This window comes from Tachypleus tridentatus, chromosome 2 (assembly GCF_004210375.1).
Source record: "Tachypleus tridentatus isolate NWPU-2018 chromosome 2, ASM421037v1, whole genome shotgun sequence".
In the NCBI taxonomy this organism is placed as follows: domain Eukaryota; kingdom Metazoa; phylum Arthropoda; class Merostomata; order Xiphosura; family Limulidae; genus Tachypleus; species Tachypleus tridentatus.
In genome coordinates, this window is record NC_134826.1 from 112,163,821 (window position 1) to 112,235,909 (window position 72,089).

The 72,089-nt window shown below is 34.5% G+C and overlaps 1 protein-coding gene across 1 annotated transcript; it reads left to right on the forward strand.

The window, feature by feature from the left end:
- The first annotated feature begins 20,377 nt into the window (after positions 1 to 20,377).
- Positions 20,378 to 52,292, forward strand: LOC143244856 (centromere protein C-like). Its single transcript, XM_076490275.1, has 10 exons — positions 20,378 to 20,394; positions 20,479 to 20,561; positions 20,917 to 21,158; positions 37,898 to 38,047; positions 45,333 to 45,398; positions 45,673 to 45,747; positions 46,412 to 46,441; positions 47,269 to 47,444; positions 49,308 to 49,398; positions 51,517 to 52,292. The coding sequence occupies exons 3-10, from the start codon at positions 21,071 to 21,073 to the stop codon at positions 51,612 to 51,614; spliced, it is 774 nt and encodes a 257-aa protein (XP_076346390.1). The 5' UTR covers positions 20,378 to 20,394; positions 20,479 to 20,561; positions 20,917 to 21,070; the 3' UTR covers positions 51,615 to 52,292.
- Positions 52,293 to 72,089: the final 19,797 nt, after the last annotated feature.

The window sequence follows — 72,089 nt, forward strand, 5'->3', positions numbered from 1 at the left end:
GCCAACAAGATTGATACAACAGTTTTCTTTCTTAATACCAATATATTTTAATATGCAAACAAAAATACAATTTATAATAACGGCTGTTATATATAGTTAATAAATAAAGATTTACATATAAAGTGTTTAAAACTTACAACTAATATTAACTCTTCTTTCCGTCTGGAACTTCCTTGATATCTTATCGAGGGTTCACAAGGAGAAAATCAATTTTTAGCTGATGTATATACATTTTATTTAACGTGGTTAACTTCATTTAACTGGTTTAATGCTGTTTAAAAGCTGATTTTCCACCGCTGGAGTTACTTAATGTTTTCGTGAAAATGTTGGTGTCCTATGTTAATTCACTGAAGTTTAATATTTTGTAACATTGAAATATGTGTACATTCCTGGTTAAATATATATAATTTCCCGATAAATAAGCTTTAATCACAACTATAGCTTCCAAGGTTTACAGCATACCAATTGTAGTAAACTAACAATATATATTGTCTCTTGGCGTGTTGCATGTCCACCCTTTGTAATAGTTAAGACGAGATTCTCTCAACTTCACTTAACAACAATACTGGTATTGCATGCATATATACATTGTTAATTCTACGTTGAGAATTCTCCACAAATTCAGGGAATAGACGGGAACCATTCAATACTAATTAAACAGTATAGGACACACGCACTTCCAAATATATATCTAACTACATCAAACATCGATACTGAAATAAATATATTATAGTAAATCCATCATTGTACACATATAATAGAGATGCTATTCTGTTATTACATCCAATTTTACATATTAAAATTAATATAACCTTGTACTATACATACATATATGTAAATATGTATATACATATACATCATCTTTAGTACACATACTTATTGAAAAGGGTGTTGAGAATCTTATGCTAAATTATTTGAGTATCAACAAGTCACGTAATAATCACGTTAGTTTTTACGTTTGCCGCTAGGAAAAGTACTGTGACTAACTAGTTGCCAAACAAACGGCCAACGCCAGCGCGTTAAGTTTAATAAACATGGCCAGTGCATACGGAGAAACAGAGGCGGAGTCTGTTTTAACTTTGTGTTCTGAACAGTGTCGAGTAGTGCCATATCAATTCGAACCTACTCTGAACGAACCTGCAACAGTTAATTTTAACACAGATCTGACAAGTTCTAGTGATGAGGACAGTTCCACGAGTGAGAGTAGCGGAATTGTGAGTGATACTGATAACGCCCAGGCCAGTTGCGAGTCGCTCATACCTCCAGTGGAAGAATGGTTTGTTTGTTTCTTGAATTTCGCACAAAGCTACTCGAGGGCTATCTCTGCTAGCCTACCGTAATTTAGCAGTGTAAGACTAGAGGGAAGGCAGCTAGTCATCACCACCCACCGCCAACTCTTGGGCTACTCTTTACCAACGAATAGTGGGATTGACCGTCCAATTATAACGCCCCAGCGGCTGAAAGGGCGAGCATGTGTAGCGCGACGGGGATGCGAATTTTGTTACATGATAACTCAGATATCAAAATAGTGGAGTCACTATATTTATTTCTATTTGTGGTTTTATATCTCAATTTGTCTACATAAGCCTTTAATCTGTGTGTATTTGGCTCTTGGAAACGTTTGTAAAAAATGTGTTAAGTTTTTCGTTTCTCCATAGATGACAGGGTGTGTGGATTTCTCAAAGCATAATAGTTTTTTTGACGGGTTTTTTTCGAAAGTTTCTGGTCAATACAACAGTGGCTTCCATTAAAAGCTTTATAATACAAGTTATCATAAAGTTGTCTTCATTAGATTAGTTTTAATGTGAAATCTCATAAATTCAACGTGGTCTTATTTTACAGGAAGAACTGAGTGGCACAATGTTGATACATAAAGAAATAATTTTTTTCTTTCTGTGTTCGAACTAATTTTCACTTGCTTTAATATACAGTTTCTTAAAGTACTGATAGTTTTAAAGCTTAAAGAACAATAACTAGCCTTAATACAACAAAACGATAGTGTAATTAATTTAAAATAGCAGGATTGAAAATGGAATCCAGTCATTCCGAAACAAAGTTTCCAAATAAAGCAAATACTAAATTTCTTGTTATGAGTTTTGGGAAGAAAGATAGAAGTTTCAATTCTTAAAATACAAACTAAAACTGTTGCATATTATAATATTTCTTTCTTAAAGACATCCATAGAGGTTCTTGAATTAAGAGGACGATCTAAATATAAAAATATTTGAAGTTTAGTCTTGACATTTAATCATGAAGTAGCGATATATTATCTTTAAAGTTTAACATTTGGTAATTTCATTACAAAAGTAATGTCAGGTATCTAAACAAATCTTTTATGAACATATTTTCTAATAAAATAATTATAATATAGTAACAACATACGTATGGAGAACGGCTTTCCTATTTCTAATATTTCACTAACACAAGATTTATTTTGTCATCTCTTTCAAGTATTGTTTGACTTACATAAATTTAAAATGCGAAAAAAAAGATTCTCAAAGCCACACTCCCACTTGGCCAACTGTATGATCCTGCAAATTATTAATTGTTGTGGTAAAAGCAATGAGTTTTATTATGAAACAAACTTTGAAGGCCCGGCATGGCCAAGCGTGTTAAGGCGTGCGACTCGTAATCTGAGGGTCGCGGGTTCGCATCCCCGTCGCGCCAAACATGCTCGCCCTTTCAGTTGTGGAGGCGTTATAATGTGACAGTCAATCCTACTATTCGTTGGTAAAAGAGTAGCCCAAGAGTTGGCGGTGGGTGGTAATGACTAGCTGCTTTCTCTATAACTTTCACTGGTAAATTAGGGATGGCTAGAGAATAGCCCATATTATCTTTGTACGAAGTTCACAACAAATTAATCCAAAAGATAAGAAAAAAATTCATTTTGCCTCCACATGTGTTTTTCAAAAATGAATCATTTGTGAACACCGCTCTAGTGGTGGATAAATAAAAGTAATTGCTATCCATCACTGTTACTACGCAATACAACAGCACAGGTTCTGTCTTGATCATATGTGAAAGTTGTCCTAGGATTAAAAATGCACTCCAGGCTGAGTTGCGAAGTATTTGTTTCTGTTATACAATTATGGCGTTTTTGTAGAAATTAACTGGACAGAAAATTGTACCATTCATAATCGTCTTTTTTATCATCGTCACTGCATGTGCTATTTCTAATCTCAAACCAATAGCTTTTATCGCTTACTTTTCACTCTTTTTCTTCTTTCAGTAATTTCATTTTTATCGCCACGGTACTGAAAAATAAGAGTGAGTTTGTTGAGGGTTGCGGGTTCGAATCCCCATCACACCAAACATGCTCTCTCTTTCAGCCGTGGGTGCATTACAATGTGACGGTCAATCTCACTATTCGTTGCTAAAAGAGTAGTCCAAGAATTAGCAGTGGGTGGTGATGACTAGCTGCCTTCCCTCTTGTCATACACTACTAAGTCAGGAAAGGATAACGCAGATAGCCCTCGAGTAGCTTTTCGCGAAATTCAGACCAAAGCAGTATGAATCATTTAATAGAGAATCATTCATGCTATGTCGATCAATAAAGGAAGGTCTTATATTTTACTCTTTGAATACTTGAGTTCCAAGTTGTAATATTTGTGGCACAAGTTTCTGCACTTTTATGAAAGAGCATGTTTCATAATCCATTATTCATTAGGCTGATGTATTATATCTCCAAACTCATTCATACCTGCACTCATTCTGTAACAGAAGACACGACATAGCGGCTGAGAGTAAAATACAGCGCTCAGTAAATGGTTACATTATCACAAGCCATAGTCTTCACAATGAATAGTTGATTTTTAGCACTTTAACACTAATTTACTACAAGTGACATATCTCATTTGATTGCAATTATTTAAGTATATATCCATAAAGTAAAACTATTTATAGCTTACAACTTTATCTGGATATGAAAATTTACGTAATTTGTAATTTCATAACATGTTATATTTTTCTGAAGTCAACATCGGGTGAACATATTAGATTAAATGTAAACATTATTTTCATCACTTGATCTCCTTGATCTGAACGTGTCCTCTACTACAGCGGTAATATATGACTTTCATGTAAAGTAAAATACGTTCCATAATTAAGTAGCCTAACTTTGTTACGTCGACATTCAAACTATCAAAAGTGAAAGCTTCTGTGGGGATTGATATTTGGTATTAACTGCAAGGCGATTTTGAAAGCCATTATTTTAATGAGAAAGAGAATGTTAGTATTTCTTCCATAATATTTTGTTCTGATAACAAAATAATGCCCCCGAGTGGCTCAGCGGTATGGCTGTGGAATTTCAAGGCTAAAAACCAGGTTTCGAAACGAAACCCGTGGTGGCAGAGCACAGATAGTCCAGTGTGTAGCTTTGTGCGTAATTCAAAACAACAACTACAAAATAATAATATTAGCAAAATATCTTAAACTGGGTTTCACCAACATGACAAAATTACAATATCATGAAAACTTATTTTTTTCTTTACATTAATAGACTGGTTACGTAAATGAGTTAAGCTACAATAAACATTGAAGAGTTGTACCACGTGACTTCTATTCAAGTGTTATTTGTATCTATATTTATATTTATAATTTTTAAGATAAAAACTCTTTTGGGATATTGTTAAAATAATTTTTGACGACATGCGAATGAGTAATTAAATGTTAAAATAAAAGTCAACACTTATAATTGTTCCTCAAAAATATATTATTATGAATCTTTACGAAGTTTGAAAATTATGATTTCATTCTTTATAAAGGTCTTCTGCAGTTTCACATTTCATCTTGTAGTTTCGTTTTGTAAGGTGATAAAACAAACCAAATAAATTGTGTTCAGTATATTTCATAGAGTTAATATTTTTTGAACATTGTTCTTCCTCTATTAGTTAAAATAAAACTATATGGGAAAATAATTCAAAACCCATATCACGTAAATTATAATAAATTAAATTATTTTTTCATTGAACACTGTGGTAACATGGAGACCACCTTTAGAAATGACAATAACCCATTTAACAGTTTAAATATAATCGTACTTGTTCAAAGTGGGTCAATATCCGTGATAACTCAAACAGATCCAAATATTTCACTAAATAAAAAAAAACCAACTCACTGATTTGTTTTCAAAACCACCAATTAGAAACAACTTTATCTTCCTCTTCACTGTGTTTTTAAACTGTTCCTGTTGATGCTCCGCTGAACTGCGTATTTATTATATACTCTCGAAATTACTATAACGCTGACGTTAAATCTTTAGAACTCTCCAGGTTTATCTAATTAAACTTAACGCTTAATGGCTCACAACAATGTTATTAGGCATGAAAAATATTAAATATATACATATATATGCATACACTGAACAAATAAACAAATGAAAATTGGCAACATATACAAAGAAAACATATACAACACACCTAGCGAAGGTTGATATATGGTCTATCGAAGGTAACCCATAATTTTGGAAGCCTCACGTTTGGAAAACAGAAAACAACAACATAAAAGTAGACATGGGTACTCAAGCACACAATATCCTCCATCTGTGGCCACAGAGAAAGTGGGATTTCTATGTGCATGCCTTAACAGGGTGTGACCATTTATAAATGCACTTGCAAGCATAAAAGCTGTATGGGATAAAAGGAAAACATTTGAAGACATTATATTAGGTTTTGCCACTTTGAGGAATGTCTGTAGATACGAGATCATAAAGTAAATAATCATTTTACTAGAAATTTTTAATACTTATTTATGACAGAGGAACCATATTTACGAGTGAAATTGATGCTCGCTAAAAACTCTTTACATACGAAGACTGGTCAGTTTATGCAACTCCGCCAACATTACTCTTAACACTAATAGAACTGTACATCTGGCTAGACACTTTTTGGGATAGACATTGAAGCCTTGCCCAGGTGAATGGAGATGGATGAGAAAACACATACAGAATTGACAGTCTTTTTAAATTACTTCCACAAATATCCGAATCTTCCTTCGAGTTTCAAACATGTGTATACAAAGCAGACGAGTCGTGTAGGAAACATTGCGAATGTGTGAGATAAGGAGTGTTTTGTGTACAACACTGTATAAATGTTAAGGAAAATGTGAACGTGAACTACTGATGGAAAAGTTAAACAGAGAATTCTAGAAATGCGTTTCAAATACTGTACATATAAACAAACTTTGTTCCTGAATAAGAGATACTGTATATCAATCAGTCACAATCACAGTCAAGTACATGAATTTTATTGAAACATAAAGAGTAGAAAAACTACAAGATGTAATTAAAACAGGGTTACATGCACGATTTTAAGATCTTTAAAGACGAGTCAATGTGACATGAAGATACAATATAGAATTTTTACTTACACTCTGTACAATCAAGGAGTACTAATTATACATAAAAACGATAGTGATTGCTAATTATAGATAATAATTGCCATTTTCCAGATCTGAGTCAACCAACTTGGAAATATTGACAGTTTAAGAAAGATAATAAAATATGTCCATATGAGATTTTAATTAGTAGTTCATTGTCAGTTTTAACAAAAAAAAACTGTGGTTATTATCAAATTTACAAATGAAACCTCGTTAAAAGCCTGAATCTCGAGAAGGCATGGTGATTATCTCAAAATGGTGACAATTTTATTGAATATTTTCATTTGAGTCAATATTTAATATTGATTAGCAAATGAAAGTCTATACATTTGCAAACTTTGGTCATTTTAGCATAAAATGCGCAATTTGTTACTATATTATTGGGCTAATACGAAATTTTATAATGTAGATACACTTGCCGATTTAACAAAATCTTCAATGTCAACAAAATGAACAAACAGTTTAAGAACAATTGGAATATGTATTACAATAAAAATTAAAATGGAAAACCAAATTTTAAAATAATGACAACAATTTCATTCAGTTCATTATTATGCAAATAACAGAAATAATAATCTAATATGTAATCTGATATGCAACTGATTGGATCCTGCCGCGACCCACAAAACATTTGCGGTAGTTTTCAAGCTCATCCCTTAAATATTACTTTTTATAAATTCTTCACGTTCTAAATGTAATACATTTAAGCTACACCGTCTTCTACTCATATTGTGTTTTAAAACAATAAATCCTGGTCCCTTTCAAAAACAAACATAGACAAATAGACTTAACTTCACTCGATAAAACTAAACGCAAAATAAACAATAAAGATGACTGTATTTATAATAGTGAATAGAAAAATAGGAAGGTTCGGTGTATGACACGATTTCATGAATTAAAACAAAGAAACTCACAAAAGCAAATAATAAAACTTGGAGCAAAGAAAGAAAGTAGCTTAAAGGTTTTTATATCTGTTTATTAAACGAACAGAAGTTAACTTATTGTAAAGTACAGTAACTGTAAAATTGTAACGAAGGCAAACTTAGCTGAATATTCAAAAAGTTTGAATGCGTGTTCACAAAATGTTAAGAATGTGGTTTGAACGAACTGTGCATGCGTATTCCAGACCTCAGGAAGTTGAGAAAGCCCACAGACATTATAAGAGAAACGTTCTTTTTTTTTTTTTTTGGAATATTGCATGCGGATTAAGTTTTGTTTCTGTGAAATCTTTTACAAATAAAAAAACTAAAGTTGAAATCGAATCCAATCGAAGTCATTCCTCACATGATGACAACGATATTGTTCATCATACTCGTCACATAAAAACGTGTGATTAAACAAAAGACAAGTCAGCTGATTCTGAATGGAAAATCCAATATGTAATTCGAACTCTTCGGACAAAGACCTTTCTGATGATATGAGCTTTGTAGTGTGTGATAGAGAAATAGGCAAAAAATGTTTCGGACAAGTAAACGCATTTGTGTTATTTAAATAAATAAATATATATATATACTCATACAGTGGCCTATACGATGTTTTATCATTTTCTATTTAAAATACATCATATTATGAAAACTGCGCTTAACTGCTTGTGAACTATGGATTTCAAAAAAGACTTCAAGATGTTCCATTAATAAACATGTTGGAAATTTCGTCAGCAGAAGGTAGAACCGCTTATGTACCAAAGGTGTAGTTATTCATACAGCTGGACAAGAAAAACTGTTTTCTTTAACACAAACAGGCGGCAGACACTTGTCCATCCTAACCGAGACTGAATCAAAGGTTTAGAACAGCAAATTGATGTTATCAAAGACTTCGCACATCCATCCTATATGTCACGTGCCTAATGAGATTAATTCTGCTCACTTCAGGGAACAAAACACAGGACTATGTGGACTGTGATATAACAGGGATAAACATAAAAGGATGTACCAATTATATCTGGTCTGGAACTGAATCATTTATTAACGTTCAGGAGAGTAAATTAATTCTTTGTTGATACACCTGTACATTTCTTTTGACGGCTGGCTAAGCTTGAAACACCCATAAATTTTCAACTTTTGACAACATCTAATCTCCTTCTAGAAATAATGATGTCCGAAGTAATTCACTGAAGTTTAACATTTTGTAATGTTCGAAATCTGTAAACGTTATCGGTGAAATTCTCTAGTTTTCCGAATAATGGGTGTGAATTGCAATTATAGCTTCCGAGGCCTATATCACACTGAATGTAGCTGACCAATAATACTAATCTTCTGCTGTCTTTCGGCTAACTGCTCATATATGAATCACACGAGTTTCTCGTAGTTTCAGCAATATTCGAAAAGAAACAAGCGTTTTCATGAAATACATTTTGTTGATTCTTACTCTCAAGAAGCTTCTACAAATTTAGAGAACAAGAGTGACTTGCGCAATACACGGCAAACGATATACGTCGCATGCAAAAAAAAAAAAGAGAAGCCCATACTGAAACAAGCGTATGTATTAAAATAAATATATGGCAGTAAATCTGTTACGGTCAATAAATAACAAGTAGAACGTATTACAAATTTGGAATTAGTACATGTTTGGGACAGCAGTCGGTGATCTATAATAATGCTGATAGCACTCGGAAGAAACATCTGACTTATTATGCCATTTCCTTAATCATTCAAAACATAAAGTACATGTAATGAAGATATATCTTGACGATGAAAAGGATTATGTGATACTCACAACCACAACTTGGCCTGTACAAAGCCTAGTATAAACACTCTTGAGTCAGTATGTGTTTATTTCAAAACGGAGAAGATTAAACGATAAACAAACAATCTGACTAAATTGTGGGAAATAATACAGAGCATTCGAAATAACATTCTACAATCATACATTAAGAAACTGTATTGTTTGTTTGTTTTTTAATTTCGCTCAAACCAACAAGGGCAAATTGCACAAGCCGTTCCTAATTTAGAAAGCATTTATTTGCATTCCCAATGTAATTTAGTGGAATGGAGTGTAGCAGCACATATCTAGGGTGGAAGAGGGGACAACACTTTCCAAACCTCTGAATAAGAGTTGTTATTAACAGTATGCAAACATTATACCCCTTTCTCTTCTTCACTTTTTGTGCCAGAGCAAACGAATGACAGGTGAGAACCATTACAACTATAAGAGTCCATTTGATACTCATGGGCGTTGTGGCTGTTGCAACCACAATTAACACATATTTAGGAACCACGATAAGATGTATTAAAGTGTTCAAAACTCTAACATTGGAAAACATCTCAGATTGTTAAGAATGGTAGTGCCACACCATATAGTCAACATAACCTACATTGCTGGAGCTAGGTGGACATGATAAAGTAAATGTCAAATCAATAATTTAGGTAAACTGTATGTTTTAATCTTGATGAGTAGAGACACATCGAACTGATGAAACACTGTGGCTGGAAACCCGACGAGAATCTCTAACTAGGTGGTGTGAAATAAATCTTTATTAACAATTACTGCATAGGAAGAATTAAAAGTAGCATGCTTCATTAGGTATGTTCTTGGTGGTCTACGATTTCAGTAGTAGAGCTTTATGTTGTGTTATAGTTATTTTGCACATAAAATATATAATTTACTCCATTTATGTGTATCCCCACAGGAGGCTATTTAGCAATCTATATAGCTCACTTATTAAAATAGTTCGAACTTTAAATAATATCAATTTGGTGTAGTATAGGACGTTGTTTTGTAATGTATGTCATGTATCTTGTAAAGAAAAATTCCAGGTAGTGTTATAAGCAAGTTATTACCCACAAAAAACATTTTTTTTACTTTATAATGTTATATGTTTCCTCTGTAGGAGACTATTATGCAAGGTAACTTCAACATCCTAAAACCCAGAAATTTAAATAATATCAATTTGATATAGTATAGGATGTCGTTGTGTAATATATGCTATTATTTCATAAGGAAAATCTTAAGTAGTCTTACGGACAAGTTATCTTGCACACAAAACATGTCTTTCACTCTATAATATATCTGTTGGTTTCCCCAGTGAGAAACTTTGCTGTAAGACAGCCTCGAATGCATAAAAGAAGTGGTTTTTTATGTGCACAAAATATGTATATTTTACATTATAACGTAGCTATTGGTTTTCTGGTTAGAGTATATTTTGCAACCTATATAGCTCAGCTTTCAATAAAGCCAGTCTTAGAAAACGAAATGGTAAAGTTTAGAAGGTCGTTTTGGATTACACTGAATATATCATCTTGTAAAGAAGTCTTAGTAAATATGAAGTAAAGATTATAATATGATGACAATCAGCGTTTGTAAAAATATATTACTTTAATTCTTCATGACATTTTCCTTAAGTAGAATTATATTTGTTATGCAGTAGAAAGTTACTGAATGGGTTTCAACCAGTGCACTGTATTTCATTACATATGTTCTATTTCTTTGTAGTCGAAGTTCCAGCTTTTAGTACATGCCATTATGACTGTCATAGTAATAGATCATGGAAGAATAATGCTCTTTAACATTGCCCTAATTAAAATTTATGAGGTGTAATGTTTATCACTTCACCCTTACTTACAGCAACTAGATTCACAATACTCTTTGTTACTGCTTTAGTCGCAAATTCTTTTCTCAGCCTTTCACCTGTCCATGTTACCAAGAACGTTTGTATGACTGATATTACGAATGCATATCAATCTTAAAGGATATTTAAAAAAAATCAATTTTCATTATATTATATCCATTAAATAGTGTTCACATTTATACGTATGTCAATGAAAAAATAGAAAATTAAATGAGTGTGTGTGTTTTCTTTATAGCAAAGCCACATTGGGCTATCTGCTAAGTCCACCGTAGGAAATCGAACCCCTGATTTTAGCGTTGTAAATCCATAGACGTACCACTGTACTAACAGGGCCAAAATTACTCAAATCCATATATATATAGTCATGTGTAAACGTTAGGACACCCTATGAAAGCCCATGTATTTTTGTAACATTTTTGGATATATAGATATTTAATCTCAATTTTAACAATACTCAGAGATTATAGGAATATAACTAAACAATTAAAACTGAAGAAAAGACTTTTCAAGACCTGTAAAAGTAAATCTACAAAAATGCATAATCTAACTGAAGATAAAGTTAGGACACCCCCACATTTATTCCCACTTAAAATGGTTCAACTCACACACAGGAGTATCATCCCAGGTTCACATGATTATAAGGTTGTTACTCAGCATTTTGAATGAGGCTTGCCTTATTTAAACATCAGACATTTAGTTTGGTGTGCTCCTGACTGTAGTAGTGAGAGTGAGCACTATGATGAAGGCAAAAGAGCTGTTTGAGGCCTTCAGAAAGAAAATTGTAGCAGCTTATGAGTCTGGTAAGGGATTTAAAAAGATCCCAAAACATTTTAAAATCAGCCATTCCACTGTCCAGAAAATAGTCAAGAAGTAGAGGGCTTTCAAAACAACTGCCAACATGCCCAGGTCTGGTCGTCCAAGCAAATTCACCCCGACAGCAGACCGCAAGATGCTAAAAGAGGTCTCCAAACACCCTAACATGTCATCACAAGACCTACAGCAGGCATTGGCTGCTGTTGATGGGAAAGTGCATGCCTCTACAATCAGAAAGAGACTGCACAAGTTTAACTTGTATGGGAGGTGTGTAAGGAGGAAACCTTTGCTTTCGAAGAAAAATATCAAGGCCAGACTGAAGTTTGCCAGAGAGAATGTAGACAAAGACCAGGACTTCTTGAATAATGTTTTTTGGACAGGTGAGTCAAAAATTGAATTATTTGGACACCAGAACAGAGGACATGTTTGGCGTAAACCAAATACAGCATTCCAGAAAAAAAACCTCATACCAACTGTGAAGCATGGAGATGGAAATGTCATGGTCTGGGGCTGCTTTGCTGCATTAGGACCTGGACAGCTCACAATCATAGAACCCACCATGAATTTTATTGTTTATCGGATGGTGCTTGAGGATCATGTGAGACCAACTGTACGAAAATTCAAGCTGAAGCGGACCTGGACCCTGCAACACGACAATGATCCAAAGCATACCAGTAAATCCACCAAGGTCTGGCTAAAAACTAAGAAATGGAGAGTCCTAGATTGGCCCAGTCAAAACCCAGGTCTGTGTGGTGACTTGAAAGGGGATATACATGCAAGAAACCCCTCAAACATCGCAGCTGAAAGAATTCTGCATTGAGGAGTGGGGCAAACTTTCTTCAGACCGATGTCAGAGCCTGGTAGATGGCTACAAAAAGCGCCTCATTGCAGTTATTTCAGCCAAAGGGGGTTACACTAGCTATAAGGAAATAGGGTGTCCTAACTTTTCCTCAGTTAGAATATGCATTTTGTAGAATTACATTTACATAAGATCATGAAAAGTCGTTCCTTCTGTTTTAATTGTTTAGTTATATTCCTATAACTTCTTTTTATTGTTGAAATTGAGATTAAATATCTATTCATCCAAAAATGTTACAAAAATACACAGGCTTTCATAGGGAGTCCTAACTTTTTCACATGACTGGATATTGCAATGCACGACGCACCCTCTTCTTATACTGTATATTAGAAACGGTCATGTGCTTTCTTAAACTAAGATTGTGAGAAGTTGACGTTGCAAAATAACCACAAAGTAGTATAGATAGTAGTTATATCATAATTTATGTTTTCAATGAGTTTCCTGATTTCTTTAGCTGAAGAATAGTGGCTCATAGAATAGATTTAAAATGTTTTTAAAGTACAAGCTTTTCGTTCATGACATCTCTTGACAAATTTGAGATCTACTTACAGCCACAACTGTTCAGGATTTCTTTTTGTTTATTGATCAAAATTATTAAACGTTGGATTGCAAACAAATTTTCCGTTTAAGATGTATTTTGTTTTTATGGGTTTTTGTGTTTGTTTGTTTTTCTCATTTAAGGAAAATCAAGCTAAAGGCAATACTTAGATTCATAATACAGAGAGCAGATTCTACAATAACAAGTATAATAAAATATAATCTCCTCTACTCTGCTTGACGTTGAACGGTGATATGGTTAGAATATGCCAAAACCTTTATTTTGCGAGGAATAATCCAATCTTTTGGTGGAAAAGAGTCCCAAAAGTTAGCTAGATATTTTCCTCTTGTCTACCACTTCTAAATGAGGGACAGTTATTGCGCATAACTTCAATAGCCTCATGTAAAATTAAAAATATGTATATAATAATCCCATCATAATTTGAAAGAACTTGTTTTGACCATGATCCCTCGAAAACGGCAAGCTATAGGATTGAATGGTGCTAGTATTAAAAGAAAACCAGATGTTATATTATACTGAGAATAACAAAAGTACTTATTAGGGTAAATGAACGGGTGTTAGACAGAGTGAAATGGAAAATTTTAGAGAAATTGCAATGTTGAAAATGGTTTTGAAAAAATGGTGCTTCATCAAAGCATCACATTTTGCGCCTAGTTCATGTGTTGTTTCCGATTTATATGGAAACCTAATTTTACAATATTTATTGATGCAAAATTAGAACTATTCATCAATTAACTTCATAAAACTTGTTACAACATTTCTTAGGACGATAAATATTAATTTCATCAACTTAGAGGATCTTTCCTTATTACCCCCGGTAACTCAGTAGTAAGTCTGGAAGATTTCCACACTAAAACTAGCGTTTGATACCCATGGTGGCAGAGCACAGACAGTCCATTATTTAGCTTTGAGCTTGACAAAAAACAAATCAAGCCCTTCTTCTCATCTGGCATACACTATTTCAATTTAAACAGTTATGAAATATACGCCTGCCAATATTATTAAATTGAAATTAGCATCCATTTTTATTCAGAGAAGTACACAAAATACCAATAAAACGTAATTCAAGATGTTCACCTTGTGATATGTAGTATTGTCTGTAGTAGTGTTTTATACTCTATGCATTAATATATTGTCTTTGACGCCAATAGATAAGTCAGCATAATACAATTAAAAGTCAGCAAACACAATCAACAATTTATTATCAATTAAGTTAAATATTATTGCTGATGAGCTAAAATTGTATTTCTAAAAGGATTTACAGTCATGGAACTTCTGGTGACAGTTTAACAAAATAATGACGTTCATGGCGTCCTAGCAGCACGATCCTAACGGCAGGTCCTCTGATGGCAACTTTTGAAACTATGATGTCTTTATTTCGATATCACCCCTATTTGCCCGCTGTAGCGGCGTCATTTGGTAACGAAAATGCAAAGGCAAATAATGGTGTATCATAGAACTGATTGACAGAGAGGGTCTTCGATATTGGACTACAAAATATAATAATTGTGCATGAGAGTTGTCTAGAAGAAGTCCTCCCACAACTTAGAATCCGAGAAGAGGAGCTGATACCATCTAGTGTATCCTGATCATTTGATATACTTCTTCCTTGAGGGAGAGTCTCAAATTGTTTGAATCTAGAATCTTGGAAAGAGGGTCATCAGATTGGCATTTGTTGAGTATGAGACAAGTTGAAGCACTTTAATCTGGATTCCCAGGTCCATGCTAGCCAGAGTTATCTAACCACAGCTTTGGTTGGAGCTACATAGAATCAGTGTGAGACTAGTGTTACTATTAGTGAATGCTTTCTGCCAACCTGAGGTATCTAACCAGCAGGTGAGACAGTAGGTGTTGAATGATGAAGTAAACTGTCACAGAACAGAACTGAGCCTCCTGAACCAGAAGATAGACTTCAGAAGTAAACATGATGCAGAGAGGAGATTTGGGACAAGCAATAATAACTGAAAAAAACTTAAAGCACTTCATTGCTCTGTAACCACGAATTAAATGCCTACTGCTTGCTGGAATGTAGGGGCCTTTGAGAATTTTTATTACATGATAAGACAATAGCTTGGAAAAAGTGAATGAGAATATCTTTCTACGATCACAGTGCCATGTCAGCAAGATACAGAAGGCTATTCGACTGACATTCACAAGCACAATAAAGGAAGACTGTATCCTAAAGTGTTTCAAGAAGGTAACTACCTGGAATGGCTAAGCTCTGAAATAAGTAAATCAGTGCTTGGTTGTAAGTATAGATGATCCAATCAGAGATTCTACTGAGTATTTAAATGAGCAGCTCTGGTACTGTAAGATAGTCATTATTGAGTTGCACCAAATGTGTGGCTCATTAGAAAAAAATAAAGCAACATATTGGGCCAAATTTAAGAATACAACAAGAGTACCACAGATATCTCGACTGTATATGTTGATTATCTTTGTCAATTGCATTGTAAAGTTTATTTTTACGTGGATACTATTTTTGCTTTCTACGACTGCCTAGGACGATTACCATCTGTTTCAGTATAAAAAATTTTACACTTCACAGTCTCTTGTTTAGTCGTCCACCGATATTGTATTGTTTAGTAAATTTTAGCAGATTAGCAAAAGAAACAAAAAGTGGCATTCGAATTATAATCACAGAGAAACACGTAACTGTGATATAATACACTTCACAAGTTCAGTTTCTGTAGCTTCACAGTTTCATAATTTACACCTTTTACAGTTTTCCATATAAAGATTTTAACTGACCCCATGTATTACTGTGATACTTCTCACTAAAAAGCTCTTTAGTCAATTCAGTATTATTTAACACCACTAACTACAAATTAGAAAAGGTTTTTCTTGAAGTTTTCCATAGCGATTGCAAATTATTTCTGACCCATAGCTTTCTACCATTCTAGTTGTCTTTCTCTCAAATAAGAAGCTGTGATTTCCATCCATCCATCTTCAGGTACTTGATACGTATAAAATGTTGTTTTTTTCGAATTTTTAAACATTCCAATAGATTAAAATCTGACTTACCACTGAACTCCTTAAAGGGCAGGAGTGGTGTGTTAAGTTCACTGACGTAAACTGATGAATTTTCCACAGGGGTAATGTAGAAGTTTGAGATCAAGAGGAAAAATACTTGCTTTCTCCTACGAATAGGTCAGTCAGCATGCATGCTAGAATTTATTTCCATGTGTTCTTTCAATATCATCATAGAATGCTTCAAACTTGCCACATCACCTTCGTTAGAACCCATAGTAACAGTTATTATCTGTGATAAGTTTACTTAAATGAAACTAAATTATTGCTAAATTAATTACACCTAACGGAATTCAGAAAACAATTCACTTAAAAGTTAAAATTCAAATACCTTATATGAAAGGGTGCCAATATTATGTTTTGAAACACAACAGTCGCTACAGCCATGTTTTAAACACAATTGAATTGAATTTACGTTGATAATCATAGAAATCTTAAATAAAACTTTCGGAGAGGTGAATACAAAGTTTATAAGTTATCAAAACACAGGACCTGATATTAACGTTGAGGAATAATACTACATGTACGTCAGGGTTAATAATTATTTCAATGAGTGAAAGAATCAGGAAAACAGAATCAGACGAAAAAAGCCGAATTATAAAATAATTGTTTGTTTATAGTTAAAAACAAAGCCACATAATGAATTAACTGTGCTCTACTCCCAAGGGTATCGAAACCTGGTTCTAGCGTTGTAAGTCTGCAGATATACCAGTATGCCAAAAATCACTGAAACATTGAGTAGTAATCAATGACGATGTTTTCTTGTACTATATCTCGTGATCTAACTCGTTGATGTTCATTGCATGGTTTTATTCAGACGTTAGACCATGCGACTACATCTCGTGGCCATAAATTTACATATCTTTTGTTACATTTAAAATATCTGTACATCGCTGATGGGGAAACTAGTGCCATTCGCATAATACACACACATTCACTCAGAATCAACGTGGATTAGCCATTTAATGTAGTTCCAAATTCATAATTAAACTAAATCATAGAGGAATAATAAATGAACAAAACCATGAAAACTAAAAGAATAAAAAAGAATTCATTACCTTGCAACTTCAGTCATTTTACTATTAAGTTCAGTTCCAGATATTAACCGGCCGTTTGAACATCACATGGTTGATAAACCTATGAGTAAATGTACAATGGAAGGCCTATCGTCTGAATTATTACAATCTTTCTGCTATCACACCGATTATGTATTGCACCTGCTACATTTCAATGAGTAATAGAATGTGTTTTCCATGGAACACACAAAGCCACAATTGGATTTCAATTGCAGATTTTAGCTGGTAAACTCAAAAACATCACATGATTGAGAAACCAATAAAGAAAAGTATCATAGGAGACTTACCAGGTCGTTCCACGCTACGGATTTACACCACTAAAATCAGGGGTTCCATTCTTCTCGGCGGGCTCAGCAGATAGTCCGATGTGGCTTTGTTATAAGAAAACACACACACACTTATCAGGTTTAGTTCAAATTAACTTCCAGAGTGAAAGTGTAGAATATTAAACAGTAAGCTATTCATCTTGTTTCTCAGCTATGAAAATACTCAGTAACCTTCTCGCTGAGAACTACAACAGGTAGAAAGTATTGTTAGTTGCCCATCTTAGATGTTTGGAGCGACACACATCAGATACGTGCATCTAGAACAAAATTTTTTAAAAGGATACAGAGGAAAGAAAAAATATATTAGCCAAACATTTGGAAGATTTAGAAAGGCTTGCTTACCTTTTTACTTGGGTGCTTTACAAGAAATGACGAATTATATAGCAGATGATAAATTTATAGATGCTGTAATAGATGAGGAAGGAAGAATTGTTTGAAGTAAAGAGTATAGTTGCGTCACACTTTAATGTTTTTTTGTTTGTTTTGAATTAAGCACAAAGCTACAGAGCGAGCTATCTGTGATCTACCCACCACGAGTATCGAAACCCAATTTCTAGTGGTGTAGGTCTGTAGATATACTACTGTGCTACTTCTGGAATATGCTTGCAGACTTAGAATGGTAAAATCGCACTTTTTATTGGATTACGATTACGAAATAATTTATAATCTCGCAGGTGAAAGAACTAATTATTCTACACTTTCAAAACTAGTATATAAATTATTCTTATTCAAGTATATTCACAAAACAAAATTTCAAAATTTCCATGCATGTGTTCTACACGATGTTTAGGTACTTCCTGGTAAATACCTTGAACGAAGGGTTTAAGCTTGCTCCAATTACCTTTCTTATATAAAGGTTACATGTCACAAATCTTGTGACGTGACAAGCTATATGATTAAGGCACTCGACTTGAAATCTTCGGGACCTTGGTTTCAATCTCGTCACTGATCATGCTCGCCCATTCAGCCGTAAAGGCATTTTAATATGACGGTCAATCCCATTATTCGTTGGTGAAAGAGTAGCCCAAGAGTTGGTAGTGGGCAGTGATTACTAATTGACTTCCCTCTAGTCTTACATTGTTAAATTAGGGACGGTCAGCGCAGATAACCCTCGATTACCTCTGTGCGAAATAAAAAAAAACAAAACACAAAACTGTCATTACAAACTTAAGAAAGGGTGGCATAGTTAGTCTTTCAGTAGCTTTTTGCGAAATTTAACAAGTAAACAGTTGAACAGTTTTGGAAGTTTGAATTTTGATTCTTATGTTTCTTTCTTTTTTGTGTACGGACGTGTTCGAATTCTTTTCTCAACCCAGCAGCTAGTCATAATTAGTTTGGAAAATCTTGAAATTGGCGAGTAAACAGAAATTAATAGACATTATTGTATTAATAAAGATGTTTATGTAAACATTACATATGGGCTTTTTTTGCCTCGGCTAGGTGGTTAGGGCGCTCGACTCAAAATCTGAGATCGTGAGTTTGAATCCCTATCACACCAAACGTGCTCACCCTTTCAAACGTGACGGCGTTATATTGTTACTGTCAATCCCACTATTGAGCAGTCCAAGAGTTGTCGGTGAGTGGTGATGACTAGCCGCCTTTTTGTCTAATATTTACACTTCTAAATAAAGGACGGCTAGCACAGATAGCCCTCGAGTAGCTTTGTGTGAATTTCAAAAACAAACAAACAAACAAGCTTTGCACGAAATAAAAAAACAACAAAAAACTTTCCTTGTCAGTCTGGTTCGTTATCATTCTAAAAAATAGAAATAACATGTCATGTAATGGTTGTTTTTTACATTTAAACAAATAATTACTCACATTACTAAGTGAGTAATAATGGAAATTGAATCTTTGAATTTTATCGCAACCTCTTTAAGTTAATGCTTTTTGTACACAGCAGTATCAAAACTAAATCTACAAAATGGACTATGTGTGCTGTACCCATCACGAATAGGTAAACCCAGTTTTTATTATTATATGTCTTCAGACTTGTTGCTGAGCTTGTGAGTAGGCCCGGCATGGCCATGTGGCGTGCGACTCGTAATCTGAGGGTCGCGGGTTCGCATCCCCGTCACACCAAACATGCTCGACTTTCAATCGTGAGGGTGTTATATGATGTACGGTCCATCTCACTGTTCGTTGGTAAAAGAGTAACCCAAGAGTTGGCGGTGGGTGGTGATGACTAGTTGCCTTCGCTATAGTTTTACACTGCTAAATTAGGGACGGCTAGCGCAGATAGCTCTCGAGTAGCTTTGCGCGAAATTCAAAATCAAAACAAACAAACAAGCTTGTGAGTATGGAAGACAAAAAAACATTTAATATAATGGTCTGATATGCAGTGCTGTTATCTGTCATCAAACAACATAAGCTTTGATAATGCTAAGTATAGCCATAGTGGTGTTTGTTTGTTCCTTTTAGTATAAATTAGCAAAATGTGCTTTCTGTACTAATTTATATTCAACAGGTATAACAACTAATAATTATGCCTTAGGCGATGTCCCAACGTGAGACAACGATTAATTTATTCTTTTAACAAATTTTACCAAACGTTAGTAGTGGAAGTGTATAGATATGTTTCACTTTTTTTTCAAGTATATCTTAACCTTTACATTCAATACAAAGAAATAATAAAATGTAAAAGCTTTCTTTTCAATTAGAATTAAACATAAATCTTAATTTTTGTTTTTATTAGTATGTCAGTTACGCAAAGTAAAGCGAGGGCAATATGAGCATTTTGGCGCCTTATGAAATTCATGGAGTAGTTTAGAATTTTAGTGGTGAATCAAGTAAGTAGTTAGTGACAAAAATAAACAATAAAAATTAGTATAATTCATAAATATAAGAGTACTAAACTTGGGGTATTTTCTCAGTGGCCTCCCGATTCATATTGTCTGCTGTTAAAGAAGAAAGTACCATTGGACGTTGAAAATAGATTGTTGAAAAGCAGAAATGTGTATGTTATTTGTAAAGGTTCAGTAAAGCTGAATTAGTTTAACTTCTTTTTTTTTTTTCTCAGGATGATAGAAGTAAAGTGAGAGCACAAAAGATAATTTCAAAATTGAGGGCAAAGACGTGGTATCGTATAGAAAAAAATAACTGCAGAAAAAAGGCAACGTTACATGGGTTCTTATTTGTACAGAAGCTAGGTAAAATAAGAAGGCAAACAGAAAAGATCAAGTCAATCTTTGGTAAATAGTCAGAAACTAAATGATCAATTTTAAAGATAAATTAGTGTTATCCCATTTAAACTTGAAAATTCACAAAAAAAAATGCATATCTTTCAGAAAGTAAAATAATCAATTTCATAGTACTGAAAAACAGAAGCTGAGGGCAGAAGCAATTCCAACCTTCCTACAGATCCAAAGGAAAGAGTTTACATTTGATTCCAGATCAGAAGTTCTGAAGGAACCATATCATTCTTCAAACTTGTATGCTGTTGATCTATATGGTAATGTTTATAAAATGAGGAGTGTAGAGGAAAAGAAATTGAAGAAGAAGAAAAAACAGTTTAAGCAGATGAAATTGGCCAATAATGAAGTAAAACATAAGGGTAAGCAGTGTTTACTTGCACCAAGTAAAACATAAGGGTAAATTGAGTTACTTACATTTTTTCATTGTGAGTGGTGCATTTATATTCACTTTTTGAAGGTGTTACTCATAGTAGAGTAGTAACAGTAATATTTTTTTTATGGATTAATAAAAAATAGGATATCACAATTGTTGCACATTCCATCCGAATACGTTTTGAGCTTCTTTGTGAAAGTGATAAGACACATAAAAACATTACTTTTTTCCTTTGAAAAATTATTATGAATTAAAATATACAAGTCCATTAGCTGATTTTGAAAAATATGTAAAGTAGACTTAATGATACTCATAAAGCCTAGGAAAAACTGATACTATGTATAAATGTCTAATCATAAAGTTTTTTAAAATTCATATTCCAACTGACCATTATAAAAACTACCTTAAATTATTTATTTTTTTTAAATAATTGTACCAATTTTTCTTCCATATTTTGAAAGGTGAAAGTGATAAAAAAATATGTCTGATTTGTCAGATGCTATGGTGTATGATTGCTCTCAGCCAATTATATCTGAGCTTCTGTTCCAGTAATGTCAAACATTACATCATCAAATGCAACATCAACTGGATATTTAAGGAACTAGATTTTAATATATACTTATTCTTGTGAGGTGTACCCTTAAACACAATTTCATTTATCTTGCAAAGATGGTTATATCCATTCTTAATTTGGGTATCCAAAACTGTGCTTTCGAAACATGAGAACTTGACCAAGAGGCATAAGCAAGCATGTTGTAAAATGGTTGACATCTGAGCAGCTGTACTGACAAGCTTTACATTGAAGCAACAAAGACAAGAATCTATTACATCTATTCAGTGTGTACTGAACAGTTGATTCAAGCACGGCTGAGTCTGCCATTACAGTCTCCAAATGTGTGAAAATGAAATCTGTGATACATTACCTTATCATGGCAGGTCAAAATTGACTTAGCTGCCAGATCCATTTTTAGATAGTACTTGTGAACACATCAAGAAGTACCAGGCTGTAAAGACAGAAGAGACAACCAATCAGGACAGGCCCTCACTGCACTAATCCAAACTTACTAAAATCAAAAGCAAACAAATGATGCTCAACAACGAAAAAATTCTATAACAGTTGGACAGAAGTAGAATATGCCTAAAATATATTAAGAGGTGTCATCAACTTTAAGACATCAGCCAGACAATCATAACCCTTCACCTGATGATACTGCCCAAAGTAATCTGTATGCAGCACAAAATGCTATCACTTCAGTCCAGTGCATAAAATGTGATAAAATGGGAAACTATTTTTGTTTCTTCATGTTTGTTTATTAAATAAAGTTTTAACTGTTCAGTTACATTTCAAAAATGACTGTGTCATCAAACACGTTATTAATTTTGTCCAATTTGTACTGTGTTTCATATGTTCAAAAAATGTTCCATATAATGAAAGTATGTGTAACTTTTTTGGTCAATAGTAACCACATATTATAATGTCAGGAAAGTGTCAAAAGGTGCTCTGTATGTGATATCATGTCTGTGATCTATATTAACTGAGAGATACAGCCAAACACACTGAGCTTGGCCTTGCCGAGATAGATCTAGCCGGAGTTATAGTTGATTCCAAATGCACAATCTACTTCTCTGTTAGTGTTTTGAAGACACCATATATCTAAATAATACTTTTTCTGATAGTGTTTAGTATCTAGTACAATCTGATATATTACCATTGCATTTATGTAATAAAATATGCATCTGTATTGAAAAAAATACTCTGCCTTGCTACTATACCTTTTGACGATTTAAAATATATGCAAATAAAAAAATCCCTACCTATGTACCATATATTTTCTCAGCATGTAAGAGGAAACAGAACATTATTTTTGTAGGCCTAAGTAAAGAAAAGAAATGTAACAGTAGATTATTAACTTGTAAAGCGTAAATATTTTCAAATCATCATTGTTTATTCAAAAGTTTGAAAGGTATGACTAACTGTTTTATTTAGTAATATTATGTATAGAGGTTCCAACATGGACAACTTGCTACTGTAACTGTACTTAGAATAATATAATTATATTCATAAACAACCAATTATAAACAATACACAGGAAACACATACTACAAAAACAGTTTTCTCACATTAGTATCTCAAACTAATGACAATATAGAAACACCATAAAAAAAGTTGCATCTGTTGGAAAAAAAGAGCTTATGGTCTTTGTTAAACATTTTTATTTTTGTGATTATTGTTAAAATAAAGCAGGTATGAACATGACTTTACAGATTGAGAATATAAAAGTCATTAAAATTGAAAGAAGCTTTTATGTCACATTTAAAATTGTTCAGATGTTTTAATTGTTAACCCAGTTAACAATTTCTTATTAATGCAGTTATTACAAACTGAGCATTCTAATTTACTACATATTTTAATAAAATAATGTAATCAGCAGTTTCGTATAAATTTTTTAAAAAATTGTAGTAACTCTTCACTTACAAGTTTCTGAAGAGTCATTTTGAGAAATGTGAATGGTAGTGTGATTGGTTCCAAAGAATTTAGTGTAGAATATCCTGCTTGTAAATTAAGATTTAGTATCAACATATTTCATGCCTGTTCTCCCATCATTTGAAAAGTGAATATCAAGCTTCCTACAGCTTTTGAACAGGGTGACACACCAATGCTTATACAGACACTATTGTTCACAATATATATAAAATGTGTGTGCATGTGAGAGTGCTTGTGTTTTTGTTAACAAAATATTGATAAAAACAAGAAGTTTTGAAGCTTGAATTCAAAATCTTTGTTTAAAATTTTTAGTCTGCATGAATACATAAAAAAATTTACATGTCTGTTACAAATTTATTTCAAGTTGGCTAATTTCTGAGACAATAACTCATGTTTTAGTGTGGAAATACTATTTTCTTTGTACGTCTGTTTATGGCATTTGCATGTCCATATACTTGAGTTAACTCCCATCTTAATTCACATATTTAATGTGAAATGCTCTGGCATATGATAATCACATCATCAGCAGTAGCACTGCACCAATAGAAGGGCAACTAAACCTCCATGTACTGTGCAACTCTCCCTATGCACTTGTAATAACTTCATGCTTTTTCATGGCACTGTAATGAATAGACATGTGTTCAATTTTACATAATGTTTTAGGACAACATGAAATATATTGGTCCATTTTAGCTGTTCCATTCTCCAACTTAAAAAAACATAAAACCAGTCCTTATGTAAAATTTGTGTATCTGTCAAGTTTTTCTTAAACTCTAAATTTACTGCCTCTACAACTTCTGAAGGCAACCTGTTCCAAAGACAAATCACCTTTCTAGAAAAACAAAACTTGTTTCACCTGTAAATAACTCCCACTGTGCCAAAATTAATGGATCTGCAATTACTGTGACAATTTTTATCACCTCTCTTGAAAAGAGGAGTTACATCAGGTGACTTTCAATCCTTTGGTACCTGCCCACTGTTCAAAACCCTTGGGAAAATATTATCTGGCCAAGGAGTCTTATTGCTTTTTTAAACTTCCTAGTTTTTCTCAATCAGGTCAAAATTAATGCAGTTATTTTTGTTTGGTCTTGTTTTCATTTATCAGTTGTTTAATAAGTGGAATACTGCTTTCATTTTCATTAGTAAAAACCAAAGAAAAACCCAGATTTAATAACCCAGTTATCTCACAATCATCAGATATTAGCTTTCATTTTTAAGGACCCGACCACCTATTCTAAAATTTTGTTCACCCTTAATGTACCCGAAGAAATCCTGACAGTTAATTTACATTTTTAGTCAACCTCTTGTCATATATCCTTTTTTATGATCTAATACACTATTTCACCAATTTTGTAAAAATTATACAAGTCTCCAGTCAAAGCAGTCAATTTAAATTTCTTAAATGTGTTATCCTTTTTTAATTTTATTTCATAAATGCTTAATGAGCAAATCTGGGTTTTTACTTGCAGCTACCATTTTTATTTAAGGAATATATTTATACTGAATATTTAAAAAATATTTCACATTTGATCAGTTTCTCCAAATAACTCAGCTGCCCAATTCACAACAGATAATTCTTGTCATACCCCTTCAAAATTTTTTTTTTTAATTTTTACTAAAATATCATTATTCCTTATTTTCATATGCAGCAAAATATTAAACCTAATAAAGCAGTGATCACTTGCACCCATATGTTCTCCAGTTTTAAATTCTCTTCTTCAATTCAGTCATTTTTGTATTTGAAATTAATAATAAATCTAAAATAGGATTGTTTCTTGTAGGTAACTTCACTAATTGGTGAAGAAAACCATCCTGAACTGTTTCCAAAAACCTTTTTCCATCATGGTTTGACTTAGGCATTTCCCAATTTATGTGCGTGAAATTAAAATCACTCATAAATGACCTCGTTAACAACTGAAATCTTAATTTTATCATATAGTTTCTCACTAATTTCATCAACATCATATGATAGTGTAAAACAAATTTCCATTAAAACCTTTTTCTTTTATATCCACTCATAGAAATCCAAATGGATTCAATCTCATTGCAGTTATCTTTAATATCCTCAACTTCAACAGGATTTAACTCACATTTTACTTATAAAGCCGCTCCTCTTTTCCTTTTTAATACTCTATTCCTATTAAACAGCCTGCAACCCTGTTTCAAAGAAATTTCTGTAATCAAAATCATCAATGTTTAACCATGTTTAAGTTATTCGCATTATATCAAAACCCTCCATTCCTAGTAACTGTTATATCTACATCTGTACTACTTTTCTATTCTAAACATTTTTTCTGCCTCTTGTTCTTTTTGGATTTAGGTGCTCCTGACCTTCACCACTTTTTAGTCCTAGATTACAACTTCCCTTAGAGCTAAGTTAATTAATAGTCTTAGCAAATGAGCCAATCCCTACCATATTTAAATATATACTATTAATTTTCAAAACATTTCCTTTCTTCCACTAAACTTATTCCACAAGGACAGTCAGTCTATGTGCTCAACGATATGTACTAATTTAAGCCTAGCATTTAGCCCTATAACTTATAACTACATCCCCACAGTTAATTCTAGTTATTATCCCTGACAAAATTAAGATACACAATTTGTATTTAAATGCCTTTATCATTCCTTTGTTTTTAGTAATTAGCTTTTCTGACCTACTCTACCCTACAGGAACAACAAAATATGTATCTCTACTTGCCCCTCCCCCCAATATTATATCTCCTGCTCCATCAGTTATCTTCTCCACCTGTGCCACTGAGTAGCATAGTCTGATTCTTTTCTCCATATTTACTCCACAGACTATTCTATTAACATACCTTGTGAAAGTAATCATCCTTCTGTGACTTTTTTGTTTTCCTTTTCTTCAGTACCTCATCCGCAAAAGCCAAGGGCTGAAATTTATTGCTGAACAGAATAGTCTCATTATAACTAAATTTACTACTTTTTACTCTTTCTAACTTCCTGAAAGTAATTTTCAGTAAATATATCCCTTGCAGATAAAAACTTAAAATCCTCCTGAAATTCTGCTGCCATTTTACACAGTCCATATCTTTTTTATCTATTGCTCCAACTTTGATGGCCAAGCATATTAAGGTGTGCGACTCGTAATCTGAGGGTCGCGGGTTCGAATCCTCGTCACGTCAAACATGCTCGCCCTATTAGTAGTGAGGACTTTATAATGTGACAGTCAATCCCACTATTTGTTGGTAAAAGAGTAGCCCAAGAGTTGGCAGTGGGTGGTGATGACTAGCTGCCCTCCCTCTAGTCTTACACTGCTAAATTAGGGACGGCTAGCACAGATGGCCTTCGAGTAGCTTTGTGCGAAATTAAAAAAAAAAAAAAAAAATCTTCTTTGATGATGATTGCCTCTAACATCTTCTTCATTACTAGCTTCTTTAGAAATAAATGCCAGTCTTGAGTTCTTAAATAAAACCCATTCATTACACCTAACAAACTGTGAATGCTTAATTCCTACACCAGTCTTAACCATTGTATTTACACTTAATAGTCTGAAAATAAATAATTAATGGCAAATACCAGTAGCAAATTTGATGACATTTGAATTTATTATGGAAACCTTTGTTTTCATTTTCTTTAAGCTTTGTTTCAAAAGCATTAATTTTTTTTCATAAATTCATAGATGATAACTCATACTTAGCCCTGTGTTAACAAATATGTTATACATACAGGTATTCTTTCTATAAAGCTTTTGGAGGCTTATTAACTGTTAAAGGATGTTGTAGCCTTTGTCCAATGCAAAGTGGATCACGAATTGCTTAATGTGCATATTGTTTATGTTCCATCAGCTGATGTTTTCTACTATGCTAAAAATGGCCTTTTGGACTATCTTGTTAACCTGATTTATTTAGAGTAGTACTTTACCATTCAAGGAATGACCCTAACCTTTTAATTTCATTCTAGATCTTATTTTTAGTTGTTTTTCTTTTTTTTTCTCTTGCATGTGCCATTTAATGTTTGTTCTTTTGCATTATGATCACAATTATTTTGGCTTTCCTTCTCTGCTGTTATTAAGTTTTATGGTGTTCCTTCTAACATATTTTATCTCTTACTCAAATGCTGTATCTCCTTTGCACTTGTGGTTTTTTCCCTCTGACTTGTAGACATTTGTCCTTTTCTTTCCAGATTCCATACTTTAAGCATATATTTAGCCTGTGTAAAGATTAGGCCCCATGCTTCCTCTCTGGTTTCCAATTTTCTCATCTTTATTGTTTTCTTAACATTTCTGTATTCCTTTTTTGTCTCTTTAGCTTTTGTCTGAAGCACTTTATTGTGCTTCAAAGAAGTTTTCTGTTGAAATTTTACACTTCTCTTTGCTAGCTTTACCTGTTCAACTTGTTATGCTCTGTCCCTCCTTACTTTGCTCCCTTGTTGTTGGTACTCTTTGTGTTGAATTCTATTCCTTTTGTTTAATACTTAACTCCTTCTTGTGTACATGGTTTTGTTATGTTCTCTTTCATCACCCAGACATCTTTGGTGGTGTTCTTTTCTCAATGAAGACCAGGACTGAAAACATGATCCATTCCAACAATTTCATGGTCATTTCTCACATCATTCATCAGTTTTTTAACTCATCTTTTATCTGGGACTGATGCACCAGTGTGTTGTACGTATGACACTCAGGTCACAATAAGCTACATTTTACTGTCTTACTGCTGTTACGACTCTCAGCGACAGCACCATTTTAGACATGTTTTGTCCCAAGGTTTACCCATAGCATTGGACAGTGTCATCGGTGATGGTGACACTGTACACCTTACAAATGTTTTTGATTTTTTAAAGGCCATTAACCTTTTTAACACTATTTACGTTTTTAATTCATAAATTAGACCTTTTTTATGATTCATTTTTGAAGTACAACGAGTTTTATATGAAATTAGAAAATGGCTGTAACATCAAATAACTCGAAACCAGGACTGGACAGGCCAATTTCAGGTGACTAGCACTGATATTTGAACTTACCTGTTAGTCATCCTGGTGAGTTATAATAATTAATATTATACTACAGAGAGTCTTTTACAACTTCTATTACTTTGTTTTCTAAAAATGGCCGTAACGTCACATAACTTGAAACCAGGACTGGAAAGGCCAACTTCAGGTGACTAATGCTGATGTTTTTACTTACCTGTTAGTCATCCTGGCAAGTTGTGACCATTCAACGTATGCTAGAGGATGTTCTTTAAAACTAGTATTACTGTGATTTCTCTCTTACTGCTGTACACTAGATTTAAAAATTGGATTTCATGCTGTTTAAGTTTTAATTCAGAAATTCAACTTTGTTTTGTTTTACCTCAATTTCTTTTCATATATTTTAATAATTTTACTATAATTTTAACTTTGTACCAGATGTTTTGTGCAGATAGCTGATGCTTTGCACCATAAAATGCCAAACCTTCCAACATCATTCATCAAAGGGGTACCCATTCCAAGACCCTTTACTTTTGAACATTGTATATACTGCTCTGGGCCCATTCACATCAATTTGATCTTGTTATTTTTCATGCTTCATAAGCTGCAAGCTATGAACCTGGTGGTAAACTGCTTCTCTTGGTTTGACCACATTCTACTAAACGAGTGGTTTTTTATAATCACAGGCCTTCTGTTACATTTACTCTCGTTTGGGAATGCCTCTTGCAGACACATTTTCCACTTCTTTCCATTCTTTTTGGGTTTTCTGTTTCTTGTCTTTTAGCTCTGGCTGTCAATGCTCTCAGTTAGGTCTGGTTTCACCTTTTTCTACATTTCTTTCCTTGATTTTGCTTTTTCCCCTGATTCCTCGTTTTAATACATGACACTCCTTCTAAGTTCCAATGGTAAGACTTCTTTCACCAGGATTTATTTGGTATCATCTACTTTACTTTGTGTCCAGTCCCCCTACCTTTGGCTTCAGCCTCACATGCCCCTTTATTATTTCTCATCTTCATGTGTGAGATTTGTCTGGTCTGTTGCCCATCAATTTATATTCTTTAATCATCTAGAATTCTTATTGTCTCAGTCCTGTTGTCCTTCCACTATGCCTGGCTATCTTTCTTGTTGTGGAATCTTTTGTTAGTCTGCTCTTCCTTTCTTCCTGATTCTCATACTGTGAGCCTTTTTTCTGCCTTTTTTTACTTGAATGTGTGACCATATTTTGTGTGTTTCTACCATTGCTTGTTTGTTCATTACATTTTGCCTCTCCCAGTATCACAAGATTTTTTCTTATCCTGTTTTTTCTACATTCTGTACATTCATTAGTTCTACACTGACCTCCTGCCTAACAGGGACTTTAATGTAGGTTTGCAAACTCTCATATATATATCCTGATCAAGCCTCTGGTTTCTTGCACATTGTACCACTTCTCTTAAGTTTCCTTCTTCTTTCCTGAGATTGCTGTCATTTTAATTTCTAAACTATTGATGCTTTTTGCACCCTCTTTCAATCCACTTGTATGTTTCTCTACATGGACTGGTCTATCATATCAAAGACTTATTGTGATCAGAAAAGTAATCATACTTTTTGTCTTATCTCCCTTCCTTTCATAGCTTACCTGTATTATCATCCAGACCTGGATTGGCTCCTACATTCCGTTTGGGCTTTTTGGTGCTTATTACCACAGACTCCTTTACCTCAAGGTCCCTGTTTCTTTCTGCCCTGTTATCCCTCTTCTTCCTTGGACTTTTTTCTTTCTGCCACTACTGAGTGGATTCATCAATTCCTCCACCAGGTATATTCTTTTCTGAATGTGTATGTTTCCAGGATTGTTCCCCTTGGTGTGGATTCCTGTTCATGGTGAGGGGACCTCCCAGGGAAGGTTCTGTTTTTCAGTTTACCCCCTCTGGGATCTAAACATCCACTCACGTGTTTGCCATGTGTGGCGACCCGTGAAGGGGAGGAGAGGATCCTGGTGGTTGAGGGGTCCAATCCCAACACACCACTTTGGCCTTGAATTTCTGTAGACGGGCGGCCTTTGGGTGGCTTCCCTTGGGTCAGTCGGCTGGTCCACTTTGGCTAGAGTCAACCAAGTACCAGTGTTGGAAGTTCTCAACGGGTGTTGTGGACATTGTGTCTGATGCTAGTGTTTGGGTATAATGCTTACGAAACCCTGGTGTTGCTGCAATGTCCTTGCATGACATTGAAGTGCATCCCCTCGTAGGGCTCCATGGTGGGTGGGGTCAGTGGGTACTGAAATGTTCCTTTTTTCCTATGGATCCTCCAACAAAAAATTTAAATAAAATAGTGAAAAACAGTCAATTGGTAAATGACCACGTCTTGAAGACTGAGCAGCAATCTTCAACATCTATAACATCTGTACCCCATTTTCTTACATTACATTCTCTTTCAGAAAAACCTTTAGGGCAAATGTTCCCCTTTTTTATTTAGAAGGGACTAGAGGGACTTGCTGGCTCTCCAAAGTCAGTAAAGAAGCTTCAATCTGGAGACATATTGGTTGAAACATCCACATCCCAACACAGTGAACTCCTCTTGAATTCAAAGGTAATTAGGGATGTACCTATTGAGGTTACCCCTCATGCTACTTTGAATTCATTATTGTTAAGAGGGACTTGAAGAACATCCCCGAGTCAGAGATTCTCACTGGTCTCTCCACTCAAAGAGTTTCTGCAGTGAGGCGCATCTCCACTCGCAAAAATGAAATTACACTGCCGACAAATATCCTTGTTTTGACATTTACATTACCACGTGCACCTGCCACCATCAAGGCAGGTTATCTAATTTGCAGGGTACGCCTGTACATTCCAAACCCTCTTCGATGTTTCCAATGTCAGAGGTTTGGCCACTCAAAGACGTCCTGTCGTGGTTCCCTGACATGTGCTCGTTGTGGTGGCAAGGACCACGATGCCTATGAGTGTCACACAGACCCACATTGTGTCAACTGCAATGGTTTCCACCCTTCCTACTTTCATCTTGCCCAAAATGGTTGGAGGAAAAAGAGGTGCAGCATTTGAAAATGACTCATAACATTAGTTATCCTGAGGCTTGGAAATTGCTGTCCTCCACTCCATCTCTGACATATGCTGCTGCACTTCGTTCCACAACTACAGTAGAAGTGCAGACAGATCTCTCTGTACCTCCAAGAGAATTGTTTTCAAAACAAATGAAAAACCTTTTGACCTCCATGGTTAAAAAGGTTGATGAATCGACTTCTACACCCATCTCTGTTCCTCCCATACAGTCCAACAGATTTCTAGATCCACATCCTTCAGTTTCACATACAGGCATTTCTTCTGATACATCCTTTTCTCCAACCCCACGATGCAAAACAATCATTCATTCGCGTCCTCAGTCACTGGAATCCCCTTCCAACAACAAAGACCTGCCCAATCAATCCAGGGCAGGATCCATGTAGGTCAATAGACCTCCTCCGAAAAAAGACAGTAAGAAAAAGACATGGTCGTAAACAGAAGGGTTTTCCAGCCACTTTGCCTATCCGTCATTAAAAATGGCCACCTTGATACAATGGAACTGTTGAGGTTTACGTTCTAATCTGGATGATATCAAAACACTGATTGCTTTCTACCATCCTGTATGTCTTTCCTTTCAAGAAACATTTCTAAAATCTGCTGATACAGTCACCATTCTGCAGTTTTCTCTGTACAGAAATGACAGGCTGTGTGATGGACGAATACATGGAGGGGTGGCACTATTGGTTGATCAGCATGTGCCCACCCTGTCTTTGTCACTCAATACACCCTTGGAGGCCGTAGCCATCCATGTTTCCTTGGGTCATTCCATCACTGTTTGTTCTCTCTACCTGTCCCCTGGAGAAACGTATAATCAATCATACCTTGATGCTCTCGTTGAACAGTTGCCGTCTCCATTTCTAATCCGGGGGGGGGACTTTAATGGACATCATCCCCTCTGGGGAAGTGCTGTTATTGATAGGATGGGTTGCTCTGTAGAGCGTATGCTCTCTGATCACAATCTTTTTCTTTCCAATGCTGGTTCTTTCACTTATTTTCATGCACCTCATCAGTCCTTTACCGCTATTGATTTCTCGGTTTGCTCCCCTTCATTATTTTCCCATTTTTCATGGAGGGTTGACAATAATCCACTAGGCAGTGATCATTTTTCTATACTTTTGAGAGAGACTGGCCGTGGTCGATGCCACCCTACCCGCATGCCCCGGTGGAAGCTGAACCAGGCATACTTGTCCACTTTCACTGCTCTTGCAGAACGTGATCCTGCCATCGTGAATCAGCCATCAATAGACGACTGTGTGGCAGCGGTAACTGACTGTATTATACAAGCAGCTGCTCAGTGTATTCCTAAAACCTTGATACGTTTTCCACGATATCCTTGTTCGTGGTGGAATCCTGCTTGGCACAGAAGGCTCAAAAGCGGGCCTGGGATATTTTCCGTAGATATCCCACACTTTCGAACCGCTTTTCGCTTTACAACTGACCTGTGCACATGGTAGGTGGGTAAGACGTCAAAGCCAGAAGGAATCTTGGATTAAATTCACGACCAGCATATCTTCTACCACCAGTTCCAAGGTCATGTGGGACAGGATTTGAAAGGTCAGTGGGCACTACAATTCTGTCCCCTCTTCATCTTGCTATCTGATGGCCAAGAGGTAGCTGATGTTTAAAGCATTGCCGATACTCTAGGTGAAAGCTTTTACCAGGTATCTAGCACTTCTGCTTGTTCCTTTACCTTGGCCATCAAGACTCGGGCAGAGTGTTCACCTCTTTCCTTTTGAACTAACTGTCTTTTTGACTATAATTGTCCCTTTTCACTGGTGGAACTGAAAATGGCCCTTCATTTGGTCTGGCAGTACATCTATTGGACCTGATGATGTACACTATGACATGTTGCGCTATCTCTCTCTTGCTTTTCTTGATATTCTTCTACTTGTTTTTAACCGGATCTGGCAGGAGAATGTTTTTTCTGATGCCTGGTGCCAGGCTATTATCTTACCCTTCTCTAAACCTGGGAAATATCCCAAGATTTCTTCACACTACCATCCAATTGCTTTGGCGAGCTGTCTCTGTAAGACCTTAGAGAGGATGGTTAATGCTCATCTTGTTTGGTTCCTCAAATCAAGCAACCTCCTCTCGCCCACCCAGTGTGGGTTCCGATGACAGCATTCCACCACAGACCACCTAATTAGACTTGAAACATCAATCTGAGAAGCCTTTCTCAAATGCCAACATCTTGTTTCAATATTCTTTAACATTGAGAAGGCTTATGACACAACATGGAGGTGTGGCATTTTGCAAGACCTCCATATATATAGGCCATTTACCTATGTTTATCAAAAATTTTTTAATGGACAGGAGATTCCAAGTTCTTGTGGGTTCAACACTTTCCCATTCTTTTGTTCAGAAACTTGGGGTTGGGGTCCCTCAGGGCTGTGTTTTGAGTGTCACACTTTTCAGTATAAAGATAAATGCCATCACTGAATAACTTCCTCTCACAGTTGCAAACGGTCTCTATGTTGACGACTTTCACACCTTGTGTCAGTCGTCAAACATGAGATATATTGAGCGGCAACTACAAACTGCCCTCAATCGTGTACTGAAGTGGACTATGGCGAATAGCTTTAATTTTTCTTTCTCTAAAACCGTTTGCATGCACTTTTGCCACCAACGGGGTATCTACCCTGACCTTTAACTCTGTATTGGTGAAGTTTCACTGCCAGTGGTCCCTGAGACACAGTTCTTGGGGCTTATCTTTGACCGTAAGCTGACCTTTCTGCCACACTTAAACAGCTACGGGTCAAATGCACAAGATTGCTGAACATTCTCCGTGTTCTCTCTGCTGCCATCGATGTTCTATGTTAAAGATATATCGTGCTCTTATTCGTTCAAAACTTGACTATGGATCAGTGGTCTATGGCTCTAACACCCTCAGCCTTAAAGATGCTGGATCCCATTCATTATCAAGGACTTTGACTCTGCACTGGGGCTTTCCATACTTCCCCAGTTCAGAGTTTATATGTGAAATCTCACAAACCTTATCTGCACCTTCGCCGTTTGCAACTGTCTTTACTGTATTCTTCGAAACTTCGCTCCTTACCAAAGTATCCCACTTCGGGATGTGTTTTCCTTCCTCAGTGGGCCTTACTTTTTTCAAAACAGACAATCTGCTATTGCTTCTTTTGACCTTTGCATCCAGGCGCAATTGGATGAATTGGGTCTGTCCTTGGAAAACATTGCAGAATCCACTGGTTAGCCCATCCCATCATGGCTTATTACAGCCCCCAAATGTGACCTTTCTTTAAGTCATCTGAAAAAGGCAAATACTCCCAATTGGAAGTACCATCTTTTATTTACTGAACATCTTTCGAACACCCTTTCTATTCCAATTTATATGGATGGTTCAAAATCAGGTGTTTCTGTGGGCTCTGCCATGGTTTGTTGCTGTTCGGTGGTTGCACACAGAATCCCCTCTACAGCTTCTGTGTTCACTGCTGAACTGTATGCCATATCTCTTGCCCTGGATCATATTGAAGCTGAGCAGTACTCCAACTGCACTATTTATACTGACTCCCTAAGTTCTCTGCTGGCCTTGGAATCACTTCACGTTGGATCACACCCTGTTCTCGCTGATATTCAAAACCGACTGGCCCATTTCTCATTAACATCTACTTCTATCCAGTTTTTCTGGATACCAGGCCATCTTGGTATTTGTGGGAATGTGCTTGCAGACATGGCAGCTAAATCTATCTGCTCTGGCACTATCACCACTGTGCCTATTCCGTACATGGACTATGGTCCTGTGTTCTAGGCTCGGCTCCGTGCCAGCTGGCAGTCCACTTGTAGTGAGCAACGTGACAACAAGCTTTTTCAAGTAAAACCCTATTGGCCATCTAGCTTCCATAACGTTCGGAAGGAGGAAGTTGTTCTAACTCGACTATGCATTGGTCACAGTTTTTTAACTCATTATTTTCTTTTATCTGGAACTGATGCACCTGTGTGTAGTTTGTGTAACACTCAAATCATTGTAAGCCACATTTTACTTTCCTGCCATCGTTACGACTCTCAACGACAGCACTATTTTAAACATGTTCTGTCCCAGGGTTTGTCTGTGACATTGGACAGTGTTATTGGTGATGGGTCACTGTCTACCTTGATAAAGTTTTTAGTTTTTTAATGGCCATTAATCTTTTAACCTCATTTACATGTTTGTTATTTATTCATTACACCTTTTTAATTGTGGTTCCCTTTTCAGTCTCAATCTCTTTAGTTCAATTTGACATTGTAAAATGGCCAGAACATTAAATAACTCGACACCAAAACTGGAAAGGCCAACTTCAGATGACTAACGCTGATGTTTGAACTATCCATTTGAACTACCCGTTAGTTGTCCTGGCGAGTTGTTGTTACACTTTTACTGCATGTCATTTAACACTTTTATTACTTTACCTTTTAGTACTGGCCATAATGACACATAACCCGGAACCAGGACTGGAAATACCAACTTCAGGTGACTGACGGTGGTTCTTGTACTTACCTGTTAGTCTTCCTGGCAGTTTATGATCATTACCATTTTGCTAGAGAAAAGTCCTTTACAACTTCTCTTACTCTGCTTTCTCCCTTACCCTTGTAGACTAGATGTCAACATTGATTTTATACTTTTTCTGTTTTTCAATGCTGTTTTGTTTTACCTTCATTCCCTTTTATGTATTTTACTTCATTTAATTTATTTTTACCTTTTTACTGGACATTTGGCACAGATAGCCTAGCTGCTTTGTGCCATAAAACACTAAATCAATCAATCAACCAGGATTGTTGGCATTTCTTTGCATCAAATTTGTCACTTGTATCACCAACTCTTGGATGAAATCCTTCAGGCAGGCATGTTGACATCTTCCCACGTGTTTATAGCACATTATTGTAATCATCTGCCTGTTTTTACTTCCTCCAGTCATCACTCTTCAATCAACTCACCATTTTTGAGATGGGTATGCTTTTATTTTCCTCCTTTTCAATAATCTGGATCCTCTGAGAGTTCTGATGATCCTCCCCCAACCTCAGACTATGCTTTTTAGCAAAATCTGCCTTTAGTCAGGATAACAAAAGGTGTTCAGCTCATCCATCTTGGCTCTATGAGTGCTCATTGTAAGATAGAGTGCTCAATAAGACCACTTATGGTATCCTTGTGATATAAAAAAATTTACTCAATTGTCCAATTCAAACTGTACTAATGCCATGAACTATCATGGGAAAAGCTAGCACCAGAGAAATGCCTGCTTAACTCTTTTCTTGTACTTGCTGACTTTTAAAAATATAATTTCTTCATTGTCTGTTGCATCCTCTCCAGTAAAACATCTTTCTAGCTGGTGGTCCAAAGTATATCCAGACATTTCTCTGGGTCTCCAAAATGTGAAGTTTCTTCCTTCCCTTCTTGAAATAGAGCCCAAGATATTCTTATTATTTATAGCCAGTAGAGTGGTGGGCTGGAAAAATTCTCACTGACCCAGCATAATATGGAGAGAAGTAGAGCAGTAGAGAAACTATCGGTCACTCCTCCTAAAGCTGCAGGAGGAAGGATACAGTAGCTTTATAATGTGATCTCACCTCAATTAGACCCTGAAAGCAACCTCACAACACTACACTTATTAGCCTGCTAACCATACTTGTATGGTTGTTTAGTTGGTTATGATCATTTTTTGACCATCTCTTAATGCTCTTTCACATTCAGATTCATTTTTTAGTAAAGGATGTAACTTAGTCAAGATTAGATGTGGAATCCCATTGGTGTGCCCTTTTGGATCCTCATTCATTGGATGTCACACTTCATGGGCTTTCATTCAGGCACATTCTGAACGAAGCTCATCTATTTAAATTTTGTGCACTAGCTTCTCCACCTCTTCAATATGAGATTCTGGCATTTCTCTCTGAGGAAGTGAGTTATTGTTTTGGAAGTTAACATGTTCCTTAACTAAAAATGTAAATAACCACCTCTTCACAAGTTACTACCTGACATTTCTGCTTCTGGTGCACTAATTTTTTTTTTTTTACTCTGTCTAGCATAAGAATGAAACTATTATAATTGCAAGTGCATAGAAATGCCATACACCACTGCAGTTACATGTGAATTTAGATGGGATAGCTCAAGGGTAATAACATGCAAATCTCATAGGAAGACATATCAGGAAACTACATTTGTGTGCTTGAAGGTATTGGAAGTACATTTTCAAATTAGGAAAATGTTAAATTTAGTGTATGAATCAATTATTAGGTTATAATGCCAAATATTTTTTTCATTTTCTATAGTTTCATATTTGCAGAAAATAAAACCCAAAGAAGGTATATGTAATCTAGAAGGATCTCTTAAAATTTTCAAAAGAGAATCAAAACGCACAAGTGTGAAACCAGTGGCATTTTGGAGAAATGAACGTGTACATTATAGACGAACATCAGAAGGTAAAGTGATCAAAAGTTGTATGAGACTACAATACCAGTGTCAGATTTCATGTGATTATTAACCGGTCGTAAAAAATAATAAACATTTGTATTCTTATGATTAGGTGATCTAATATTTCACTATCACCAGGAAAAAAAAGTTGACAATTCTCTATTACAGATTATTTTATAATAATAATCGATTAAAAGAATTGTATTATGTCACATAGTTTGAAGATTGAGTAAAACAAAAGTAACCTTTATAATGCAAAAAAATTTGATGTTGATGTTAGGGTATCACACAGCATATAGAAGAGCTTTTCAAAAACCAGCAATGGTTCAGGGTGAATAATTACTTGATCTTCAAACTATGTGACATAATACAGTTCTTTTAGTTGGTTATTATTATAAAATAGTCTGTAATAGAGAATTATTAACTTTTTTTTCTGGTGAACATGCACACATAAATAACTTCATAAATAACTAATGTCTCAATAAAAAATACACTGAATAATTTTCTTATGTATACTGTAATTATTATATGTATAGTGTTTTGTTCACAATGCAAGCTCAAACAATAAACTAACTGGTTGACCTGATAATCAATTATCTCATCCAACTTGCATTTTATATCATTCACTTTGTTATGTACACACATTCCAAAAAAAGGTATGATCAACAAGATATGTGCCTAATCAGTAACATTAAAATTCCTCTTGCAAAACAATAGAAACATAGCCTTGTTGCCCTATCTTTGAATTGTGAATTTCAAAGAAAGCATTAAACTTTAGCTTTCGTAAGTAACCATAAAGTAAATTAATAATGAACAACAGCAGTATTCTTAAATATAAACAATAAAATTTATGGGTAAAATTTCTCTGCTAATTTACTGTTTTCTTTTCTGTTGCTTGTATGGAAGTGGGATGATTTCTTATCCTCTGTCAGTATTATGTGTCTTGTAAGTGGTAATATTCTGGAAGTATTGCCAACAAGAACCTCAGGCTCTTCAGCAGATTGGTTTACTTCTATGAAATCTTCCTGAGTTAACCATTTAGCTCTTCTGCCAATATACTTCCAAAGACAATCAGTATGGAGACTTTTGACTTAGACCATCTTTCTTTGTAGAATCTGCTTTGTTGCATTTTAGGTTGGTTAACCTAATTACCATGTGCATTCTTGCATGTTTTCACTGAAAGCTTTACCTTTATTGGTGTACTTTTAAGTGTAGTTCACAAGGATTTCCTACTATTAAGCTGTAATCCTGTAAGAAGCTAGTAAAATGTCATATCTGTGTTTCCAAATGAAATGTATTCCTGAAGAATACTTCTTTGTAAGTTACCCACACATCATTTTGTATAGATAAGCTTTTCACAGTGAGGGTATTTTCAAACTTTTTTCTTATAAGAACTTTACAATCACTTTCTATTCACATTAATTTATTTTCTTGTTTCATTTCTGGAAGCAAGTTCCCAGCTTTCATTACCAAATCAGGTCAGATATTGGTAGTTATAGAATCAGTATATATCAACATGTGGCAAGGGTTCTTAACAGTGAATCTAGTGACTCCTAAGCTTTTTTTTTTTAATAATGCACCCATTATTTTGAATGGAGCAGATAGAATATTTTCATTTTCTGGGCATCAACTCATTGGTGTATTATCAATGACTGATTCATCATAGTCTTGGATGTAACATCTGTGTTTTTCTCATTTATAGTATTTTTCTTTTCATGTTATTCTTTGGGAGCAGTTTCTATTTTCTAAAGGCTTTTATGTGAAGTTCTGGAAATATGTCATTTAAAGTTGCAAGTGAAACACCTTGTGTTCCATGGGGCCTGGCATGGGCAGGTGGTTAGGGTGCTTGACTCACAATCTTAGGGTTGCAGGTTCAACTCCCTGTTCCACCAAACCTGCTCATTCTTTCAGCTATGGGAGCATTATAATGTGACAGAAAATCTCACTATTCATTTGTAAAAAAAAGTAGCTCAAAAATTGTAGGAGGTGGTGATGACCAGCTGTCTTCCCTCTCATTCATTTGAGCTGATAATCTCATTTCTTGATAATGTTTTCAGTTACACATCAGATGCATTAACTGAATTAAGTTCTGACTGAAATCACCAACTTTGTTTAACAATCTACATCTATTTTGCTTAAATTTAATTCACATACCATTATTTACAGTGGTTTCTATGAATTGGTTGCATATCAACATATCTATCATTTATATATGTAAAAATGGCTGGTATGGGAAGAGAAAGTACTATGTAGAGGAGCTAACAATGTTTCAACCTTTGTTGGTCATTGTCAGGTTCACAACAGCAAAGACCTGCCCAATATTCCTAGGGCAGTATCCATGGAGGTTGATAGACCTCCCTCAAATAAAGACAGTAAAGAAAAAGATGTTGTCGTAAACAGAAGGGTTCTCCACCAAATTCACCAACACATAAATAAAAATGGCCACCTAGGTTTACATCCTAATTTGGATGACATCAAAACACTGATTGCTTTCTACCATCCTGTATGTCTTTCCTTACAGAAAACATTTCTGAAACCTTCTGATACAATTACCTTTAGGTGATTTTCTTTGTACAGAAATGACAGGTTGTGTGATGGACAAGAGCATGGAGGGGGTGACACTGTTGTTTGATCAGCATGTGCCCACCCTGTCTTTGCCACTCAACACACCCTTGGAGGCCATAGCCATCCGTGCTTCCTTGGGTCATACCATCACTGTATGTTCTCTTTACCTGTTGCCTGGAGAGACCCATGATCAATCAGACCTTGATGCTCTCATTGAACAGTTTCCATTTCTCCTTTTAATCCTTAATGGACATCATCCCCTCTGGGATAGGAGGGGTCTCTCTGTAGAGTGTATGCTCTCTGATCACAACCTTTCTCTTTTGAATACTGGTTCTTCTACTTATTTCTATGCACCTAGTTGGTCATTTACTGCTACTGATCTCTCAGTTTGCTCCCCTTTATTATTCTCCCATTTTTTATGGAGGGTTGACAATAATCCATGAGGCAGTGATCATTTTCCTGGTGGAAGTTGGATCAGGCAAACTGGTCCTCTTTCACTGCTGTTGCAGAACTTGATCCTGCCATCGTCTGTAAGCCATCAATAGACGACTGTGTGGCAGCAGTAACTGACTGTATTATACAAGCACCTGCTCAATGTATTCCGAAAATCTTGACATGTTTTCCACTATATTCTTGTCCATGGTGGAATCCAGCCTGCCACACGGCACAGAAGTCTCAAAAACGTACCTGGGATACTTTTCATAGATATCCCACACTCTCAAACTGCATTGCTTTCCAGCAAACCCATGCACATGCTTGGTGGCTAAGATGTCAAAGCCAGAAGGAATTTTGGATTAGTTCACAATCAGCATATCTTCTACCACCAGTTCCAAAGTCATATTGGACAAGATTTGAAAGGTCAGTGGGCAGTATAATTCTGTCCCCCTCTCTATCTTGCTCTCTGATGGCCAGGAAGTAGCTGATACCTGGAGCATCGCCAATACTCTAGGTGAAAGCTTTTGCCGGGTATCTCACACTTCTGCTTCTTCTTCCACCTTCATAGCCATCAAGACTTGGGCAGAACAATCACCTGTTTCCTTTCTAGCTGATTGCCTCTATGACTATAATTGTTTCTTTATTCTGGTGGAACTCATGCCTGGCACCAGGGTATTGTCCTACCTTTCTCTAAGCCTGGGAAGGATCCCAAGATCCCTTCAAACTACCATCCAATTAGAGAAGATGGTTAATGCACGTCTTGTTTGGTACCTCGAATAAAAAAAAACCTCCTCTTGCCCACCGAGTGTGGGTTCCGACGACAGCACTCCACCATGGTCTACCTGATTCGACTTGAAATGTCAATCAGAGAACGACAACATCTTGTATGAATATTCTTTGACATTGAGAAGGCTTATGATAAAACATGGAGGTATGGCATTTTGCGAGACCTCTAAATATATGGGTTACGTGGCCGTTTACCCATTTTTATTAAAATTTTTAATAGACAGGAGATTCAAAGTTTGTGTGGGTTTGACACTTTTCTGTTCTTTTCTACAGGAACTTGGAGTCCCTCAGGGCTGTGTTCTGAGTGTCACACTTTTCAGTATAAAAATTAATGCCATCACTGAACAGCTCCTTCTCACTGTTGCAAATGGGATCTATGTTGATGACATTCACATCTCATGTCAGTCGTCGAGCATGAGGTATATTGAGTGGCAACTACAGACTGCCCTCAATTGTTTACTGAAATGAACCACAGCAAATGGCTTTAACTTCTGTCTCTCTAAAACTGTTTGCATGCACTATTGCCACAAATGGGGTATTCACTTTCATCCTGAACTCCGTATTAGTGAAGTTATGCTGCCTGTGGTTCTTGAGACGGAGTATTTGGGGCTTATTTTTTACCATAAGCTGACCTTTATACTGCACATCAAACAGCTACAGGTCAAATATACAAGAGCACTGAACATCCTCAGTGCCCTCTCTTCTACCACTTGGGGTGTAGATCAATCTTCCATGCTAAAGATATATCATGTTCTTATTAGATCGAAACCCGACTATGGATCACTGGTCTATGGCTTTGCAAGACCATTGGTCTTAAAGATGCTAGACCCTATTGATCACTGGGGCTTTCCGCACTTTCCCAGTTCAGAGCTTATACATAGAGTACCATGATTGTTCTTTGCACCTCCTCCATTTGCAACTGTTTTTACAATGTGCTTCAAAACTTCATTCCTTATCGAGGCATCCCATCTGGGGTTGTGTGTTTCTTCCTTGGTGGGCCATACTTTTTCAGAACAGATTGTCTGCAATCGCTCCTTTTTTGCCTTCGTATCCAGGTGCAGTTGGATGAATTGGGTCTGTCCTTGGATAACATTTCTGTATTCACTGGCCAGCCCATCCCCCCATGGCTTATTACAGCCCCCAAATGTGACCTTTCTTTAAGTCATCTGAAAAAGGCAAATACTCCCAATTGGAAGTACCATCTTTTATTTACTGAACATCTTTCAAACACCCTTTCTATTCCAATTTATATGGATGGTTCAAAATCAGGTGTCTCTGTGGGCTCTGCCATGGTTTGTTGCTGTTCGGTGGTTGCACACAGAATCCCCTCTACAGCTTCTGTGTTCACTACTGAACTGTATGCCATTTCTCTTGCCCTAGATCACATAGAAGCTATGCAGTACTCAAACTGCACTATTTATACTGACTCGCGTAGTTCTCTACCAGCCCTGGATCACATAGAAGCTATGCAGTACTCAAACTGCACTATTTATACTGACTCATGTAGTTCTCTACTAGCCCTGGATCACATAGAAGTTATGCAATACTCAAACTGCACTAGTTGTACTGACTTGCGTAGTTTTCTACTAGCCCTGGAATCATTTCACATTGGTTCACTGCTTTCACTGTTATTCAAAACTGACTGGCCCATTTCTCTTTAACGTCTCCTTCTATCCAGTTTTTCAGGATACCGGTCATGTTGGTATTTGCAGGAATGAGCTCACCAACACCACAACTAAATCTATCTGCTCTGGCACTATCACCGCTGTGCCTGTCCCATCCATAGACTATGGTCCTGTATTCAACGCTCGGCTCCATGCCATCTGGCAGTCAACTTGGAGTGAGCAACACAAAAACAAGCTTTTCCAAATACAATCCTGTATTGGACTTTGGCCATCTTGTTCCCATAAGGATCGGAAAGAGGAAGTTCTTCTAACTAGACTACTCGTTCGTAGTTTTTTAACTCGTTTTCTTTTATCTGGAACTGATGCACCAGTGTCTAGTTTGTGTTACACTCAGATCACAATAAGCCACATTTTACTTTCTTGTTATCATTATGACTCCCAAAGACGTCACCATTTTAAACATGTTTTGTCCCAAGGTTTGTCCATAACATTAGACTGTGTTATTGGTGATGGTGACACTGTCCACCTTGGTAATGTTTTTTTTTTAAAGACCATTAATCTTTTTAATGCCATTTAAGTTTTGTAATTTATATATTACACCTTTTTAATGTGACTCCCTTTAAAAATTACAGTTCATCTAGTTGGATTTGAAATTAGAAATTCCCCGTAACATCAAATAACTTGAAACTAGGACTGGAAAGGCCAACTTCAGGTGACTAATGCTGATGTTTGAACTATCTGTGTGAACTACCCATTAGTCATCTTGGCAAGTTATTCTTATAATTTTGCTACACATCTTTTAAAATGTTTTTATTACTTTCCTTTTTGAAAATGGCCGTCACGTCATATAACTTGGAACCAGGACTGGAAAGGCCATCTTCAGATGACTGACAGTGGTTTTTGTACTTACCTGTTGATCTTCCTGGTAAGTTATGATAACTATAGTTACACTACAGAAAGTCCTTTACAACTTCAATTACTGTAGTTTTTCTCTTATCTTTGTAGACTAGATGTAAACATTGGTTTCATGCTATTTATGTGTTTTTTTAAACTTTGTTTTGTTTTACCTTAATTTCCTTTTATGAATTTTACTACATTTTTTTTTACTCTTTTACCAGAAGTTTGGTGCTGATAGCCTAGTTGCTTTGTGCCATAAAACACAAAATCAACCAACCAACTAAAATTGCCCCAGGGACTTATCAGTGAGCCTGAAGACTTGTAAAGAGAGATTTTGATACCCATGGTTTGCTGAACACAGATAATCCTTTGTGTTTAATTTTACACATGACAACAAACAAACAGACATCACAATTCTCTCTGGTGAAACAGTAAAATAAATGTCTGATCTAAAAAAAAAGCATAGCCTATTACACTTGTTATTTCCAGTAACCTGTAATAAAGAACACAATTTCCCTGGTGAAGGTGAAGAAAAAAAAAGTCACCAAAACTCTATTGGGAAGAAGGTTTCTTTTGGTGTAAGATATGAATATTTTGTATAGTAACAACTAAATACAACCCAGTGATACACATGGTACCACAAGTATACAATCCAGCTTGCTATTTTTTGCATATCAAGCTTGACAGTAAGTTGTTACAGATGGTTGTCTAATGTTAATTCTGTTGGAAATTAAGATAATTAACTTCATAAATATATAAATTCATTAGCAGTTTGAAATATATATCTTTAGTATAGTTGCATTATTTGTATTTTGTGATAAATTTATATGAAAATCTAAAGTTAAATAGGTTATTGTTGTTTTTTTTAAATAACATAGGCAAAAAGAGTTCAAAATCAACCATTGCATCAGTTTTTTATTTTTTGAGGCTTGTTAAAATGCACTTGTACATTTTATTTACACATGGTTTTATAATTCTTTTTTAGGAACTTATGAAGTAATAGGTATTCTACCAGGATATAAAGAAGACACTGTTTTTAAGAGTGTGAGAGGTTTGTCACAACATTACACTTTTTCATTTCAAAAGTCTTTTAAACTTCTTTTAATATGCTGATATCTTACCAAATATTTGGCAATCTGTATGAATTTTTGAATTAAACCAGTATGAGTCTTTGTATGAAGTATGCATGTAAGTCCAGTGTATGCACATGACATTCACCTCAGCTGTTTTATGTTAAATTTATAGTTTATACTTTCTTAATTGTATAATATATTTTGTACACTAGTGGTGATTATTATTTTCATTACAAAATTTATTCCTTCTAGATAAAAGTTATCGAAGAAGTCACACATTTGTAAACAAAATGAAGCAAGTAGCATTAAAAGAAATATCTATTTCTGGTATGTACAACACTTATAATAGAAGTTAATGTAATTGTTTCACACCACTGTGATTTTACTAAGTTTTGTTCTTCACCTGTTGGATATGTGCACAATATCCTTATTCAATTCCATAGCAGGCTCATTTCCACATGTTCATTCCAACCAGTAATTCTAACAAGCAGAAACGTTAAGGGTGGAAGATGAAAATTCTGTGGTGATGCATGACTTTTGCATCATCCCAATAAAAAAAAAATGGGGGCAGTATATAACTGGCAAGTTGGTCTACTTGTGATAAACTCATTAAAAGTTTTTTTATGTTGGGGTTAATTTGTGTTTTAGTTTGTGTTTGATTTAAGGGTTGAATATTTGTTGTTATAAATTTAGTTGTGGAAAACTTGTTTTAACTATGGAATTATACATATTATATATAAAGATGGCAGTCTAAAACTAAGTTTAATATTTTCCAGTTTCATCTGTTACTTAGACTTAGCTGAGAAACAGTTTTTGAGAACTGCATTACCCATCTTTAATAGAAATATATTTATAAATTTTAACACTACTAAAAACAGAGCAACTAATGTCTTAATGTTTATAATTGATATCAAACAAGACATGTAACATAAAAAACAATAAAATTGTTAACTTGCAAAGTTAAATTTTACATTTTGAATAATTTTTGCAGTTTGTGCTCCAAAAAATGTCAACAAGGCAGGTATGTACCAAATGACTTCTAATGTTTTCTTTCGTACAATTTTAATAAAAAGTTTAGCTTAATAATATAATCTGTCTTTTGTTACTATTTAGAAAATACTATTCCTAATAGTGTTTTAGAGCTCAGAGAAATTTTAAATGTTACTCAACCTGTTCAAAATAACTTGCAAGTAATTATGTAATTATATTGATTTTGTTTTTGAGGCCATGAAGGATGATTCAACTGTAAGTAATACTAAGACTTAATATGTACTAGAATTAATGTATGTTTGAAATGTGGAAACTTAACCAAATTCATTTCAAGAAAAAAGTTTAATAAATTTTCAGTGATTTATTAATTGCCTGCTTTCTTAGAGCTACTTTTGCATCTCTGGTTGATAATTTTAAGGTCAGTTTACTGTATTTTTGTGGCATTTACCATAAAATTAATATATCATTTTAAACTTGTATAAATGTGTGTAAGAATTTAAGATTTTAAGTATACAAGTGCTTACTATTGGTTTGACTTGCTTCATGAGATATTCTATAAAATTCTTAGTGATGTTGATATTCTAGATTGTTTGTATTTTGTTATAAAAAAGAAAAGTCCAGTTTTGTAATTTTATCAATAATAATAGTTTTAATGCTATGCTTGTTTTATTAAATAACTTAAGTTTTTATTCACTTAAGCATAGAATCGGTTGTGATAAAATAGATAACTCAGACACTTGTTTATAGGTTGTCTAAATTGTAAAATGGATTATTAGTTTTAGAATATTTAGGTCAGGTACATGTATATTACTATAACACTATTAAAATATTTAATTGTATATTATCCACTTTTGACAGTGGTTGTTCAGAATCCCAAAACCTTGGCATGGGAAGGGCCATCAGGATCTCCTGCAGAAGGAAAGGATCCACTGAAACTGTGCAAGAGCATTGAGCTCCCTAATTATTTCATGGGGATTTTAGTGATTCCTCCTTTAAAAGAAAAACATTCTCAATATGTGCTCACTTGCTCACTGGTAAGTTATAAGGAAAATTAATGTAAAATTGAATTGTAAATAATAACCTTACCAATGTGTGTTCTTGGTGATGTATTGGTAAGGTTTGTACAATGGTGAATGTAAACCTCAGTAAAAGCTTTCTGTGTTTTATCTGTAAAAGATGATTTTGATAGTATAATTTTTACATGTAACATAATGTCTCATGAGCTTTTTTGGTCACTTTTTTTTATGTTTGGTTTATAGAGCTCAAATTGTTCCCCACTAGACCAGTAAAATAGACAGAAAACCTCTAAAAAGGGGAGTGTCAGTGGTATTTCCCATGATACAATGACAAATCTGAAAGGGAATGATTATGTCATTACAATGAGTCTTAAAACAATCTCTGACAATTATATCAATTCCTGACCATTAATACTAATAAAATAATAAAAAAATAATTACTAATCACAGTAAGACAAAAGTAACACAGAATATTTTATTTTAAAGCTTCTTGCTAATAAGTATTTATCTATATTTATATTATGGTAAACTTGTATCTTATTGTATGATGTTTAGCTTGAGTAACTCATCAGATCAATAGTTATAACACTTTAATTAAGATATTATTTCTTTAGTTATTCTATAAGTGTGAAAGAACCAGTTATGAACATTAGACCTAAAATTGCATGTATTGGTTCATTCATAAGATAGTGGTATGTACTTTATATTGATAAATGCACAGGAATCATATTTTTAAAATTAGATTATCACAATTTTGCATTTTTGAAAGTTTATTTCCATTTATTTTAAAAATTGCCAAACAATCATGTAAAACAAGTAAGAAATTTATCAGAAGTTATCTTTACAGAAAAGTATACAAGGAAAATCCCTCGATCATCTTGTTTTTGCATAAATTTATTAAAATCTATTTTAAATATAACCAGATACATTGTTTCTGTGAATATGAGAATACTTTTGTACCTTAGAAGAGAATTTTTTTTGCTGATTATTTTATTTTGACAACTGAACAGTTCTACAAATATTGGTTTGAGTGCAAATTTACTTACCCTAATGGTAAAGAGTGAGTGAAAACAGTTTTAAGAAAATTGTTTATATTCCCTAAACATTTAGCCATCTGTTCAGTAGTCAGTATCACTATTAATAAAACTATACCTGGTCCAAATAAATTTCTAATGAATAAACATGATATAAATTAATTGCAATATTGGAATAATGGTTTAAAATTAGAGTGAAATTAAAATCAACATGTTATAAAATTATTTGCCTTACGTTAGGTCAATGCTTCCAACCACTTGTGTATTAACATACTGATAACAGGTTGTTATGTACAAGTTCAAAGTGAAAATCATAAATTACCATCTGTAGTGAATGTATCAAGGAATTTATATTCTAATATAATTGGATATTAAACACAAAATACTGCTAATATACAGTTCTGAAAGTGGATAGACCTGTCATTTAGTCATGATAAATGGGTCCTTTAGTTATGGAGGTGTTTCTTTAACCTTCCAATTTATGGATTTATTTTGTGCCAGTCACGACCTGTGATGACCATGTATTGATTAATTTTATATTTTTGCCAACTTGGACATATAGTGTAAATTCTTAAATAATTTGGCAAAATCACTCATTTATGTATGTTGAAAACCATAACAGTAATTAATGGGAGTAATTGCATGGCTCCACAAGCCATAAGGTGAATAAGTAATTTAGGAAATGTTTTTCAAAACTATGTACAAAACTTATCAGTTAATAAGGTTAAAATTTCAACATTTTGGACTTATTTTAAAAAATTCTTTAACCACTTTTGTGTATTTTATACAGCTCAGAGGTCTAACATCTCAATTTTGTCTTTTCATTTCAAATAATTTCTTTTTCCAGTTTTTTGTTGTTGTTTATGGGAAGGTGGAATTGCATATTCATAAAAGCTCCTGGATAATTGAGACAGATGACTCGTTTATTGTTCCATTTGGTGAGTTGCACAGAGATACCTCAAGTAAATGTGAAAACTAAATATTTATAGATTGTAATTATAATATTTGATATTGAATTATAGATATATTGCTGTCTATTTATTACTTTCAGAGCTTAGTTTATTCATGTGAAAGAGGTACCAGCTGTTATATTTTATATATTTTATATTGTAACCAATACTTGTTTGTAATTGTAACCAGTTCTTTGAAAGTCTTTTACATCATTAGTAATGTGTATAATCAAAAGAGTAAGACGTGTTTTCAGGTGTGAGAAGCTCTTTAAACTTCAATAAACTTTGCAAAAATGAAATAACATATGGAAATACAGACGATCCCACCAAATGAGTAAAGAAAGGTTAATTGTATATAGTATTACTGCTAATGGAAAAGTATTTTGGGAATGTATCTGTCATCCCTCAGAGTCTCATCTCAGACAGAAGTGTTTGTGTTAAGGTTGTGTTTGTGAATTCTTTATTTGTTTATAGATACTTTTACTTTTATGGTCACTATTTTGAATTTTGCTTGTCTCTGATACTCATGTTTTGAAAACATTACTAGATCTGATGTAACAGAAGTGTTTGGATATCACATGTTGGGCAGTAGATTTTTCTAATTTTTGTGAAACCTCATAGTCATTGAAATACTCTGCACAACCATCAAATTATGATAAAACAGCATGCATGCTATTTTAAGTAGTGAGAAAAAAGTCATAAGTTAGTTTATCAAATGATGGAACTTTTTACACAGAAACGTTTCTGTCAGTGATTTTATTACCTTTATGTATGTACTTACATAGTATATCTAATTATGTCAACAAATTCATTTTCTGAAATATATTTATTATACAGTGTGTTGAAGTTGTATAAAATTGGTGGTTTACTGAATATATCATATTCAAACTGTTTGTAATGCTAGTACTGAAGCTACACCATACTAATATTACAGTCTTTATCTTCTTTTAACTAAAAGTGGTATTGAAAGTATCTGTGATGTATAAACCTTATACATTCCTTGATTTGCTGTACCTTTTGTTGTTAACTGAAGTTTCACTTATTGAAGGCTTGTTAGTGCTGCTTGGTTCAGCAAATCAAAGAAATGCAGTAATGCCTCTTATAATGGTGGTATATATGTATATTTGTGGAGTTCTAAATCCTTTAAACACACACATTAATCAAATAAATTAATTTAAATGTGTGAGTGGTGTTATGGCATTGTACAAAATTTTCTTTGTATCATACAGTGGACCAACTGTTTGATGTTATTACACAGTGGTTTTGTTTTCACTGAAGGTAAAATTTGTTATATAACTTGTGATATAGTGATCCATTATATTTTTTGTTTTGGATTACTCTCTGCTGTGGGCTATGGTTTCACCTTTTTTAAGGCACAGTTTTGGTTAGCAAACCAACAAAATACACTGATTATAATGGTGATGTGTTTATAATATGTAGGTACTAATGGTCTGTTAAGAGGATTTATAACTGTACAAAGATTATGTACCAGAATGTTTGGAATAAAAAATTCAGTGTCGTTTACATATTCAAATACACTGGTAAAATAATGTTTTTCTCAGTAAGCAAAAAGTATGAAAAATTTAGTTGTTTTCAACTTATCAATGTTTATCAGCACATATGTAAAAATATAGCGAATTGATTCATAGGTCAGATATTGCAACATTACATTCCTGAGGAATTTGATCTTTTTGAAAGTGAACATATTGCATGTATTAAATTAAAAAACACGTCATGAGGAACATTACATAAGGGTGTGAACTTTTGCTGATAGCTTTTTCTCAAGTGCATTAATTTTATTTCTATATTTGTAGGTTACAAACAAAACTCAGTTTGAACTCTCTTTTCCTTTTTTTTTTCCTCCAGGAAGACTGATTTTCAGAATTTTGACATTTTCTCTTCAGAGCACTTTTATATATTGAGCTTGTTGATATGTTAAAAATGAGTAAGAAAAATTTTAATGAATTTTTGACAAAAGTTTTTTATTTTTCTTCTAATCACCTGCATTATTTATTTATGGAAAAATGTGTAATCTCATTAGGTAGTTTTTAATAGACAAAAAACGTTTGATCTAAACCTGATATCTATATATCTTTACTTTGGCAGGTAATGCATACAGCTTGAAAAATCTCTCCCATGAAAAAACTAAACTCATCTTCTTTGGTATTAAGAGGAATCCACCTATAGGAGAAATGGTTGTTTGAACTAATAAATGTCAAATAGATTGTTTCCATATTTTTCAATAATGTTTGTGTTTAGTAATTTAGTTACATGTCCATCACAGTAAGCCAGTGTGTTTACTGGGTTAGTTGAGTATTGGCACTTAATGCCATGACTTTTGTTTAATGTGAACAACATCAAGAATGTATTGTTTATTATTGAAAACAAGCATACCCTCCTTAAGGGCTCAGCAGTAAGTCTGAAGGCTTATTACACTAAAAACTTTCACCATATAATTTTGCTGCTGTAATTCAGCCATCCGTAATTCAAACGACAAAAAACTAAAAATGGTTCACTTTTACTTTGAAGCTCTAATAAAAATTTGAGATGAATATTTCAAATGACTTCTTGCATAGATATCTAGAAATTTTGACCAAAATTTAGCAGTGTTTATTGAATAACTTTGCATGTGTGGCTGATATTTAGACCACATTTGTCACCTAAATGTAGGTTGCAAAGATCTATTATTGTACCAGAATTAAAAAGAAAATCCATGAAGGTCAAGTATGTTGTTCAATCAAATAAATTTTGCATAGTTGATGTGTGAGAAAAAAGGAAAACATTTAATCAGATTTGGAGATTTTATACCTTGAATATTTTTAATAGATTGCCTTGAAGTTTGGTAGGTGAAATAAAGGTCTTGTTGAGCACATACACTAAAAGTGTGATATAATTTGGATTACCACAGACTGAAGTACAGCTAATTGGTAATTGATAAACTATCATTATGTTATTAACACACTGTATGTCTTACAGGTTGTTTTGAACATATGACACTATAGTATGTCTTTATATATGCACTTAAATCATCCAAAGTTTAAAAGATAATACAGAATGTATTGAAATACTTTATTGAATGGTGGTGCACATGGATAGGAATTTAAACTGTGTTAAGAGGAACAAACTATCTTGTATGCATTTATATGAGGTTAGTTTTATTTACTTGTATTTTCTTTTGACTAGGAAATTACTAAGTCAACTGTTTTTATTTATTTTTTCTGAGTTATGTATTTTAAGTTGTCTTTGAAAAACTAAGTGCTTTATAAGAAATCAGATAATTCATACTCAGTAACTTGTTTACTGTCAAAAGGGGCATAGCCAGAAATGGTTATTTGTGAGGGGGTAAGTTTGAGTGCTTGATGCAAGCATTGCAGATGGAAAGCAATGCTAGGGGGGGGGGATCTGGGGGCTTGCACCCCAGGATATTTTTTTTTAATAAAGACATATAGGAAAAGCCTGAATTATGCATTCTGAGACTATCTTTTTGGCAAATTTTAGAATGGAACAATGAGGTGTTTGTCTTATTTTTTTAATCATAAATAAATACGGGGTGTTTGGAAAGTCACTGTGCACTTATATGTTTATTAACAGACAAAACTGCACAGTGACCTTCCAAACACCCTGTATATAGGCCTATATCTATAATATATAACTTAAAGTTATCAGGCCCAGCCTACAGTTCTATCATCAACATATAAAATATAGAGTCACTCAGGAGAGTCCAAAATATATGTATAGTGTCTATAATCTGTATTCAAATATCATGAACAGTGTATGTTCAGATTCGCTGGATTTCAAGAATTAACTTCACAAATAAGCAGTGGGTGGCAAACTGGCAGCACCATGGCACTAAACTAATACCATTGGCGCCATCTATAGTGAATCATTTATAATAGATGGCGCCAATGGTACTGTGGATGTAACGTTGACAAACAGAAGTTGCAATAAACAATCATTCACTATGTCAAGCCTGAAAAAGCAAAAGACACTGCATGGGTTCTTTACACCCATTCATGAGGCTGAAACTGATCAATCTGCTGCAGCCAATCAAGTTGTATCAGAATTGTCAGAGTCATCACCATGGCCTTCTACCAGTACTGCCACAACCATCTCAGGTCCAGATTGGAACATTGGAAATTACATTTCTGATGATGTCAGCATTGGTAAACAGGTAAGTCAACTCCTTATATTAATTTTGTATTAAAAATCATGCAAACACTTATGAGTTTTAGATTGAATATTCATTGCTGCTTGTGATTGTAGGCCTACAGCCATGGGATATTAGGCCTGCTCTGTGAAGTACAGTTCTAAGCCTTTCTCTTCGAGGTTATTGTACTCTCATAACAAACTTTCCTATGTGCAAAATAACTTAATTAGAACTATGCCTTTCTGTCTCTTTTAGATAGATGCTGAAACCAAAAAAATGCCTCATTGTGAATGCCTGGAAGCCAGGGAGTGATTATGTTTTCCCCCAGTGTGGTCCAAGAAAGCTGCATTTTCAGCATCATTGGCTTTGACAGTGGAGATGGCTACTCTACAGTTAACATGCAGAGGGTGCTTTCTGCAAGTACTGCTTTTTTTCTGCTCCTGATGGTGCTGGTGTTGGAAGCCAGAAATTGGGACAACTAGTGAAATGTTCATACACAAACTGGAAGAAGGCTGTTGAAGATTTCAAAGCACATGAATTGAAAAAGTACCACCAAGATAGCAAAGAAAAAGCTAACAATTTTCTACAGGTCGTAAACACAAGTTCATCTGTGCACTTGCAGCTTGATGCAACTTACAAGCAAGAAATTGAACAGAACTGGCAATATTTAATGCCTATTATTGATACTGTATTGCTGTGTGGGAGACATTGTTTATCTTTGAGGAGAAAATATGATTCTGGTCCAATGTTTGTTGATGAAACTGATGAGGAGCCCATCAATAATATTGGGAATTTTGGGCAATTTTGTGCTACAGGGCAAAGGGTGATGTCAAGCTTTCAGCAAGCCTTAAGAGTACAAAGAGGAATGCTACGTATCTGAGTCCTCAAATTCAAAATGAAATCATCAATACCTGTAACACTCATGCTTTGGTCAACAGGGTTAATGCTGCAAAGTGTTTCTCAATATTAGCTGATGAAACAACAAATATTTGAGGCATTTAATAGTTTTCACTGTGTGTTAGATATTTGCATGCCAATGACAACTCTGTTCCAATGACATAAGATTTTTTTGCAATTTATATCTGTTTATGATGTGGCAGGCAGAAACTTGGCTGATGTTTTCAAAACCAATCAGACAAAATATGGTATTGACATGGCTTAACTGCGAGGACAAGGGTACGTCAGTGCTGCCTTTATGAGTGGGAAATTCAATGGTGTCCAGAGACACATAACTGGTAAATTCCCACTTGCACCCTATGTACAGAGACACATAACTGATAAATTCCCACTTGCACCCTATGTACACTGCAGTGCCCATTCCCAAAACTTGGCAATTTTTTATGCTTGTAAAGAAGTTCCTGTGTGAAATTGCATGGGAGTAATTTCTAGCATTAAAAACTTTCTCAATACACCCAAACGAAAGCACGTTTTGGCTCTTTTGGTGGAAAATAAAGCACCTGAATCGAAAAAAAAGTTTGAAAGATCTCTGCCTCACCCGGTGGGTGGGTTGAGAGGCATGACTCAGTCATTGTCTTTCCAGAATTAATCCATGCAGTTGCAGATGCCCTTGAGACCATATCAAGTTGGCAAGACAGAGATTCTGCCAAGCAAGCCAATCAGTTGTTGTGTTCTATAACACAGCCAAAATTTGTCATCACTCTACTTACAATTGCTAAAGTGTTTTCCTTTAGTTTACCTCTGTGCAACTTACTGCAGCAACAGAACATTGATTTAGGTGCTGCGATGCATCATGCAGAAATAGTGGAAGATTTAATCCATTCACTCAGAAATAATACTGTGAATGAATTTAACAACATTTTCTGTGAGGCTCAAACTCTGTGTAGTTAGCTTCAAATTGACATCATAATGCCAAGGCAGGCTAAAAGACAGATGTACCGTGCTAACCCACAAACCACTAACCCTAAGGAGTACATTTGTATTGTTGTATTTATACCATTTGTTGATCACTTTCTTTCACAAATATGTGACTGTCTCTCCAGTCACAAACCTCTCCTTACAAACTTCATGTGTCTACTACCATTAGGATCTACCACAGAACAGTCAGAAACTACAGCACAACAATGTGACCAAATTAAAAAGTTGGTCAATATATACAAGGCTGACATTGATGGCACTTCACTAGCTGCAGCAGGTGAACTTAGAGTTTGGTACAAATCACTTGCAAACAACAGACCAAAAAATGTCATAGATGCATATGCAATGTGCAATGCAGAAATGTTCCCAGTCATTTCTAGACTGTGGAAAGTATTTGCCATGCTTCCTGTGTCAACGAGCTCAGTGGAGTGTTTGTTTTCAACTCTCAGAAGACTCAAAACGTATTTGAGAAATACCACCACTGAAGATCAATTGAATAGCATGGCCTCATTATACATTCACCGTGATATTAAAGTTGAACCAAACTGTGTTGTAGATGTCCTGGCAAGAACGAACAGGCATTTGAACCTTTCATAGATATTCAATTGTATTTCTCTAGTTCTGACAAAACTTGCTGTATTAAAAGTGTGTTCAATCAGAAATTTGCATTTGACCATTTGTTGTGTGTGAAATTATCTGTCATGCAATCACGGATCTTCATGAAACTTGACAGGTAACAACTGAACTTGTCTAAAAAGTTTGGGTCCATGGGGGGTTAACCCTCCCCTGGCTCTATCCCTGACTGTCAAGCATATTGAATTTTTTTAATTTTAGTTATCAAAAACAGATTTAAAGTTTTATATTGAAAGTAATTTTAGTAAAAAAATTTAAAATAATTTTGGCATAGTTATATTCAATAGGAAATTGTTATTAAAATACTTAAGAGTTTAACTTTGGCAAAGTATTATATAAATGAAGTTACATCAGTAAAGTATTTGAATTATGAATTGGTGTTAGTATGAGTTTGATATAAATCTAGTGTTCCTGAAGGGTTTTTCCATTTATTGTTTTTACATAATGTACACATATACATTATTGCTTAAGGAAAACATTCCCTAAATGTTTCAACACAGGAATTTTATTAAAGTAATTATTTTAAATAACAAAAGTATTAAATGTAAAAGTTAATTTTAGTATAAGTCGCAGTAAATAAATTTTACACCTGGCTACATTTTAAAATTAATTTCCAGGTATGGAAGTCCTGGAAAAAATTGAGTTTTGCTTAAAAGTCATGGAATTTTTGTGTAGTCAATAAAAGGTATCCTCTTTGCTAAATATGACTAAAAACAAAATTATTTCTTTATTTAATATTAGTCATGTGATGTCAGCCTTGCCCCTCATGATCTGTCTGTGATGCAAATGCCCATAAACTTGATTGGCTTATTGGATTACCCTATCTGCTTGTTAAGTACATGTTTAGTTCAGGTAGCCATATTGCTTTTCAGTCACAGACACACACACACACAACATACGTTGATGCGTAATTGACTTACATTTCAATATGTAAAGAATGATGTTATGGCTGAAGTGTTAGAAAGAAAAGATACCTTGTAAGTGCAATTTCAAAGAAAGGTGGGTTTCCCTAAGAGCTTACGAAAGTGAAAATAGCAAAGCAAAATGTTTGTATTTCCAGTGATCATGTGACATCTTTAACATGGAAAAAATAGTTTTTTAAAGTCATATGAAAGGTAATAATCACATCAATCAGGAAAAATAATTTGAAAAATGACGCTGAAAATAATCGACTTCAATATTCAAAAACTGAATGCAAATGTTGATGCTAAATTTTTGTGAAGTTCAAACACATTAATTGTTGAAATATTGTTCAGATTAAATGCTGTTCAGAACTATTATTTGCACTGCTGTAATGAAGGGATCACAGAAATATTTCAGGCCACAGTTCTAGATAGTAATATAGCAAAAAGGTTTTCATGTGGCAAAGAAAATATGAGAAAGAAAACTTCTGCTGCAAAGAAAGTTGTAGTTGATCGCCTGGCATCAGTTAGGTGTCCTTTGCAAGTTAATACAAGTAAAAAAAGTGATTATATCAGTGTTGGTGACTAGACAGAAGTAAATGATATGTACATGTTTGGACGATTAGAATGTTCAAAAAGAAAAGTTAAAGCAGAGGAGAAAAGGAAATGTGTAATGGATGAAATTGAAGAGTTAAAAAGAAAGTGATCTTGAAACTGATGTATATGCTCTCACCCAGTTAGTGGATAGTTATGCTGAGAAAGCAGAAATAACACCAAATGTGAAGAATTAAGAATGCTGATAAGTAAAAGGTAATAGTTATAGAAGGTCTGCTAAAAAAAAAAAAAGCTAACTGATGCAGGAAAACTTGATACTGTAATTAATAGTAAGCTAGTAAAACAGAAACGTCAGCAGTAATGTTTGATATATACACACACACAAACATATGTCTAGTTTTTTAACATTTCGTATGTTATATGACTAAGAACAGAGAATGACTTAAATGTAATCTGAACTCACGTAAAATTATCAAGAATTTTAAATTTTGTTGAAACGTAATCTGCCTTTTACTTTATCTTTCTCAAAATGTATTCCAATAGCCGAAATAAGTCATGAAAGTTTGAACAAATGTCATGGAAAAGTGATGGGATTTATTTTTAAAATGGTGTACGAACCATACCAAAGGTTCTCGTAGAAGTTTTTTATGTGTTTGCGCATACATGCATGCCTTTAATGTTTAGTGATATAATATTCCAAGTTATCTACAAATATTGTTATTAATAAGAATTAAATGTGTAATAATCTTTTCAAAACTCTTGGTAATTACGGAACATCTTTCAACTAATATGAAGATTATAAAAAAGTATAACCTTTTTTTAATGAATTGAATAGTTCTATAGCTAATGCATTTTCTTAATGATAGTGTAACTGCTGTTGTCAATTATGTTGTTTATACCAATAGTCTCCATTTTGAAATTTTAAGTTACTGCAGCTACTTTAAGAATTTACAAGGCAAAAATGTGTATATTACTTAATACAATTTTGAGCTCCAAAGTAAACATTCCATGGTCTTTGTTCCACTTTATCAATTTCATGAAATTAAATGGGTATGTTCATGTTTGACCCAGAAAAAATGACAAATCTGAATTTGTGCTACACTATGTAAACTGAGGAGCAATGTATAGCCCAACATGTAAAGAAGTGTTCGTTATAAGTTGCTTGAGGGAATACTGTTATCAACTTCACATTGTGTTTGAATGGAGAGTTTCAGAAACGACATATTGAGCAATTAATAATTGAATATTTCTGATATATATATATATATATGATGTCATAGAGGTTACTATAGGACTCCAAATACAAACCCTTAATACTTGTTACTTCTTTCATTAAAACACTTGTATTACGTAAAGTATGACCAAATTTAATTTTTTTTCTTCATGGATTTAAATAATTTCTAACATAGTGTTCGAATCTGTTAAACCTCATAAGAAGCCCATCCATTTTTGGCAGAATGTTTTCTTTCATAACCGTATTGAAATATAAAGTACAAGAAAGTTTCACTGTGTTGGTATTTGGGTATTGATGTTAAATACCCAGGAGGGTCAGGTACATTTGACCTCTTCCTCCCTCCCAAACGATTATAGCGTCTGTCTTTAGTGTTTTTTTTGTAAGCTTTGGGCCAGAGTAAAAGTATAACATCATATTCAGGGCACAGTCCATGCATGGACGAACAAGTTTTTTTTGTGTTTTTTTTTCCTTTTATTATTTCTCTTGTGGTTTTTTTTTCAATTTTATTTTTTTTTGTATTTTCATATATATATATATTTTGTATTTTTCTCCTTTTTCTTCATAGAGAGAATGCTACTACTACTTGTAGTAACACACACACACACAAAAGAAAGTAATAATAATAATTATTATTCAATACTTGAATAATAATTCAATAAAAGAGAAAAAAGAAAAAGTAATAATGATTAAAAAAAGAAAAATAATAATTATAATAATAAAAAAAAGAAACAAGGACTAAGTGTCTAGTGCATAGTGGCCAGCTTGTGTTACATTTCTTAAATATATGTTAAAAGGGGAGAGGTATTTAGGACTATTTACATCATGTACGTGATATCTGTCGAGATCACACATTAAGTCATTTTTTATGCCAATTCTTATTGAAATATTTTAGAGAATTATGCAAGAGTCTTTCAGATATTGTGTCTATGTTTGCATACTTGTGCATGAATGTGGTTGAGGTGCTACGTGGTACTTTATATGCTGAAGTTAGTACTGAATTTTGTATACGTTGAAGTTTCTGTACATGTGTGGGTGCTATGTTAATCCAGGCAGGTGATGCATATTCTATTGTTGGTCTAATATACGTTTTGTAGATTTTAAGTATGTTGTCTGGTGATGTTACTTGGATTTTTCCTGAAAGACTTCTTGCATATTTTGCTCTTTTCCAGATTCGTATCAGTATATTTTTAATATGTGGTAACCACGTTAATTTTGAATCATAGGTTAGACCTAGAAATTTAGCAGAAGTAGCAGTCAGTAAAAGTGATCCATTCATATAGAGTTTTGGTGGATCTTTTTTCAGCTTATTCAGTCTGCTGAATAATATGACTGGTTTTTGGAATATTGATTTTGATTCTGTATTTCTGGCAGTATTCTTCGATGTTATTTAGGAGTGGTTGTAGGTTCGTTGCTGCTATTGACGGAGTGGGGGCACTTTTCCAGACTGCTACATCGTCAGCGAACTGTGATGCATAACCTAAATTTAGGTCCGACAGAGGCATATTACTCACGTACATGATAAATAATATAGGGCTAACAACCCCTCCCCTGCGGGACTCCTGCTTCGGGTGAAAAGGACCCTGAGTGAGCCCCATTTACATTTACTTTACACATTCTGTTTTCCAGGAAGTTGGACAGCCAGCGAATAGTTTCCTGGGGTAATGCCATTTCAAGTAATCTATGACGTAAGCCATTATGCCACACTGTGTCAAAAGCTTTCTCAATGTAGAGAAAGCAAGCTACAGTGCATTCGTTTTGTTGAAGCTGTCGGTAATTGATTCTGTAAGTCGAATCAGGTGGTCTGTAGTTTGGCGGTTTTCGAAATCCGTTTTGAATTTCTGGTAATTTTGAATTTTCTTCTAAGTAAACTGACAGACGATTACTAATTATCCTCTCTAATACTTTGCCAATACAACTGGTTAAGCTAATCGGGCGGTAGTTGTTTGGTTTATTCGCTGGCTTTCCTTCTTTCTGGAACATTAATATTATTGCTTCCTTCCAAGAAACGGGGATATATCCTGCTGATAGTGAGAGATTAAATAACGCTGTTAGGTGTTCATGTAATCTCTGAGTGCCTTGTTTTAGGAGGATAGCTTGAATACCATCTTCTCCAGGGGCTTTGTTTTTTGTGTTGTTAATAGCAGTTACGACTTCTGTTACAGTGATATGTTTTATCAGTTGATGAGTGCTCCAGTATTTTGTTTTTTCTTGGTGTGTAATAGTGTTGACTGGAAATTTAGGTGTAAAAATGCTTCTGTTTTGATCAATAAAGTTGGTGACTGTATTATAAAAGTATCTGTTCATGTCTGGTTCATGATGTGTCTTGAACGTGTTTTTTAAATATCTCGGCTTTTTCTGTGTTAGTGTATGCTGTTTCTCCATCCAGTTCCAGTGGTGGATATACTGTGTTTGTTGTTCCTGTATTTGTAAATCTTTTCAAGTGTGTCCAGAATTGTTTAGGATCAGTTTTGTGATTTAGATCGGAACAGAAGGTGTCCCAGTTTTCTTGTTTTTGTTGTCTGATTAAGTTTCGTATTTTATTCCTTATTGTGTTTATCTGTGTTTTAAGTGTGGGGTTGCGATTTTGAATGTACTGTCTGCGGAGTATACGTCTGTCTTTAATTAAGTGTATTATGTCTTTATGTGGTTGCCATGAATGAGTTGTTGTGAAGTGTTTTTGTTTCGGTATCGAACTGTTGGCTGCATGTTTTAGACACTCAGAGATGATATGACAGTATGCATCTATATCTGATGCGTCCGCGGCAATATGTAGTACTTCGGGAGGTAAGGTTTCATTTAATATAGTTTGAAAAACTGGCCAATTAGCTTTTTTGTAGTTCAGTTGGTCTTTAACTATGATTTTATTTAAGTGGGGGGTGAGATTGAAGATACATCAAACTGGGAGGTGGTCACTATCCAAATCGTGACCAACATGAAAATTTACGAATTTGCGACTCATATTTGACGAACACAGGCATAGGTCCAGTATTTCACTGGTGCCGTGTGCGTACGAGATGTGTGTCGGTGTTGCATCGTTTAATAAAGTCATGTTTGATTCATCCAAAAATTGAAAAAGTAAATTGCCATTTGCGTTTGTACTTCGACAGTTGAATGCTATATGTTTACTGTTTAGGTCGCCGATAATAATAAGATTAGAATTGCTATTATACAATATATTCAATAGATTTACATCTAACACTGTACTAGGCGAGCAGTAGATGTCCGCCACAGTAACGTCTGTATGATTTTGCGTTTTTACATTAATAATTATTGATTCATTACTGGAAGGGATACTAAGTTCCTGAACTATAAGTTCAGTCTTATACAATAATAAAATACCTCTGTTTGGATCTCTATTATCCTTCCTGTCATGTCTAATAATGGAGTAGCCGTTTAATTTGAATCGATGGTAGTTATATAGGAGAGTTTCACTAATTATAATTACATCAGGTTTTATGGAATTTGTTGTATCTTCAATCTCATGTTTCTTGGAAGCAAGAGCACCCTGGATATTGATGTGTAGGACTGTGAAGTTATCCATGTTTAGTAGAGTTTATGATGGAGGTTAAAATTTGCGGCAAGAATTTGTGTATGTTTTTCAATATGATTTTAACTATTATGTCTGTGAGACTGTTGGTGTTTGTAGGGTTTGTATATTCTGCCATTATTTCCGAGAAAGTGGAAGTTATGGCAGATGTCAGTGTGGTTTCAATCGTTGTTGGTTGTGTGTTTTGAGGTGGTTTGGGTATTTCCTCTTCACATGGTGATGGTTTTTCCTGTCGGGATGATGAAGTTTTAACCACTGCAGCGTAAGTGTTTGTTTGTGTAGTTGTGCTTTGTGGTGCTGGAGTGGTAGGTGTGGGTTCCTTAATTGTTCGTGGTGGTGGCGGCTTGTTCGTGTTGGGATTTTTAATTTCGTACAAGTGTTTTAATGGATTTATATTTCTGACATCCTTTATAATTTGCCGTGTGTTCTTCCCCACAGTTGCAGCATTTGGGTTTGGGGTTCTGTTTAGTACACTGTGTAATGTGGTGATTCTCCCCACAGCCCACACAACGCGCATTTGCTTGGCATGCTGCTGCTACATGTCCAAACCTTTGGCATTGGTAGCACTGTGTGACAACCACTGCTGGTGTTTTTGTTTGTTCTACTGTGTACTTTTGATACCACATAGTGATACCATTATTAATGAGTTGTGTAATATCCTGGCTGTTGTCTGTGACTACTTTGATTAGGTTTGTGGGTTTTTTAGTAATGTTTGAAATTATACGGTCTACTGAAATATGTTTTATGTTTTGTGTACTTAACGCTTCCTTAATGTCTTCTATGTCTATTGAATTATGTACACCTCATATCACAAAAGATTTCGGTGTTGGTTTAGTTCCTGGTAGGTGTATTGTAATATTTCCTGTTTTGAACGCGTCTGAAGGCTAAGCTTTCAGTAGACTGTTTAAGTCAGCGGGTTCCTGTCCTTGAACCAGAACACCGCCTCTAGGCAGACGCTTAATGTTAGTTATCTTTGTGGTAGGTTTGCACCTGTATGTTTCTTTAGCTAATTGTGGTTGGTTGAAACTACCAGGAACTCCTTGGATTATAATTGCGTGCTTAGGTAATTTTGGTACGAGTTGTGTATGTGTGTCTGTGGTGGTTGTTCTTTGTTTAATTTGTTTTTTCTGACTACGAGTCTGCACAAGCGTGAAGCCTTCGTCGTCAGAAAGAACTTCGTCTTTGTCTGAATTTGTTTGTTGTGGAATATCCAGGGTGGGGTTTGGGTTGCTTGAACTGCTAGTTGTTGGCATATTATTGTCTATATCCGTAATCTTAGCTACATTATCTTCAGATGCTGAAAGTATAATATCCTTAACTAGTTTTCTTTTTTCTAGTCCTAACAGTATTTTCTTTAATAGGCGTTAACATTGCTTTTAATTCTTTTTCTGCTATAAACATCTATTTGGCCACCGTCACTAGACTTACTTTTTGTCCCTGATATAGACGGGCTTGCTCCCTCAGTTTCAGATGCTATATCGTTTTCCCTAGGCCCGGCATGGCCTAGCGCGTAGTGCGTGCGACTCGTAATCCGAGGGTCGCGGGTTCGCGCCCCGTCGCGCTAAACATGCTCGCCCTCCCAGCCGTGGGGTGTATAATGTGACGGTCAATCCCACTATTCGTTGGTAAAGAGTAGCCCAAGAGTTGGCGGTGGTGGTGATGACTAGCTGCCTTCCCTCTAGTCTTACACTGCTAAATTAGGGACGGCTAGCACAGATAGCCCTCGAGTAGCTTTGTGCGAAATTCCAAAACAAACAAACAAGTCTTTGTATCTACTGGCGTGAAACTCGAAGTGAATAGTAAAAACTCGACAAAATATGAAGCAAAATATAGGTTGTATACACGTAGAATTCAAGAGCCTTTCAGAGGTATATCCTATCTTTACCCCTCTCCAAGCGCAGACTATAAGTAAAGCTACCTGGAAATGCTTGGTTTAAAAAAATAATGCCCTCAAAGGGGCCTTGGCTGCTACTCCTAGTTTGAGTCGTAATTCATCAACGGTTTGTTCGACACAAAGATACCAATGTCATGTGTGGCATTAAGCGCACACATTCGTCAAACGAATGGCGCTAATGAGTTCTCAATTGTGCGAGTGGATTAGTGGCAAAATATAGAACTCTTTAGCGCCATTCAGATGATAAATTTGAAACAGCTGCCAAACCTAAATTGTCCGTCTTATTGCTTTTCTATTTCAACCCGATCTTTAGGGCGTCTATCTGCGGTCCTCTATCGCATTTCGTCAGAATTGGTTCAGTATATTTCTCGCAACAAAGCGTGACACTAAGATGTATATATATATATATGTATATGCTTAGTTTATCTTCCTCCTCAGGTTTGTTATTTAGTATATAGAAATTTTATTCTTTTTGTACTGGTATTATAGCTTATAAAGAGAAAAACAGAAAAATGTAAATACTAACATTACTTTAAAATATTACTATTCAAAACACTTATTAAGAGTCTCTCCTACAGTGACCTGGTTTACATACTTACAAATCGTAAAATTTATTAAAAATACACTTGCATTTTATTTGTATGACTAATTTGTAAATTATACTTGCTAATTGAGCGTGATTTTACGTTTTTTATTGTTTTTTGGTACAAATATTGATATCAGTAAGCGAATAGAATAATTGTTATTAAATCAGAGAAGTAGATAATTACTCATACATTTTAATATTCACTCATTACAATTTTCAGGAATGTGTATTTTACAAGTGTATAGTTCCTTCGTATTTCGGTCTTTTAGTCTCACTGATCCCATGTAGTTATTTTTGAATGGTTTTGTATATTCGTCCCTACATCATACTTAATTTTTGCTATTTTTTATTTTTTTGTAGAACATTCTCTAGATTTCCTTAGTTTAACAGAATAGAAACAGATATTTTGATTAACTTGAAAGGGGATAATTTCATTGTATTGATAAATATTCAGTGCATAAGAATAATGAAGTTATATTTTATTATAGTGCCCGGCATGGCCAAGCGTGCGACTCGTAATCTGAGGGTCGCGGGTTCGCATCCACGTCGCGCCAAACATGCTCGCCCTTTCAGCCGTGGGAGCGTTATAATGTGACGATCAATCCCACTATTCGTTAGTAAAAGAGTAGCCCAAGAGTTGGCGGTGGGTGGTGATGACTAGTTGCCTTCCCTCTAGTCTTACACTGCTAAATTAGGGACGGCTAGCACAGATAGCCCTCGAGTAGCTTTGTGCAAAATTCAAAAACAAACATTTTATTATAAAAATGAAATAATTCGCTATTTAAATTATTATAAAATACAGCAAATTTCATTATAATTATTAAGGTCACTGAAAAATACATCCCACGTGATTTATTCCTTTTGCATATTTTTACAAATTATTGCTCTTAGAGAGGAAAAGATCAAGTTTCGAAAGCGTTGGTATAATAGGGTATCGTATTTCAGAGTTAAACTGATATCTTGAACCTAACTGATTTTCTAACGTTATTAATTTACAAAGTGTTGTTCATTCTCCTTTTATACGATGGATAACAGGCAGCAACGGTGGTGCAGTGAAGACATAACTTGTTGAGTTTCCCAGAAACCGCCTGGAATACTAATGTAGAACGGCCTGATTGCTTTTCAACATTATTACTTCACATAATTCGTGAATAAGTCATATTACTTGATCAAAGCTAACTATTTTTAGATGACAGTTTTATAACGATCTAAAAACACATCGAGAATCATGTACATATTGACACCGCTATAGAATCATATCTTAAATTTGATGTAAGTTACAACATAAAACGTTCCTAATTGTATCAACGATAAGTATTACAAACTTACTAAGTTAAAATTTGGAATTTAATACCATGCGGTGAACAAAGCACATTGTGTAGCTTTATGTAAAAACAGAAAAATACAAAAAAAAAAACAGAACCAGTTCATATATGAATAAATCAAAATAATAGAGAACTTTTAACAAGTAAATCCAAAATTGATACCGTGACCTCTTCGTTAGTTAATCCGAGGGTCCACAACTAAAGTAAAACCCTAGCTTCACACGTTGAAGCCATGACTATGTTATAAGAGTAATTGTAAATTCATATGATTTGTTAAGAGTACCCCAGAGTTTGTGGCGTGCTCTTCACTAGCTGCTGAGACGGATGAACTGATATGTCGTGCAAACAACCTATACACCCATGACTTGTGTCGTTTTACAGATGCATATTCTTGTTGATTTTACGGGTTATTGATGTTTAGATATCGTTTATGACTTATTCGACTGACTATTGGCCCGGGATGACCTGGTGGTTAAAGCACTCGACTCGTAATCTAAGGGTTGCGGGTTCGATTCCCCGTCGCATCAAACATGCTCGATCTTTCAGCCGTGGGAGCGTTATAAAGTGCGGTCAATCCCACTATTCGTTGGTAAAAGAGTTGGCGGTGGTTGGTGATGACTAGCTGCCTTCCCTCTAGTCTTACACTGCTAAATTACGGACGACTAGCACAGATAGCCCTCGAGTAGCTTTGTGCAAAATTCAAAAACAAACATTTTATTATAAAAATGAAATAATTCGCGATTTAAATTATTATAAAATACAGCAAATTTCATTATAATTATTAAGGTCACTGAACATCAAACATGCTCAATCTTTCAGCCGTGGGAGCGTTATAATGTGCGGTCAATCCCACTATTCGTTGGTAAAAGAGTTGGCGGTGGTTGGTGATGACTAGTTGCCTTGGGTTTTTACATGTTTAAAAACTTCATTATTGGCACTGGTGAATGATTTTTTACTGGCCTCTTTCTGATTGGTCTTGATGATAAAAGTTTATCTATATATATTTTTGGTTTAGTTTTCTAATTTCATGAAACACACAGGATGTGCCTGCATTGGAAATTCAAAATTCTTTATCCGAACATATAATGTTATAATCCGATTGTATGAATATTTTGCCTCGGAAAGGATTGTTATCTTCGGTAGCATGATGTTGCTTATGAACTTTAAACAATGTAAAAATATAATTTAGAAATACGCCATTCCACGACGAATTTATAACAAGGTAAGTCGTGTAATTTATCCAATTACTTAAATGTAAAGTACGTAACCTACTACAAACATGAAATTTCAAATTGATTGTTTAAAGAATCCCAAATAAATACAAATTAATGTCAGTTATTTAACAAAGAAAATAGAAATCAAATGGCAATCATTAAATAAGCCAAACTAATTAGAATTGTTTTTGCTTGTTTGCTGTTAAAAACAAAAGAGTTACACAATGCTATACTCGTCATAGGCCTCGAAACCCGGTGTTTAATGTCATAAGTCTTCAGGCTTACTGTTGAACCACTCTGAGCTTGCAGTTATTAAATTACGAAAGTGATATTAACCATTTGAAGAAAAGAAATGAACCTTCTATGAATCGTGTAGTAATCATTAAAAGCACTCTAGTCCTGAAAAGAACAAATAAAAACACAGATAAAACTTTAATTTTTAACATTATATATTACTTTTCATTTTTAATCAAGTTACAGGTTAAAATAAAATTTAAATCAATATCAATTTTAAACGAAAATCACATACAGCGCCTATTATTGATGATAATCTTTAAAGAATTCACTCAAACACAGTAAATTAAAAAAACAAAACAGGATGTAGTTATTAATGATATAAAAAGTAATATAGCCAGATGTAGATTAAAGGATAGCACGTCAGGTCTGTGAACCCAGGAGTTCGTTGTTTGAGTGTTTGTGCTAAAAAAATACTTTCAAACTTTCTGTTTGTGGGTGCGCTGTAAGAGTGACCTTCAAATTTTTCAACTTAGTCAAAGATTTAGCGTAAGGTTTAATGATGAATGCGCTGGGCAAAAACTAAAAAAAAAAAGAACTAAAATTCAGTACCAGTCTAGTTGTAAAAAATTAGAATTAATAGTCATTGTTAGAGGCCACTTAAAGTGAAAATACAACAAGTTCTATGGGTTTTTCTTATAGCAAAGTCACATCGCGTTATTTGATGGATTTACCAAGGGGAATCGAATCATTGATTTTAGTATTGTAAATCCCAAAAATTGTTGCTGTTCCAGTGGGGAAAACCAAGTTCTTAGAGAAAGAATAATAATAATGGAATTACCAGTAACTAATAAAATTGCTAACGTTAATTAAATACGTATATAATTAAACTGGGTCAGACGTAAACTAATGGTTAGAATTCCAAGCTTCAAATGAAAAACCCCAAAATTTTAGTCACATTATGCTGATAACATATTTTGTAAAATCTGCTGTGTTGGTGTTGCAACGCCGATGATAATTTTTCTACTTTTTTAAGAGTAGAGAGGGGTGCTGCTGATTCATTGTTTTCCTTTTGTTGGCAGCTTTAATTTAGGGTGGTTATACATGAAGTGAAAGGTCTCTCACCTAACTGTTTAACATAAAAATCTGGACAACTGTCACGAATGAAAATATTATCAGCCCTGCAAAATAAAGAAAAAGCTAATTTATATTCTTAAAAATTAAATTGCAGTTAATTTAATCTTCAATGAAACCGATCACATAATTACCGGATATTTAGTTTACAATAATAATATTTTGAAACACTGAGGATATATTTTCTTCTGACCATATGCTACAACTTAGAATAATACTGAGAAAAAAAAAACATAGCTGATAAAATTTTATATATATAGACTATTTTTATTGATTCTTTTTGCCTTCTTTTTATTGTTTTTAATTACCGGATACTGTATTGTAGCCTTCAGAATGCATATTTTTTATTCAATGAATGCGCACTTTTTACTAATATTATGACAGTATAAATTGTAGAATTAAGCATCCCTTAAGTGAAATCATTTTAGTGTCTACTGATTGACTTAAACACAACACATTACCATATAGTTGTGCGAATGGTTAAAACAGGTAAGTCCTTCAGGTAGCATTCGGTCCCCTTTCGCGTAAATAAGAGAAACGAATAAAAATATAGTCGACATTTTGGATAAGCTATTTAAGCTCTCTGTAATATGATCAGTATGTTTCAGTGAGCTTTATTTTTGGAGATATTTTCATTTATGTTCGTAAAATAAATTATTTTTCTCTCAGTGTTGGTAAATATAAATAATACACTGTTCTTTAAATTATCCTCACAGAAATGTGTTTTTCTCTTTAGTTCTCAAGATTTCTTGCAAGGTAGGTTTCTCCATTGTAACATGTCATCCCTAAGTAATGCCCAACAATTCAATACAGAAAGTGCATCATCATTTCTGTCTTTGAAGAAGGCGTTAATGATTAAAATGTGTAGTAGGACGTGTATCAAAATGTTCAGACAAATAAAAGAAAATAACCCAACTCCACTTTTTCAGATCATTATTTAAATAAACCTTTATGAAGACGGATGTGTCTGAGGATCACTTTAGTCATATAATGCTTTATGATTTTAAAAAAGACAAAAGTGCAGCAGAAACTACATGGAACATTAAAGGTGTTTATGGTACTGAGTCTCTCAATGAAAGAAAATGTCGAAGATGGTTTCAAAAGTTCAGATCAGGTGACTACGACAGCTTAAGTGATATGCCACGTTCAGATCGTCTTGTTCAGTTTAATGATGACTTGCTGCTGGATGCTCTTGATGAATATTGTGCTGTATCAGTTGAAGAGCTAGCACAGAAGTTTAATTCAAACCATTCAACAGTTCACTGTCATCTGCAACATGTTGGAAAGGTGTCAAAACTTGAAGAATGGATCCTCCATGATTTGACAAAAGCCAGCCTTAAAGAAAGAGTGGACATTTGCCCTTCTCTGCACTCTCGTGAACGTAAATAACATTTTCAGGCAGGTTAGTGACTGGAGATAAAAAAAGGATATTTTATAAAAATGTTAAACGCCGAAGACAATGGCTCAGTGCAGGTAAACAGGCTGAAGCACAGCCAAAAATAGACGTCTATCATGGGAAAGTCTTGATAAACATTTGGTGGGATATTGTTGGTGTGATCCACTTTGAGTTTCTGCCACTCAATGCAACTATTACATCAGACTTCTACTGTCAATAGTTAGAGTGCTTGAATGTTGCACTGAAAGAAAAGAGGCCTGCTTTGATCAATCGTAAAAGTATTGTGTTACACAATTATAATGCACAGCACCATTTAGCAAATATCACATCTGCAAAGGTTGAAGAGCTAGAGTAGGAAAACCTCCACATCCTCCTTATTCTGGGGAACTTGTTCCATCTGATTATCTTGAACTATCTTGATGGAAAAGAGCTTGAAACAAGTGAAGATGTTAAAATTACCCTCTCTACATTCTTTACCTCCATACCCGATGAATTTTATAGAAGTGGCATTAAGAAGTTTATGAGTCGTTGACAGGAAGTAATTAATAATCATGGAACATATAGTATTAATTAATTAACATTAAAAGCGTTTGAAATCTTTTGTCTTTTTCTGATCCTAAAATCGTACATTACTTAAGGGATGACCTGACAATATACTGATCAAAGTACATAGTTGCTTCACGTTATTATGTAAAAGGGCATTCGATTACTTTAAATTTGTCAATAATTATCGCTTCAAAAGATCTGTATGACTTAGAAGCTATATCAACAACTATATTTTTTCTCTTGCGAATTACAAAATGTAACTCTATAGGATTTCAAGTTTCTAAAAGCTTTTTCTGTCAACATCCCTGACACTTTGAAACGTAGAGAAAAAGTAAAAAAAACGTAAGCTTTACAAAAACATCACATCGTGAAACACAAATCTTCAAGTAACATCAATGAAGTACAGTAGGAAGACACAAAGACATAGTATAAAATGATGTGAATAACATTTTATTTTTTGTAGTATAAATCTATTGTTGTGTGAGCTGAATTAAAATAAATAAAATTTCACGATTTATGATATCAGAAACATGGAAACAAAACCGTAAGCTTAAGTTTGACACTGCAAATTGATTTTCAGTTTTATAGCGATAAGAAATTTCTAACTTATAAACTGTCAAAAGGTTCCAAAAATGTAAATACATGAAACATGCCATGCAATAAAAAGCATTACCAGTAATATCTTACATGTCAGTTGCAAGACTGCCGTTATACATTTATGTTGGGAATTGGAACAAAAGTATATTTTCTGAATGAAGGTGAAATAATTTCTTTTTTATTTTAGTATTTCTTATCTTAATTAACCAAGAATTTAAACATGGAAGTTTTATAGCATACTTTAGCAATATCTGATTTATGAATTTGCCGAAATAAATTTCAATTTTCTTTTCTTTCATTCAAACTATTATCCATACGTTGGAAATTTTTCTGTGTTGTTTTTTACATATCAATTCATCAGAAATTTATTTCAACTTAAAATAGAGCAACAGAAAATTGTTCTACAGCACATGCGCTACGTTCACAAAACTACTGCGATAGCACAATTATAGCCAGGTTCGTTCTTTTACTTACACTGCTAAATTAGGGACGGTTAACGAGATAACCCTTGTGTAGCTTTGCGCGAAATTCAAACAAATCTCTCTCTCTTGTTTATTTGTAGATCCTGTGATTAACTGCAGCATACCGTTCATGAATATTACGAAATATCAACAGTTGTTAAGACATCCAATTCAAGCCATGTGGACACAAAAAAAAAGGGGTTTACGGAGGATGGACAGTGGATGCAAAAAATCCACTTACGGTGATATGCTAAAAAAATATTTGTTTGAAGTTAAGTACAAAGCTATACAAGGGGCTATCAGCACTTTGCTACGATGGTTACCAAACTCGTCTTCTAGCGTTGTAAGTCCGCATACATGCCGCTTTGCCACTGAGGGGCGCTAAAGAAGTGGAAAAGG

Coding starts and splice junctions, on each gene's coding strand:
- LOC143244856 (XM_076490275.1), top strand. CDS start 21,071: ATGAGGAGTGTAGAGGAAAAGAAATTGAAGAAGAAGAAAAAACAGTTT. Junction 21,159..37,897: donor TAATGAAGTAAAACATAAGG/GTAAGCAGTGTT, acceptor CATTTTCTATAG/TTTCATATTTGCAGAAAATA. Junction 46,442..47,268: donor AAAAAATGTCAACAAGGCAG/GTATGTACCAAA, acceptor CACTTTTGACAG/TGGTTGTTCAGAATCCCAAA.